The sequence below is a fragment of the Fringilla coelebs genome, assembly GCF_963513975.1.
Source record: "Fringilla coelebs genome assembly, chromosome: 7".
In the NCBI taxonomy this organism is placed as follows: domain Eukaryota; kingdom Metazoa; phylum Chordata; class Aves; order Passeriformes; family Fringillidae; genus Fringilla; species Fringilla coelebs.
The window spans coordinates 980,311-1,041,809 of NC_140035.1; the positions used below are offsets into that span (position 1 = coordinate 980,311).

The following is a 61,499-nucleotide window of genomic DNA, read 5'->3' on the forward strand; positions in this document are numbered from 1 at the left end:
GTTTGAAGGGGCAAAAGCGCTGGCTGTAAATGTGCACAATATTCCACATTATATACATGTCATTCCTGAGCACTGTTGGAACGAGGCAGTGTCAAATCTGGATGACAGATTGAGGTGAAAGCTGGGAAGGGAGAGCCTGGGAAGGAACAGCCCTGACTGAGGCAGGCACCCTATAGAATTTATCCTGCAGGCTATAAGGAACCGGTTCCACGGCAGAGAGCGGCGCAGGACGGATAATTGTCACTAATTTGGGGCTGGGCGGCCGCCGGTCTCACAATGCCACCTAGTGCTGCTGGCCGGGTCACCAGGGCCCGGCCCGACCGCAAAGTCGACACCTGACCCCAGAGCCCGGCCCGACCCCAAAATCGGAGTCTGGCCCGAGAGCCCGGCCCAGATCCCAAAATCGACACCTGACCCCAGAGCCCGGCCCTGACCCCAAAATCGGGGTCTGACCCCAGAGCCCGGCCCTGACCCCAAAATCGGGGTCTGGCCCCGGGTCCCCAAAACCCGGCCCGACCCCACACTGGGATCTGACCCCAGAGTCCAGCCCCGACCCCACACCAGGATCTGCCCCCGCCTGTGTTCCTGCCCTGGAGAGCAGAGCCGCCCTTGGGGGGTTCCCAGGGAAGGGGGTGCCCAGGGCCGGGCCCGGGGGGGTCGGGGCTTCCCGGGGCCGGGGGCTCCAGAGGAGGATGACGAGGGCTCAAAGGAGGATGATGAGGGCTCAGGTGTGATGGGGGGGCTGCTCTCCCCTCGGGTGTGCACAGCCCGGGTTGGGCAGATTGATCTGGGGCTGGCAGGAAGGAATTGCCACAGGAGTAAGGAAAGGCAGGCTGCAGCCTGAGAGCTGCACAGGACTGTGCATCTTCACTTTATATTTCTCATTATTTTTTAAAATTAGCTTAAATTATCTGATTTCACCCCCTCCCCTTTTTTTTTTTTAAATTTTTTTTTTCTCCCACTCAGTGCTGGAAACTTTCTGATAAAACATCCAGGCTCCACAGAGCTGGAAACCAGGAATGAGCTCCTGTGGGAGATGGAGAAGCTCCTGTGCCTGCAAGGAGGAGCATTATACCCATCCCTGGGTCAGTAAATTCCAGGGGAGTATTCCCAAAGTGAACCCAGGTGCAGGCAGGGAGCCAGGGTCTGACATCCCCAGCCTCCAGGGCCGACCACCTCCTTCCTCCGGGGGGGTTTTGGGAGCAGAGCTCCCAGCCCAGCCTTGAAACTCCAAGCTTTCAGTCAGTTTTTAATTTTCAGTTTTTATCAGAAGTCATAATACACAAATGCCTTGAAAATCTGGAAAACAGCTTTGGGTTTGTTTCCATTTTTTGGGGGGAGTTTTTTGGTTTGGGTTTTTGTTTTTTGGTTTTGTTTTTTTTTTTTTTTTTTTTTTTGGTTGGTTGGGGTTTTTTTGCTTTTTTTTTGTTTTTTGGGTGGGGGGGGGGTTTGCCTTAATCTGTGGCATCTGAAGCAAATATTCCATCAGAAACACATCATGGATCTCGGGAAGGGTTTTTAAACACCCCAGCACTTTTCCATATGGAGGAAACACGGAAATTTACTTGGGATTTTTTTGGTGCTGTTTCCCTCTCCCTGTGCGTTTTGGGCCTGGGACACAAATCCAGGGATGCTCCAGGGTTTGGGGGCAGAGCTGGGCAGCTTGGAAGGTTTTCCTGGGAAATCTGCCTGGCTTTTGTCAGAAAGAGCAACAAAAAACCAGCAGGTCCTTCCAGCGCGGTTTTATCCCACCCAGCTGGCATTTTCTGCTGGCAAAAAGGACCCATTTAAAAAATAATAATTAAAAATCTGCCGAGCCCTGCAAGGAGCAGCCGTTGCCGAGCTCCCCGGAGCTCCTGCCGCCCGTGCGTGTCCGTGTGCTGCTGCCGAGCTCCGCCAGGGGAGATCGGGAATTGTTCTTCCCCAAGGGAACGGCTGCAGCCAGCCCAGCGCGGGGCACCGTCCCCAAAGGGATATTCCCGGCAGGAATAAACCCTGGGCGCTCTGGATCCTCCCCAGGCTGTTTGGGGGGCTCCGGGGAAATTTTAGCTCGGAGGAACTGGGAACAGCCAGGAATCAGGGTTTGTGTTGTTATTTTTTATTAATTCATGGAGACATCCAGAGGTGCTGCTTCCCCGGAGAGGGAAGGATCGTCAAATCCTGCAATGGTTTGGGGTGGAAGGGACGGGAAGGATCGTCCCACCCCACCCCTGCCATGGCAGGGACACCTCCCACTGTCCCAGGCTGCTCCAGCCTGGCCTCGGCACTGCCAGGGATCCAGGGCAGCCCTGGGATCCCTGCTCTGGGAATGTGTGCCAGGGCCTCACCTCCCTCCCAGGGAAGCATTCCTTCCCAATATACCAGTATCCCATCCCTCCCTGGGGAGCTGGGAATCCACTGCTTCCTGGGACCCATGGATTCACTGAGCCCTGGGATCCATGGATTCACTGATCCCTGGGGATCCATGGATTCACTGAGCCCTGGGATCCATGCATTTATTGATCCCTGGGGATCCATGGATTCACTGATTCACGGGGGTTTGTGAATTCACTGATTCACGGGGATCCGTGCATTTATTGATTCCTGGGATCCATGGATTCACTGATCCCTGGGATCCATGGATTTATTGATCCCTGGGGATCCATGGATTCACTGATTCCCGGGGATCCATGGATTCACTGATCCCTGGGATCCATGCATTTATTGATTCCCGGGGATCCATGGATTTATTGATCCCTGGGGATCCATGGATTCACTGATCCCTGAATCCCACGTGCCCAGCACTGGCACAGCCGGGTCTGCAATTCCTTCCTTTGGGATGGGAGTGATGCCCAGCACGGGGTCACAGGCCCAGGGTGTGCTGGGGGGGCTGCTGTGGCACTGGGGTGGGCACTTCCCATGGGGTATCTGCCCCCATTCCGGGGTATCTGCCCCCGGCCCGGGTATCATCTGCCCTGAAGCGTTATTGAACTCTGGGAGCAGCCCCCCTTTTCCCTACAGGGAGATCTCTTCCCGGCCTCCATGAATTCCCATAAAAGCGATCCTGAAGGACGCTCGGGCTGGAGGGAGCGGGGCTGAGCCCGAGCCCGCATTCCTGGGGCTGCAGCTCCATCTACCAGCGGCTGCGGGAATGGCCTGGGATGCGGGATACGGGATATGGGATGTGGGATATGGGATGCAGGATACGGGATATGGGATGTGGAATGCAAGATGTGGGATATGGGATGCAGGATACGGGATACAGGATGTGGGATATGGGACATGGCATGTGGGATAGGGGATGCAGGATGGAGGATACAGGATATGGGATGTGGAATATGGGATATGGGATGTGGGATGTGGATATAGCCCCACCATCCCAGCGCACCTCCACCTCCATCCCCCTCCCTGCAGAGCTCACCTCCGGCTCCCCTGTGACCACAAACACCTCCAATTAATGGAGATCTCCTTTCTTTAGCTCTTTCCCACCTCCATCCCCGTTTTCTGGCGCACCAGGCCGTGCTGGGCAGGACCAAACCGCCGGGCCTTTCCCGTCCCAGTGCTAACTGAGGAATTCTGGAGGGATTTCGCAGGCGTTCAAAGCCCTTCTCCTCCCCACCAGAAGCGTCAAGTGCCGGCAGCGCCCAAACCGCTCCCAGCGGGGTCTCTCTCCCAATTAACGCCCCTAATTAAGGGCCGGAGCGATGCCCAGCGGATGGTGGAGAGAACAGAGCCCCGCGTTTCGGGAGGGGGGCAGGACAGCCTGGCCCAGCCTGGCCCGGCCCAGCTCGGCACTCCGCATCCCCCTTGCCATGAGCCCGGCCCGGCGAAGCGCTGCCCCCCTCCGTACACCGAATTTCAGCCAAATATCCGCTCGTCAGCTGCTCGGGGCCTTTGTCGGGGGCAGCTGATTGCGGCTCGCTCGTTAATTGCCGTTGATTAGCAGAGTTTGATGGCACGGGAACCCTTTCTGCTGCCGGGGTTTGCCGGTTCCAGTGCCCCGAGTCCCGGTAACGCGGGGAGATGCTTCCCTCTAGTGCTGCTGGCCGGGCTGTGTCTGGAATGACACATTCCGCCTCTGCCGAGGCACAGGGCTCCATCGGGGTGATTTGGAGGGTGCTGGGTGGGGCTGGGGGTCCCAAAGGGCTGGGGGTCCCAAAGGACTGGGGCGCCTTTGGAGCGCACCCCGCGTCCTGCAGGGGTGGGCAGCGAGGGATGCTCCAGGGAGGCTCCCCGAGATGAGCAGGGCAGGGGAAATCCGGGCTGTGGGAATCGCTGTTCTGCTCCAGGTGAGCTCAGCTACGGCTGAGCTTCTCCGGGAGCCTTGGGGACCCGGCTGGAAGGGGACACCGGGCTGGCCCCGGGGCTGGGGGCTCCTGCCGTCCCCGGGAGCAGAGCCCACCCCGGGCTCCCCTCGCTGGGACGCCGGGCTCTTCCGAAGCTGCACCCAGTTCTGGATGGAACCAACCCCTCAAATCCCAGCCCAGAGCTGGGTTTGACCCCCCCAGGTGGTGCTGAACATCCACACCTGGGAATGCTCCCAAACCTCCGGGGCATTCCCCAAAATGCAGAAATGCCTGTGGGAATTGGGAAAATCAGGGAAGGAGATGCTCGTGGGTGGCTGCAGAGTGAAGGTTTCCTGCCATTAATTCCCAAAGTTATTCCTCATACAGCATGAAAAGCTCTGCTCTGGCAGCACTCTACTGAAGTGTCTCAAATGTGCATTTAATTTGGATTTAATAACACCATTTTTCCCTCGGAAAACTCCGTCAATTATTGAAAGCATTTCTTGAGGTTTAGCAATTATTTAAGAGGTACATTTACAGTAAAGTAATTAACTCAAATGGCATCGTTGTGGAAATGGTGTATTTCAAACAAATTTCAATATTTGTTCACCAGAGAAAATATTTTCTCCTGCTCTAATTTGATCATCTCACAGGCATTGTCTGGAAAAGTTTTTGGTCTCATTCAGCAGCTTGCTGGGGAGTTTTGAGAGTCCTGGGGATGTGATGCCAGGAAATTGTTTTAAAGGTGGGAATGGCTCCAGCTGGGTCCAGCCACTCATGGATTCTTCCCAAGCTGCTTGTTGGGTTTTCCTTAGAGAAAAAAATCAGGAGAAAGTCATGGGCTCTCAGATTGGTTTGGGTTGGAAGGACCTTAAAGCCCATCCCATCCCATTGATCCCATCCCATTGATCCCATCCCATCCCATCCCATTGATCCCATCCCATTGATCCCATCCCATCCCATTGATCCCATCCCATTGATCCCATCCCATCCCATTGATCCCATCCCATTCCATCACCTCCCACTGTCCCAGCCCTATCCAGCCTGGCCTTGGGCACTGCCAGGGATCCAGGGGCAGCCCCAGCTGCTCTGGCAATCCCAGCCCAGCCAGCAATTCCCAATCTCCCACCCATCCCTGCCCTCTGGCACTGGGAGCCATTCCCTGGCTCCTGTCCCTCTGTCCCTTGTCCCCAGTCCCTCTGCAGCTCTCCTGGAGCCCCTCCAGGCCCTGCCAGGGGCTCTGAGCTCTGCCTGGAGCCTTCCCTTCTCCAGGGGAACATTCCCAGCTCTCCCAGCCTGGCTCCAGAGGGGCTCCAGCCCTGGAACAGCTCCTGGCTCCTCTGGGCTCTGTCCCTTTCCTGCTCCTGGCTCTCCCAGGGCTGGGGCAGCTCTGCAGTTGGGGTCTCACAGATCCCCCTCCCTCCCTCGGGCCCCTCTGTGCAGGGACTTTGCTCTCCCAGCTCTGTTCCTCTTTCCCTGCCCTCTGTCCCCATTCCATCACCCCAATTTCCCTGCACTCTCCCTCCTCTCCTTTCCCTCTCCCTGGGCAGCAGCCCTGGCACAGCCTGGGCAAAGGAAACAAAACCTTGGATTTGTTTAATCCCAATAAGGACCCTTGGAGGCCCCAGGGAGGGGGACAGGAGGAGAGGCCCCTGGGGAAGCAGCCCTGAAGGGACCTGGGAGGGACATTAAAGGATCCCCCCCAGCACACGGGGCAGGGACATCCCCACATTTGTCACTAGCCCAGGAATTCCTCATCACTGCCCTGAATTAACCCTTCATTTCTCCTCCTCCTCCTCCCAGGCTCACTCTCAGGCACCTTCTGCTCATTTAGAAGGAGCTGTTCAGCCAGAATTAAATATGTGTCCAAGAAAGGGTCACCAGAGCTGCCTGGGACTGCATGGCTGGGGATGCTGAGCTCCCAGCTGGAATGTGAGGGCAGGCCCTGAGCTGCAGCTGCAGGGACACAGCCCCAGAGCTCAGGTGAGTGCTGGGACAAGCAGGTGAGGAAACCCAGCAATGCCTCTGGAATGGGGGCTGGGCTGGCCCAGGGGTGAAGCACGAGGAGTGTGTGCCCAGGGGACACAAACCTGGGGTGAACCCTGCTCAGAGTAACACAAAAATGGGGTGAACCCTGCCCAGGGAACACAAACCTGGGGTGAACCCTGGTCAGAGTAACACAAACCTGGGGTGAGGCCTGCAGGAGCCACCTGCCAGAGGCCACAAAGGGTTCCTGATCCATGGAAGGTGATGAGTTGGAGTGCTGGCTGCTGGGAATTTCAGACTTTCTGTGCTGGCAGGCACTGACCCCCAGGAGAACACTGCAATGACCTGAGGCCCTGGAGAAGCTTCCAGAATGGAATGATGGAACTGGGATTGTGGGTGTGGAGTTTGGATAGAAGTGTGTGAGATCACAGGGAGGGAAACTCAGAGTTTAAGGGTTTAGAATATAGGAAGGGATCTGGAGCAAGATGGAGGGTTTGGGGTGGAGGCTGCTCCTTCTCCTTTCTCCTTTCTCCTTTCTCCTTTCTCCTTTCTCCTTTCTCCTTTCTCCTTTCTCCTTTCTCCTTTCTCCTTTCTCCTTTCTCCTTTCTCCTTTCTCCTTCTCCTCCATGGGTTTGGGTGGTTTTGTGTAATCAATAACCAGGAACCAACAGTGATGGATGCAGGGCAGGGGAGCAGCACGGAGGGACCCTGGGGGCTGAGCCCACCCAGCACCCCAGCCTGGGAACTGCCTGCCCTTGGCCAAAAACATGGCAAAGCCCTGGCACTGCCTCTGTCCAGCTCGGGACTGGCTCTGTCCAGCTCGGGACTGGCTCTGTCCAGCTCGGGATTGGCTCTGTCCAGCTCGGGACTGGCTCTGTCCAGCTCGGGACTGGCCCTGAACCCCCGGCAGGGCTGGAGGCCAACATCCCCAAACAGCCCAGCCCCGACAGGCTGCTGCTCTCTAGGCAGAAAGGGAGGTTTGTTTTGTCACTTTAACATTCACAGATTCCTAAAAGTGACGGCGGGTGGGAGGGTGGCAGTGCCACCTCGCCAATGGCACTGGACAAACCAACCCTTCATCAACATTTTTTTCTTCCATAAAAGCATGCAGAACAATGAGTTATTTAGAGAAAGTGTGTGACAGAGCTCATTGTAAGAATGGAAGCATCCAAAGGCTCAGAGAATCTTAAAAACCCTGGTGACATCCCCCCAGGGCTGGAGAGCCGCGCTCAGAGCGCCCAGATCCCGGGCCAGGCTGTTCCCTGGTTCCCTTGGCTGCAGTTTTGGGTGGCTCTGGGCTGCTCCAGGACCCCAGGCCCCGCTCCCGGGGCTCCAGCCCAGCTCCCGGCGCTGCTCCCGGAGAGATCCCCTCGGGCGCTGCCCTGCACTATCGGCTGTGGGACGCTTCTGTCTCCCTGAACCTTGTGTCTCCCAGCAGGAACCCGCTCGGGGGGAATGCCACAGGGGTCCCAACAGGGATTTTCACGGAGCACGCCCGGGAGGAAGCGGCGCATCCCTGGAGGTGTCCCAGGCCAGGCTGTCCCCGCTGCATCCCCGCTGCGGGGAGCTCTAACCCCAGCCATGAGCCTCGGCCGCGCTCCTCCGCTATCGATCCTTCTTATCAATCATCGGCTCCGGCGGCAGCGGGACCGGCTCTGAGAGCGCCAGAGGGCAGGGAGGGACGGGAGACCTCCGCTATCGATCCTTCTTATCAGCGGGACCGGGCTCTGAGAGTGCCGGAGGGCAGGGAGGGACGGGAGAGCGGGAATTCCTGCCGAATGGAATTCCTGCCGAATGGAATTCCTGCCGAATGGAATTCCCGGAGCAGCTGCGGCTGCCCCTGGCAGTGCCCCAGGTTGGATACTGGGGCTTGGAGCAGCCTGGCACAGCGGGAGAGGTCCCCAGGGTGGCACTGGATAATTCTCAATGTCCCTTCCAGCCCAAGCCGTCCTGTGCCCTGCAATCATTCCTGTAAATCTCTGCTGCCTGGGTTTGTTCTGTCAGTCCTTGGAAGCCTCAGGGTTACCTGGCAGCAGAAATTGAATTGTTTGCAGGGTTTTCCCACCCAGGATTAATATAGACATAAATATAGACATAAATATAGACATAAATATAGACATAAATATAAATATAAATATAAATATAAATATAAATATAAATATAAATATAAATATAAATATAAATATAAATATAAATATAAATATAAATATACTATTAATGGCATAAATATAAATTTAAGAAAACTATTAATATGATATAAACATTAATATAAATATTATGTGTATAATATGTTATTTTATAAAATCCTATATATGTTATTTTTATATATTATATATAAAATATATAAAAATATATAAATATATATATAAGCTATTTGAAATATATAAGAATATATTTATAGAAATCATTCCCAGAACAGCCCACTCTGCCTTGGCAGGGACTCTGTCCCCTTGGAGTCCCCTCAGTGCCACGGGTGCATGGTGACAGTGATGATGGAATTCCTGGCTGGAGGAACCTGGCACTCAGTGCTGGATGTCCTGAGTTCCAGCAGCCCCAGAAGGAATTCCAGCAGCCCCTGGTGTGCTGGGGCTGGGATCTGTCCAGCCCTTCCAGGCTGGGTGTGGGGCTGGGATTCTCCTGGGCTGGGTCGGGTACCCTGAGCTCCAGAGCTGGGAATTCTGTGCCAGCCCTTGGAAACCTGGCCCTGGTGGGCAACTCCTTGGCACAACAAATAGCTTTGGTGGCTGTAGCTGAAAATCATGTTTGTTCTGCTGGAACAACTTAAAAACGGCACATTCCTCCCCCTAGGCGTTCACGTGTCCCAAAAATGGGATTTTTGTTCTACAGGCAGAGCTCAGAGCCCCTGGCAGGGCCTGGAGGGGCTCCAGGAGAGCTGCAGAGGGACTGGGGGGATTTGGAATGTCACTTCAAACGAAACCAATCTGTGATTCCAGACTTTCTAAAAAGCAAGGACAGTTCCTGTTCTCTGCAAACCACCCAGTTTCAGTTGAGTCCCTGTGGATTTGGCCCCACCAAGGCCCTCTGGCCTCACCAGGACCTGTCTGAGGGGTGGGAATCACATCTAACCCCAGGTAACTCCTTTCATCTAGGGCTGCCTTCAAGTTCTACATTTTTAGCTTTTCCTTGAAATTTAGCTGTGCTCCTCTAGAGCAGAAAAACAAACCCAAGGGAAGTCCCCCCATTCCCAGAGCCCCTGGGTGGCAAAAACATCCCCCAGGACACACCTGCCCCTAAGGCACCCGAGGCATGGCTTGGCTGTGGGGCGTTGGCCTCACCCCAGCTAAAGGTCAGTTTGCCTCCACTGCTGGAAGGAGCTGCAGCAGCTCTGAGTGCCCTGTGCTCCCTGGCAGCCCCCTTATCTGAGAGCTCAGGAGCAGCTCTGAGTGCCCTGTGCTCCCTGGCATCCCCCTTATCTGAGATCTCAGGGATCTGTGCCCATCACAGTCTCGGGGCTGGGCTATTTCTGGGTCCTTATCCCGTGCCAGCCCCGGGGTGGCAGCGAATGGGTGCCAGGGACGGGCACAGCAGAGGTGCCAGGGCAGCCAGGAGCACCCCCAGGGCCTGGCAGGGGCTCCAGCAGGGGTTCAGCAATTTGGGGTTCAGCAATTTGGGGCCGTTTCTTCCAGGGGGGATCTGTGTCCTGGCGTGGGGATATCCGAGGGAGGGACCTCATCCATCAGCTGATGAGCCCCAAGCCCAGCTCTGCTTTCCAGGTCCTGCAGGAGCTTCCAGCCACTCTCCAAAGGAATTTTGGGGGGACTGGAGGCTCTGCCTCCTCTGCCCTCAAGGCCAGCCTCCGTGGAAGGCTGCTCCAGCTCCCAGCCCCTTCCCTGGGCAACCCAGCCCCTTCCCTGGGCAATCAGACCCTTCCCTGAATCCAGCCCCTTCCCTGGGCAACCCAGACCCTTCCCTGACAAATCCAGCCCCTTCCCTGGGCAATCCAGACCCTTCCCTGGGCAATCCAGCCCCTTCCCTGAATCCAGCCCCTTCCCTGAATCCAGCCCCTTCCCTGGGCCATCCCAGACCCTTCCCTGAATCCAGCCCCTTCCCTGGGCAATCAGACCCTTCCCTGGGCAACCCAGCCCCCTTTCCTAAATCCAGACCCTTCCCTGGGCAACCCACCCTCTTCCCTGGGCAACCCACCCTCTTCCCTGGGCAACCCAGCCCCTTCCCTGGGCAATCCAGACCCTTCCCTGACAAATCCAGACCCTTCCCTGACAAATCCAGACCCTTCCCTGAATCCAGCCCCCTCCCTGGACAATCCCCAGTGCTGGGGGTGGCACAGTGCCCTCCCCTCTCCAGCCCCTTTGTCCCAAAACCAGGAGGTTCCCCTGGAGCTGCTCTGGCCCCAGAGGGCATTTTCAGGCGGATCCTTGGCTGGAAACCCCTTTAATGAGTTTATTTCCAGCAGGAGAGCAGGGATCCTGGGGAGCAGTGCCCAGCCCATGGCACAGTCCCACCCCAGCTCCCTTGTTCCAGGGCACTGCCCCATCCTGCTGGAATTCAGGGCAATCCACGGTGGGGAGATGGAACAGGCAATGCCAGAGGCACAGCAGGGCCCAGGGATGGGGCTGCTCATCCTGGCCCACCTGGAGCAGGGTGCTGGCACGGGAGGGGAGCAGAGCCGGCACCTCCACCCCAAACCCCAAAATGCTGGGATTGGGTCAGCTCTGCAGTGTGGGAGTCAGCCAAATATAGCTTTCTGTAGGGAGGAGTGTGGATGGCTCTCATCTGACTGTGCCCAAAATAACCTCCCCATGTGCTGAGCTGCATTTTCTGCCAGCAGCTGGAGCAGGGGTTTCACTGAGCACACTTGGGGTGCAGGGAACCCAAAGCTCCCCCCAGTGCCATGGGCAGGGCCACCCCCGGGTCCCAGCTGGCTCCAGAGCAGGGGGGATCCCCCAGGGCAGTCACAGGCACAGGCACAGCCCAGGGCCAGCAGGGTGGTACCTGTGAGCTGCCTCCTGCTAGCAAGGAAAGGATGGGTTTGGCTTTATGTTCTTAGAAGGCTAATTTAATTAGTTAAATAAATATGAATATTTAATTACCTAAATTATTCTATATAAGATAATATCTAATTTTATATATTATTTATATATAATTTATATATATATTATATATTATTTAAATTATTATATATAAATATAATATATAATATTATATATAATAAAATAAAAATATATAATATTATATATTATTTATATAAATATATAATTATATAATATATAGTATATATAATAATTAAAATATATATAATTATACTTTATATATAAATAATATATAATTATATCTATTATTTATATATAAATAATATGTATAATTATATAAATGATAATATATTATTATAAAATTAAATATTGAATTTATTATTTTTTATTCATATTATATTCAAGAATACTAAACTAATCTAAAAACACAGAAAGGATATGGATAGAAGGTTAGAAAGATGCTAATGAAAAACTCCTGACTTTTTTTTTTAAACTCTGACACAGCTTGGCCATTATTGGCCAATAAGCAAAAGCAATTGACATGGAACCAATGAAACAATTACCTGCTGAACAAACAGTCTCTAAACCACATTTGAAAGCAGTAAAACACAAGAGGAATAAACGAGATAATATTGTTTTCCTTTCTCTCTGAAGTTTCTCAGCTTCCCAAGAGAAGAAATCTTAGCAAAGAGATTTTTCCAACAAGTACAACAGCAACACAGGAGTGCTCCAGAACCCTTTGGATCCTGGGGAAGGACAAAATCCCGTGGGAAGGACAAAAGGGAAGCTCCAGCTCTGTTTCCGTGCCACGAGGGTGGCAGATGGCGCTGCTTTTGTGCCTCCCCCTCTGCCAATGTTTAATTACAGCCCAGAAATAGCTGCCTCCATGGCTCGGGGTCAGCTGCTCCCCTGCACCTGGGACAGCCAGGGAGAACAAAACCAGCTTTTTGTGCCCCCTTCCCTGCAGGAAAACCCCCAGGAATGGTGGCAGAGCCTTTCAGAGGGGTGGGTTCTGTCAGGTTTGTGTTTTACCCTGAGTTTTCTCTCCTTTCCTGCAGGAAAAAACCCAGGAATGGTGGCAGAGTCTCTCAGAGAGGGGAGCTCTGTCAGGTTTGTGCTTTACCCTGAGTTTTCTCCCCTTCCCTGCAGGAAAACCCCAGGAGTGGTGGCAGACCTCTCAGAGGGGTGGGATCTGCCAGGTCTGTGCTTTACCCTGAGTTTTCTCCCCTTCCCTGCAGGAAAAACCCCAGGAATGGTGGCAGACCTCTCAAGGGAGGTTGTTCTGTCAGGTCTGTGTTTTACCCTGGTTTCTCAGCCCCCTGGGGGATTCAGTGGTGCTGGAAGGGCTGTTCCCTCTGGGGAGTGTTTGTTACACAGAAAAATTGCAGCTTTTCAGTCCCATCCCTGGAGGTGCTGCCGGGCAGTGCCCCAGGCCGGCCTGGCCGTGCTCTGGAGCAGCCTGGGGCACTGGGAGCTGTCCTGCCCGTGGGATGGGGTGGGATTCAAGGTCCCTTCCAGCCCAACCATTCCAGGATTCTGGTTTGATGAAACAATGGCTGGGCCTGAGCATCCCTGGGCCTTCCCTGGGAACAGCCCCTGTGGGAAAGGAGAAAGGAGAGCAGCTGGGTGTGAACCCGGCCATCAAACACCTCCTGCTCTGCCTCCACCCCATGCAAATGGGATCCCCCCTCTTCCCTGAGCTGAGCCCCCATTCCAATGGCTGCAGCACCCAAAGCTTGGCTTTGGGAGTGGGAGCTGCAGCCTGGAGCCTGGCTTTGGAGGGAATCCTAACTGAGAGCTTCCCCACACCCCCAGCCGCGGGGGGACGTGGATTTCCTCAGGGAAAAGCAGCTCCAAACCTGGGGATGGGGCAGGGCAGGAGGGTGGGAGCAGATCCCAGGAACGTGCCAGGCTTGGATTCTGCTCCTGCTGCCTGTGTCGTTCCCTGTCCCTCCATCCCTTGTCCCCAGGCCCTCTCAGGCTCTCCTGGAGCCCCTCTGGGTCCTGGAAGGGCTCGGAGGTTTCCCTGGATCCTTCCCTTCTCCAGAGGAACACTCCCAGCTCTCCCAGCCCGGCTCCCTTTGGGAGCTGCTCCAACCAGCAAGGGCACCCAGTTTTCCATCGGGATATCCAGCAGAACAACCTCTCCCCGATCGGGGTGTGATTGATGGTCGCTTTTCCCGGGAGAAGCGCGGTGAATTGCCTCATTAGCGCGTTTGCAGCGCTAATTGCAGATGGGCAGGCACAGCCCCACCCGTGCCCGGAAACCCCTTTAATATTTTAATTATGGGAAACCCCTTTAATATTTAAATTATGGGAAACCCCTTTAATATTTTAATTATGGAAAATCCCTTTAATATTTTAATTATGGAAAATCTCTTTAATATTTTAATTATGGGAAATCCCTTTAATATTTTAATTATGGAAAATCCCTTTAATATTTTAATTATGGAAAATCAGTTTTGATAGGACTTGGAAGAGCTTTGGGAGGGTTCACCATCCCTGGCAGTGCCCAAGGCCAGGCTGGACAGGGCTTGGAGCAGCCTGGCACAGTGGGAAGGAGGTGTCCCTGCCCATGTAGCACTGGGTGGGATTTAAGGTCCTTTCCACCCCCAACCATCCTGAGGTTTTAGAATTCTATGGAATGTGTATGGATAAATTTTCCCTGTTTATTTAAGATTTTGGTGGGACTGACCCCAAAGTCCAGCTGGGACTGAGAACACCTCCTGGAACAATCTCACTTCCATTTTCAGTCATGCTGTCTCCCAAATATCTGGGAACCTCAGGAACCCTTTTCAGAGGAGGAGGAGCAAACCATCAGCAGCTGGTTTCCTTCCCCTGGAAGGGGAGGGTGAGGCTGGAGCAAATGGAATGAAGGAAATCCCAATGCCCTGGGGATCCCTTCCCTGGAAAACCAGTGTTCCCTGGGCCTCTGAGCTGGGGGATAATTTCCCTGCTGGCAGGGATCACCTCCCACACTCCTGGGGAAGCTGGGCTCTGCAGCTCCCAGGGTTTGGAAGCCCCAGAGTGTCACCAGGCCACAGGCAGCATCCCCACAGGATGCTCCTCTTCCTCAGCCCGTGGAATCGGGGATCCTGAGCAGCCTTGGAGAGGGCCAAGGCTAACAGAGAGGTGAAATATGGGATCTGTCAGGAGTTTAATTACAGAGAGAACGATTCTAGCCCCTCAGCTCATTTAAAGCACAGCTCAGGAGGCTCTTCTCTCCTCACAGGTAATTATCCAAGCTTTCCCTGCACATATTCCCAAGGAAAAGCAGAGTGAGCTCATCCATCACCTGGTTAATGCCAGGGCTGGTGATAAACAGGAGCAAGGAGTTATCAGGGTGAAATGGGATTGGGATCTTCTCAGCTCCCTCAGCACAAGAGGAGCTTTTCCCAAACCAACCCCAAAGTAGAAAGATTTTAACTTATTAAACAATTAATAATAAAATTTAATTAATTGGATAATTAATTTCATTTCAAGACTTAAATATTTAAATAATTAAATAATCTCTTCCCAGTGCAGAGAGGAAGAACAAACCCTCCCAGGGCACAGATGAACATCCAGCATTTCACTGAGGCTTCCCTGGGCTCTGTGTCCCTGCTGGCTGCCCCTCCTTGGGGCTGATGAATCTGGGCTGAGACTCCTCAGGGAGCTGCTGGAGAGGGAAAAGGGGCACAGCAGGGCTGCTGCTCCTGCCACAGAGCACCTGGACTGTGCCAGAGCCTGGGCTGGGGCCAGAGCAGAGCCCAGGCTGCTCCAGGAGGGCACAACAGCCTGGGCTGGCAGCTGGCAGCACACACGCTTTGCTCTGTGTCCCTGCCTCCCATTTCGGGGCAGAAAAAGCCAATTAAAGGGGCAGAGAAAGCCCAGTTTAAGGGGAACAAAAAGCCCAATTAAAGGGGAACAAAAAGCCCAATTAAAGGGGAACAAAAAGCCCAATTAAAGGTGCCTCCAAGCACGGCTGGAAGGTTCCCTTCCCTGCCCATGGAGGGGGTGAAAGGAGATGGGTTTAACATCCTTTCCAACCCAATCCAGTCTGGGATAGAGGGCAAAAAGGGTCCTTAAAGCCCACAGCTGCATCCCTGCTGTGGCAGGGGTGGGATGGGCTGGAACCCCCAGGTTCTCCCTCAGCTCCTTCCCACCCTGTGTGTCCAGTGAAATTGGTCCAGTGGGACCCTCAGTGACCCAGCCCCTGCAGCTCTGGGATCTCCACCCCAGGCAGGGCTGCTCCAGGGGGGCTGCAGCTCCACATCCCAATGCCCACGGCCCCAGGACCCCCAGCCCAGCCCAGGGGGGCTGCAGCTCCACATCCCAGTCCCCAGGACCCCCAGCCCAGGGGGGCTGCAGCTCCACATCCCAGTCCCAGGACCCCCAGCCCAGCCCGGGGGGCTGCAGCTCCACATCCCAATGCCCATGGCCGCAGGACCCCCAGCCCAGCCCAGCCCAGGGGGGGCTGCAGCTCCAGGAGAGCCCACCCTGGCACCCCCTGGATCCCAATCCCTGGCAGCTCTGAGGAGCAGGGCTATATTTAGGGTGCATTATGTGCATTATGGATGAGGGCACACGTCACAGCAGCCCTAACACGGAAAGGCACTCGCAGTGCTGCTCTCCTGAGGGAACAGGGCTTGGCTCCTTTCTCCAGCCTTCATCCATATGCAAAGCCCCTCTCTGGAGGTGGAAACCTTTTATGCTCATCCATAGATAATGAGGGACAGAGTTATAAATACCTGATGGTGTTTAGCTCTTTCACAAGTTCCCGGTTTAGCTCTTCTCAGGGCTTGGATTTTCTCCTGGCAGTCCTATCCCAGCCTGTTCTCCCTGGAGAGAACACTTGGAGACAGGAAAGTGTTTCATTAATGACTTGTGGGCTCAGGAGGAGTGCTCAGAAGGCTGTTTAATTGGTGTATCCACACCGAGGGGCTGGCAGCAGAGGCCAGAACAGCTGAGTCACTCAGGAACGTTTCGTGGAGCAGAATGAAGCTATGGCCCGGCAGGAAAAGGATCTCAGGAAAAGTGCAAACCCCTGCCCTGCTCCAAGGTGCAGTTCATAAATCAGCTTCCCACAGAGTTCCTGATCCCAGCTGCGGTTGGTGGCCATCCAAACAGCGCATCCCACCAGGGATGATTTGTGTCTTGCTTCACTCTTTGCCCTGCCCCATTTAGGGTATCTGTGTGCCCCTCCCCATTTAGGATTTCTGTGTGCCCTTCCCCCTGTAGGGTTTCTGTGTGCCGTTCCCCATTTAGGGTTTCTGTGCCCTTCCCCATTCAGGGTTTCTGTGTGCCCTGCCCCATTTAGGGTTTCTGTGTGCCCTGCCCCATTTAGGGTTTCTGTGCTTCCCCCTGTAGGGTTTCTGTGTGCCCTTCCCCCTGTAGGGTTTCTGTGTGCCCTTCCCCCTGTAGGGTTTCTGTGTGCCCTTCCCCATTTAGGATTTCTGTGTGCCCTTCCCCCTGTAGGGTTTCTCTGCCCTTCCCCATTTAGGGTTTCTGTGTGCCCTTCCCCATTTAGGGTTCCTGTGTGCCCTTCCTCATTTAGGGTTTTTGTGCCTTCCCCCTTTAGAATTTCTGTGTGCCCTTCCCCATTTAGGGTTTCTGTGTGCCCTTCCCCATTTAGGGTTTCTGTGTACCCTTCCCCATTTAAGGTTTCTCTGCCCTTCCCCATTTAAGGTTTCTCTGCCCTTCCCCATTTAGGGTTTCTGTGCCTTCCCCATTTAGGGTTTCTGTGCCTTCCCCCTTTAGAATTTCTGTGTGCCCTTCCCCATTTAGGATTTCTGTGTGCCCTTCCCCATTTAGGGTTTCTCTACCCTTCCCCATTTAGGGTTTCTCTGTCCTTCCCCATTTAGGGTTTCTCTACCCTTCCTCATTTAGGGTTTCTGTGCCTTCCCCCTGTAGGGTTTGTGTTTTGAGGCTCCCAACCGCCTGCAGAGGCTGCACAGAGCTCAGCTCAGACCCTGAACTGCTATTTACCCTGGGCACAGCCACTTTGCCGTTGAAAAATGCAGGTAATGGATGCTGGAGAGGAAATTGGGATTTTTTTTTCCCTGGGTGTACAGGGCTATTATCCTTTAAATTAAAACCAGCCAGTTCCAGCTAATGAGCTCCAGCCCACCCCATGTGCAAGATGAACTCTTGCTAGATAGAGAGCTTTGGTTAATCTTGTAATTATCAGATGAATAAAATGATTCCTAACAGCCTGTAATTTCGTGGTCAAGCAGATAATTGCCAGCCCTGCACAAAGGAGAGAAAATCTGCCCTGGTGGAAATGAGCTCTGGCCCCCAGCTCCAGCCTGGCTGCCCTGCAGGGCTCTGGGGAAGCTCTGGGGGTGACCTCAGAGCTGGGCTGTGCCTCTGCTCCAGGCTGAGCCCCTTCCCAGCTCCCTCAGGGATGCTCCAGCTCCTTCCCAGCTCCCTCAGCTGCTCCAGGTATTTCTGGTTTGGGGGAGGGGAAAAAAAATCCTTAGATTTGGTAATTCCTAAAAACACATTGCCCTCAAAGTTTTGACAACTGGAAATAGAAAACCAGCAAAAAACTGAGAGTGGAGTCTGAGAATTGAGTCATTTGGTGCTCTGGGCTGGGCAGGGGGCACAGGATGGGTTTGAAATCCCTCCAGGATGGGTTTGATGATCCTGGAGGGCTTTTCCAGCCTCAGGGATTCTGGAATTTGGTGGTGCCAGGGCTGCTGGGTGTGAGCTCAGCAGTGGCTCCAGCCTGGCTCTCCCAGCAGATCCCAGCCCTTCCTGGGGTGGACATCTCACCCTTCTGAGCTCTGCAGCTTTGCCTCCTCCTCGTTCCAAGCCAAATCTGAAATCCCTGCTGTTCAGGAGCTGCTGGAGTTTTATTTTCCCTTGCACTCTGTGCTTTGACCCAGCTGCTTTGGGTTTCATTAAGCAACTGCTGACTTTCCCCTTATTAACATTTGCTGCTGCTTATAAATAAGGAACGAGGTTCTAATAATAATCACTTTCTTTGCCTAATTAAGGCACTTTCATTTGAGGACTGCTGAGTGTTTTTCTGCTTCCTGGTTTGTTTTTTAACACCTTGCCTTAATGATCCTGGAGTTTGAGGGATGGCCCTTTGGAAGAGGAGCTTTCCTGGACAAGCCAGGGGCTCTCTGGGGGCCAGGAGTGGTGGCAGTGACCCAGGGCTCTTCCAGCAATGACCTCAGGTGTCCCCAGCGAGGTTCCCAGGGAATGTCCTGTGAGCCAGGCAGGCAATCACAGTGAATCCCAATTCCAAGGGCAGCTCCCTGTTCCTCACCAACAGCCTGGGGAAGGGCAGAGCAGGAACAAATGGATCCATCCTGGGGGGATCAGGCTGAGCAATGGGAGCAGAGCAAGGCTGGAGCTTTGCCTGCTGTCTCTGACAGCCCTTCCCACCTTACTGAATGTCATTCCCTTTAAAACCTTGTTTCAAAATGCACCGGCCTCAGAAATAGAGAGAGCTTTAAGGTGACATTTTTGTACATCTCTGCACAAACACCCAGGGAGCAATGGCAGGAGTTAACACTGAAAGGAACAGTGGATTTGTCTTTCCAAACCAGCTCGGGGTCTGCTGGTAGGTAAAACCAGCACTGGGAGAGAAAAGAAACAGTGGGGGGATTCCACTGATGGGTGAATGGAAAAAGAGATTTGCTTGTACAAATAAACTGCAGGTTGGCTGGTAAATGAAATCAGACATCGAGAGATGAAAGAAAGGCCGGTGACTGGGGACTTGTTTGGGATTGCTGGCCCCTTTGGGGAGCTCTAATTGTGCCTTTGGAAGGACCAAAATACCCCTCCCTCCCCACCCAGGGGTACTGGGCACTCTCTCTCCAAAGTGACTCAGCTCCAGAAATGTTTTTGGATGGTTTTCTATTTCCAGCTGTCAAAACTTTTAGGGAAATGTGTTTTTAGGAATGACCAAATCTAGGGATTTTCTGCCCTCCCAAAAGAGAAATACCTGGATCAGCTGAGGGAGCTGGGCAGGGGCTCAGCCTGGAGCAAAGGAGGATCCCCAGGGATCTTTTCCCTCTCTGGAATTCCCTGCCAGGAGGGCACAGCCGGGGGGTCGGGCTGTGCTCCAGGGAACAGGGACAGGAGCAGAGGGAACGGCCCCAGGCTGGCCCAGGGCAGCTCAGGGTGGATTTTGGGATATTGGAGATTGGATTTTGGGAACATTTCTTGCCCATCCCAGCAAATTTCCACTTTGCTCCGCCTGGACCCCGAGGAGCCTGGGAATGCTGAGTGCAAACCCCTCCTGCCCTTTTCCAGAAGGATCCATGGCACCCAGCCTGTCCTACCAGAGCCCCAGGGCAGGTGCCCTTCCCTGCCCACCTGCTCCAAGGTGCGTGGATCGGCTAAAAAAAGCTCCTTAATTAAACATTCCCACCTGTGCCAGATGGAGCCGGGCTTCCCGGGGCTGGGAGGGATTTGGGCACCTGGGAAGGGACAGAGGCACTGCCAGCCCTGCCCTGGGAGGGATTTGGGTACCTGGGAAGGGACAGAGGCACTGCCAGCCCTGCTCTGGTGGGGATTTGGGTACCTGGGAAGGGACAGAGGCACTGCCAGCCCTGCTCTGGTGGGGATTTGGGCACCTGGGAAGGGACAGAGGCACTGCCAGCCCTGCTCTGGTGGGGATTTGGGCACCCGGGAAGGGACAGAGGCACTGCCAGCTCTGCTCTGGTGGGGATTTGGGCACCTGGGAAGGGACAGAGGCACTGCCAGCCCTGCTCTGGTGGGGATTTGGGCACCTGGGAAGGGACAGAGGCACTGCCAGCCCTGCCCTGGGAGGGATTTGGGCACCTGGGAAGGGACAGAGGCACTGCCAGCTCTGCCCTGGGAGGGATTTGGGCACCTGGGAAGGGACAGAGGCAGGAGGGGTGACAGCAGAGGCTTTAAAGGGAGATTTTCGGGGAAGGGGCTGGGAATGCTGCTTTGCCGGGCTGAGGGGGTGGAAGAAGGGCTTCCCAAGCCCTCTGCAATGGCTCCGGGAGCTGCAGCCGCTCGGGGAATGCGGAGATGCCCTTTCCAGGCAAGGTTGTTTCCATGGCAACCGGACGGGATCTCCGGGACCGGGAACGGCTCCGCTGCCAGCGCCGGGAATTCTGCTCTGCTCCTTTCCCCGACACAGCAGAGCGGGGCCGGGGCTGGGAATGACCCCGCAGCTCCAGAACTCTCCTCCCACACACCCTGGCCCTTGGCCCGTGGGGGAATTGCAGGAATTTCGGATGGAAAAGCTGCGGCCCCATCCCAGCCTGATGGGCAGCAGGGCTTGAGTGTCTGCTGCACCTTGCCATGGAATTACTGTGGAATAGCCTGGGAGAGCTGGGAATGCTCCCCTGGAGAAGGGAAGGCTCCAGGCAGAGCTCAGAGCCCCTGGCAGGGCCTGGAGGGGCTCCAGGAGAGCTGCAGAGGGACTGGGGACAAGGGACAGAGGGACAGGAGCCAGGGAATGGCTCCCAGTGCCAGAGGGCAGGGATGGATGGGGGACTGGGAACTGGGAATTCCTGGCTGGGCTGGGATTGCCAGAGCAGCTGTGGCTGCCCCTGGATCCCTGGCAGCGCCCAAGGCCAGGCTGGATGGGGCTGGAGCAGCCTGGGACAGTGGGAGGTGTGGGATTGGATTTAGGATCCCTCCCAACCCAAACCATTTATGGATTCATCCATTTTCCCAGTGCCAGAAATCCCTGCTCCCTCCAGCTGCAAATCTCAGCCCCTGTGGTTGTCCCTGCCCATTCCAGCCTTCAGAACACCCTGGGGCCATTTCACCAGAGCTGGACCGAAATCCTGCAGCATCCCTGGGGATTCCTGAAAACCCCTGGCAATTCCTGCCCCATCCCTGGAGATTCCTGAAAACCCCTGGCAACTCCTGCCCCATCCCTGGGGATTCCTGAAAACCCCTGGCAACTCCTGCCCCATCCCTGGAGATTCCTGAAAACCCCTGGCAATTCCTGCAGCATCCCTGGGGATTCCTGAAAACCCCTGGCAATTCCTGCCCCATCCCTGGGGATTCCTGAAAACCTCTGGCAATTCCTGCCCCATCCCTGGGGATTCCTGAAAACCCCTGGCAGCTCCTGCAGCATCCCTGGGGATTCCTGAAAACCCCTGGCAGCTCCTGCCCCATCCCTGGTGATTCCTGAAAACCCCTGGCAGCTCCTGCCCCATCCCTGGGGATTCCTGAAAACCCCTGGCAGCTCCTGCCCCATCCCTGGTGATTCCTAGCTCCTTGCCGGTAGTTTTGTGGTTTTGTTCCCCAGATGGTCCCAAACAGGTGGCAAAGCTCTGCTGGCTGCAGGTGGGCGCTGGATGTGCAGGGGAAGGGCAGGCACTCATTAAAGGGCACATCCTGTGATTGGTCGGAGCTAATTAGTGGGAGCTGTATCCCCGTGGGCAGCCCGCACAGAACTGTGGCATTTATTGTCCCTTACAGAAGGATTTTAATGATGTTTTGGGTGTGTGGCAGCACCACAGTGACCCCCACGCTGCCTCCTCAGTTCTTTTTTAAACAATAATCTGAATTATGGCCACAGCAACTCCTGGCTCCCAAACCTTGGCTGCAGAAAAAACACTTCCCTCCTGCCCGTGGCTTTTGAAATATGCTTGAAGCGGGGTTGCTGAAGTGCTGCCCGTAAACCACATCCCATCCCTGCCAGGGAACTGGGGCTCCGGAGCCATTCCCTGACAAATGGCTGTGACTGCATCCCCCAGGGGAGACTTTATGGCCTGAAAAGGAGGTGAATCACCTGCAGATCCCTGCTGAGCCTCAGCCAGGCTCTGGAAGCTCGGGAAGTAAATCTTTCCCGAAGAGCAGGATTTGGGTGTCTGCAGGAGCCGGGAGCTCCCACGGTTCAAGCCCCGCTCTGTGCCAGTCTGAGCTCAGATGATTTGGGGAATTGCAGGTGGCAGAGGTGGGTTTGTCTCGGGCTGGGTTTCCTCTCCCGTTCCAGACTGGGCTCAGATGATTTGGGGAATTGCAGGTGGCAGAGGTGGGTTTGTCTCAGGCTGGGTTTCCTCTCCTGTCCCAGATTGGGCTCAGATGATTTGGGGAATTGCAGGTGGCAGAGGTGGGTTTGTCTCGGGCTGGGTTTCCTCTCCCGTTCCAGACTCAATGGCCTTGAACTGCCAGGTGGGGCTGGGTGGGAGATTGGGAATTCCTGGCTGGAATGGCATTCCCAGCCCAGCTGGGGCTGCCCCTGGATCCCTGGCAGTGCCCAAGGCCAGGCTGCTCCAGCCTGGAACAGTGGGAGGTGCTGGGGTTGGAAGGGGTTGAGGTTTAAGGATCTTTTCAACCCAGACCGGTCTGGGATTCCACACAGGTTTTTTGGTGATATTTTGGGATTTTGGGGGTACATGCATTTTCGGTGGTGGTCACAGCCAGTGCTACTCTCCATCCCTGGGCTCTAATTCCAGTGAGTCCCAGGGGAGTCTCCTGCTCCAGCTGCATCCCATATTCCCTTTCCTTAGGCTGTGCTGCTGATCCATCCCTGGGAATTCCTTTGTCCTGGTGTGAAACTATGGAAACCCTGGTTTGGGATGCAAGAGCCAGCCTGGATCTGGGATCCTGCTGAGCCCAAAACCAGCAATCCCTGCCCTGTGGGACAGAGGGGCAGCAGGAGGGAAAACCTGGGATAGGGGATAGAGGGGGGAAAACCTGGGATAGGGGATAGAGGGAACAGCAGGACAGAAAACCTGGGATAGGGGATAGAGGGAACAGCAGGAGGGAAACCTGGGATAGGGGATAGAGGGAACAGCAGGAGGGAAACATGGGATAGGGGATAGAGGGGGGAAAACCTGGGATATGGGATAGAGGGAACAGCAGGACAGAAAACCTGGGATAGGGACAGGGAAGCAGGAGGAGGGGAAAGCTGGGACACGGTGCCCCTGTGCTGGGAGAAGTGGGAGTCCAGCAGCAAATCTCCTTTCCAAAGCCTCATTTCCTAATTAGAGCCGGCTCTGAGCCCCAGATCGCCGTGGATTCCAATTATCCAGCGGATTTCATCACGGAACAATAGAGCCGTGGGCGGGACGGGCCCTGGAGGACCTTTCGGTGGCGCTGCCGTGGTCCTGCTCCTTTTCCCTGCTTTCCCGAGGCTTTCCGGGATGCAGGCAGCTCTGTCTCTATAGAAACGGGACCTGGGCTCTGCTGCAGTCGCTTCTCCAGGGCTTCATTGCAGAAACGCTGGGAAAATTAACGGCAGGAGGAGGAGAAAATGAGGGCTAAGGAAGGAGCAGTTGGGAAGAGCTCAAATGTACAAATTAGGGGTTGTTTTGCCCTGATAGGGAGGAAAAGGAGGAGAAATATTATGGGTTCTATAGATTGAATTGATGTTTCATATACGTGGAAGAATGGGAGTATTTAAATTGCTTTTGACCCAAAAATGGGTCAAATAACCGGAGCTGGGTGGAAAATAAACACAAATGTATTTATTTAGGAGCATCAGTCCCAGACAGATTGACCTCCCTGCTGTCGCAGTTTTCCCCTCTCTGGAGACAAAACCCAAAGGTTTCTTTGGTGAAATCCTGGATTTTTGATGTGTTTGTTATTACTGGAGGTTCCTTATCCCGTGGGTTGCTTGGAGAACCATCCGTGACAGAATTCCTGCCCCACTCCCAGCAGGGGCTGCACTCCACAGGGAACTGGATCACAGTTCCTTGGGGAATTGGAGCTCCCAGGGCAGCACACCACTGCTCCCTCATTTCTTTCTCGTTTGGGAGCAGATTCCATGTGAATGTGCATTCCTCTGCTTGAAATTCCAAGGATCTCATTCCAAAGGGTGGCTTGCCTACACTTTGGGCTGGATTAATCTGGTTTTGGTGCGTGATTTAGCAAGTGTTGGAAATTCTCCTCCGTGCTCGTGCAGCCTCTATGTCCAAAATATCCTGGAGAAAGCCTGGAATGCAGCATTCCAGCTCTGCCAGGAGCAGGGCTGTGTGGGAAGTGTTGAACAGAAACAGAGCCACTCCTGAATGGGGTGGGAAAGAGGAATAAGACCCAGGAGGTTTGTACTGCTGGAAATGACTAATTTAAAAAAAAAAAAAAAAAAAAACACAAAAGACCTTTCTGAAGCATTGTCTCCTGCTGGAAGCAGGATTTTCCATCAGATTTTCAGGATTTGGCAAGAATGTCTCAAGTGAAGCAGGATAAATATTTCAGATGTTCAGCTAAAGGTCACTCTGGGAAGGAATCCCTACCTGAGGTCATTCCTTGTGGTCTGTTTTCTTGGAATGATGCTCTGGAATCTTCAGGACGGGGCAGGTCCCATCCAGAGTATCCCATGGGAGCAGGAACATTTCAGAATTCCTGGGACAGAGCAGTTTGTCCTCAGCTTTGGCTCTCCCAGGTCCATGGGGATCAGGTGCTGCTGTTTGAAGGCTTTTAAAAGCACACAGAGCTGGGAGGAGCCGTGGGCAGCCCCGGGGTGGGATCCCCTCATCCCTCACAATTCCCAGCCCCTGGAAGTGACTGATCCCAAAATCCCCATGGGGAAAGAGGCACCCAAACAGGAGTTTGGGGTGTTAAGGGTTTAGGAGAGGGGTGATGAGGCCCTGTCAGCTGGGATGTGAATCATGGCAGGATAAGAGGAAAATAATTCGGATTTTATTCCAGCAAAATTGTTATTCCAGGATTTTGGAAGCTGGGAATGACTTCAGCTCCCAGCAGTGTTTCCAGGTGGAAGGGTTTGATAATATTCCCATTTCACCACCTCCTGACTCCAGAGCTCTCCTGGTGGGTGCAGAGCTCCCACTGGGCTCTCCCGTGGATGTGGGAGCCAAACCAGAACTGGGGGATTCCAGAGCTAAGGACAAAAGGGGAATATTTTGGGAATACATCCTTTTTAAAATTAAATTTCCTCCCAAATAATATTCCAGCTTTGGAGCCTCCTGCCCCTCAGGCCTCCTTGCCTGGCTGTCTGGGGCACCTCTGGATGGATTCTCCAGCCCCCAATTTGTCCATGGCAGTGGGATCATTCTGGTTCCACAGGACTAACATTGGAAAACACCTCGGATTTCCTTTGTTCCCTATTCCTCACAGGAATTCCTGCCACCAGGGCTGGGGAATTGCTCTCTGTGCTGGCACAGCCTGGAGCTTCCTCATGAGGTGCTGCCAGAGGGATTTTTCATGGATGCATCCCATGGTTTCCTCGTTGTCTTGATTTTTTAAGATTTTCTAAGTGTTCTGATGTTTACATTCTTATAAAGAACTTTCTCACACACTTCCTGTAAATAACTCATTGTTTTGCATTCTTTTATGGAGGAAGAGAAACTTGATGGGCTGTTGGTTTGTCCAGTGTCATTGGGGAGGTGGCACTGTCACCCTCCAGTCCACTGTCACTTTTGGAAATCTACAAATGTTGGAGTCAGAAAATAAAAAGCCTTTTTACCTTAGAAAGAGCAGCGAGTCCGCATCGTGTTGTTTCGTGTCCTACAGTGGGTGTTGGATTTGAGAGGAACAGTGGATTTGTCTTTCCAAACCAGCTCGGGGTCTGCTGGTAGGTAAAACCAGCACTGGGCGATAAAAGAAACAATGGGGAGGATTCCACTGATTGGTGAATGGAAAAAGAGATTTGCTACTACAAATAAACTGCAGCTTTGCTGAAAAATGAAATTAGACCTCGAGAGATGAAAGGAACAATGGGGGAAACCCCAAAATTCTGTAAGAATTAAAAATTCAAAGGGAGGGTTATATATTAGAGGGGAATCTTTGGTATCAGGCGTATTGGGGAGTCTGATCCTCTCAAGTACCTCAGCCAAGGGAGAAAGAGAGAAGGGAAATGTGGCTGGGAAATTGGGATAAAAAGGAGGCTGCGTCCTCCAAAAATGTGAGAGATCCCAGGGGAATGCCCCATGGCCTCTCCCTTTATTCCAATAAAGCCAGAAAGGGCTCCTCTGTCTCCTTTTGGAGATAAACCTCTGGTGTTGGTGGATTAATTTTCTTAGCAGATTTTTAGTGCGGGAAGGCAGCGGCTGGAGGCGCCGGGACCTGAGCAGCTCCTGCGCTCCATCGCCATGGAAACAGATCCGCAGGGCCGGGAATACCGGGGATTGCGGCGGCTCTGGAGCCGCTCCTGCCGGCAGCACCCAGGGGAAAGCTGGAAAGGTGGGGAAAAGTGGGAAAAGGTGTTTCCATTGCAGCTCTTCCCAGCATTCCGGGTGGGTGATGCAGCTGAGCTGTGGGATGGAGCCCGAGGATTTTATTGTCCATTGGGGAGGGCAAGGATGAGGCATAAACTTTTGGGAATTTAGAGATTTTAGAGGAGTTGAAGTTTTAGTTAGAGATAAGCTTTATTTGAGTTAATTAAAATAAATGGGTAGGCCTTGATGACGTTAAGATTTAGTAGTTAACTAATTGATTGCTTGTCAGCACAATGTTTGGTTAGCTGGGTTTATAATGAAGAATATAGAAACTGATAAATGGCTTTTGGGAGCATAAGACAATTGTAGCCTCCTCTGTTCTGAAACCAACTGAGGACAGGGAATGGGAGTCCTACCAAGGGTTCATTTGTCATGTTTGCATTGAAAAGGTAGAAAGGTCAGAACGAGGAAGATTTCATTTCCTTCCTTCCTTTCCTTCCTTTCCTTCCTTCCTTTCCTTCCTTCCTTCCTTCCTTCCTTCCTTCCTTCCTTCCTTCCTTCCTTCCTTCCTTCCTTCCTTCCTTCCTTCCTTCCTTCCTTCCTTCCTTCCTTCCTTCCTTCCTTCCTTCCTTCCTTCCTTCCTTCCTTCCTTCCTTCCTTCCTTCCTTCCTTCCTTCCTTCCTTCCTTCCTTCCTTCCTTCCTTCCTTCCTTCCTTCCTTCCTTCCTTCCTTCCTTCCTTCCTTCCTTCCTTCCTTCCTTCCTTCCTTCCTTCCCATTCCTTCCCATTCCTTCCTTTCCATTCCCTTCCTTTCCATTCCCTTCCTTTCCATTCCCTTCCTTTCCATTCCCTTCCTTCCTTCTTCCATTTCCTTCCCTTCCTCATTTTGGGACCCTTCCCCATGAGAGGGACACCGACTCATTTCAAGGAACAAACTACTCATGCTTAATAGCTTTTGAAATAATTACACTACGGAGCGGGAATGGGATGTACCAAAGTGATGAATATGCATTTGTATTTTGGGCATTCAATACCTGCATAGATAAAAAGGATTCTGTAATCACCTGTAAATGGCTGTGTGTATTTGGGAGCTATCTCACAATAAACACACACTCTGAACTGTCAGAGAGTTTTTGTCCCTCACAGTTGGATATTAGTACTAGATCAATATCCATATTTTTAATAAATCAAAGAAAATCCCCGAGGAGATCCCACAGAGACAATCCCACAGGTCTATTCTGGAAAACCCTTCCAAGACCACAGAGCCCAACATCCCCAGCACTGCCCTGTCCCCGGTGCCACATCCACAGGGCCTGAAATCCCTGCAGGGATGGGGATTCCACCTGAGCACCTTTTCCTGAAGGAATTGCCCCAAAATCCACCCTGAGCTGCCCTGGGCCTTTGATTTTTACGCCACCCCAAAGGTGAGAGGAGAAAATTGGGGAGTTTATTATTGGCAATTTTATTAAAGTGACAAAAGGGGGGGACAAGTGACAAATGCCTAAAACCCACCCCAGTTTGGGCCAGTTTAACAAAGCTGGAGATAAAGCCAAGTTTGCAGCCTTAATCCAAGGTTTGGTTTTACTGTAGAACTCAAACCAGACCTGAACTTTTATCCAGGGAGACACTGCATGCCCAAAAATGCTTTTAATTCTTTTATTTCTTTAATTTTAATTGAAATATTTACAGTTTCCAGGAGAATCCAAGCGGGAATTCAGCAGGAGAGAACACAGACCGGCTGTGCAATCAATCAATCAATCAATCAATCAATCATTGTTAATTACAGTTCTTTTCAATGAGCAGAAGCAAGGGCTGGGTTCAGATGTTCATAAATTAATTAAAATAAAGTGGGTACACCATAAAAATGAAATATGAACATGAGCAAGTCCCTAAAATAAATAAATATGGACAGGTGGCTGTCTTGTACCTCCATCCCGGCCACAAACCTCGGGAATTCTGCACCCAGCAGGGAAGGATTGAAAATCCAACAACCCCGGGCCCCCCAGCACCCAGACTGGGTTTTGCCACTGCAATAATTCCCTTAATATTTGCTTTTTTTGGCATGTTTTCATTTAAAAATCAGAATTTTCCAGTTGATCCCAAGTTGATGTTTTTATTGCATTAAGTGAGGCTCCTTTTCCAGTTTTTGCTCCACTTCCAGGGGGTTTTTGGAGGGTTTTTCCCAACTCCAGCTCTTCTCCCTGGAACTGTTTCCATTCAGTTTGTGAAGAAACCCCTGAGGGACCCCAGATTGTGCCTGGGCTGCTGAGCCAGGGTCAGGAAATACAATGGAATAAAATGGGATATAATATGGAAAAGAGAAATAGAATAGAATAGAATAGAATAGAATAGAATAGAATAGAATAGAATAGAATAGAATAGATAGGACATAATTTGAATTAGAAGTTGAAATCAAAATAGAATTAAAGTTGGAATAGAGTTAATATAGACTAGAACCCGACTAGCTTAAGAATAAGAATAGGAAATAGAATATATTAAGAGAATAAGACTAAAAATAGATCAAGAATAAGAATAGGAAATAGAGTAAGAGATTAGAATAAAATAAAGTAGGATAGACAATAGAATAAAATAGAACAGAATTAGAATGGAATAGGAATAAAAACAGAGCAAAGAACAGAATAAAGATAGAATAGTATTGGGTTAAGAATAATAATAGAATAAAGAAAAAGAATTAGAATAGAAAAAAATAAGAATTAGAATAGAATTAGAATAGAATAAAAGGAAGAATAAGAATAAGAATAAGAATAAGAATAAAAAACAATAAGAATAGAAAACAATAAGAATAGAATAGAATAGAATAGAATAGAATAGAATAGAATAGAATAGAATAGAATAGAATAAGAGGAAGTAAAGAAACAAACTAGAATAAGGAAAACCAAAAGAATTATAATAGAATAAGAAAAGAATAAGAGTAAGATCAGGGTACACCATGGGAAGGAACTCTGGGAATTGTCCAGTGTCTTCAGGATGCAGGGACAGTCACACATTGACACTTCCAGGGACACTGGTGGCTGAGCCAGCTCCAGAAGTGCTGGGCTTCCAAGTCCTCATTCTATGCCAGCATCTATAAAATCCCCATTTTTTCCTCAAAACCCATCAGCTCTGTCATTAATTATCCAGCAATGCTGGCATGGCTGCAAGGGGAGCCAGAGGTGCCCATCCAGGGATGTTCCTCTGCCCAGGAGCACCTGGGTGTGATCCCAAGGGTTCACCCACGGGATGCACTCGGAGCCCTGCTCCTGGAGGGGTGCCTGTCCCACCCAACCCCTGATGGTGCCACCCATCCCTCCATCCATCCCAAACCTCCTCCAAGCAGCCTCTGGAAAGGCCCCAAACACAGCCCAGGGGTCCACGGGCACCTCAACCCTCTGGATTTTGGGGAGGTGCTCCACCACCACCTCCAGGCCCCATCTCAGAGCCCACCCTGCCTTGATGCAGGCGGGCAGAGGAAACCCAAACACAGCCACAGAGGAATCGGCCCCAGCACTTCAACGTTCGTCCAAGGTTTGGCTGGCTCTGGAGCCCCCAGGGTGACCTGCAGCTCAGAACAAGGTCAAACAGCGCTTTCACCACAAAAAGCAGCGAGCAACGAGGCTTGGGAGCACCCTGCCCTGCCTGGCAGGGAAATCCAGGCCCAGAGGGACCGGGGGAATCGGGGCTCTGCTTTTGGGGTGCAGCTCTTCCAAGAGAAGAGCCTGCTTGGCACCACAGGCACATTCAGCTTTTTTCATGGTTGGCTGTTTCAGCAACCAGAGAAATCAAGCACATCCTGCTGATTTTCTTCCACATATAAATCACAAAGATTTTATAAAAATGTTACTAATTGTACCTAAAGTGTGAACTCGAGTAATTTATTTATCACTTTGCCCCAGGCTTAAGAACACAAGTTTCTTTTCTAACCAAAGCCTGATGAAATACAGATTTTTTATTTTCCCCCCTATATTTTTCCTGGTGGCTTTGACACAGGGAACCCCCACCCCCCCCAAAAAAAAAACCTGAAAGCAAACTAGAAACCAGCAGTGGATTTAAGGCGAGCAGATTTGATGTGAGGGGTGAACTAAAACACCTCCTTGGAGGAAAAAAACCCACATGCAGCAAACAATTTGGGTGAGCAAATCACGACCCACGGCAGGAAAAAAACAAACCCCAAACGCTTTCAACTCAAGTTCAGCTTCCCCTGCAAGCTCCCCGCTCCGTGTTGTCCCCGTTCCCTGGGGAATGCAGGGGCAGGGAGGCCCCCCCGCGTGTTTTTCGGGGTACAGAGTATAAATACAGGAGGAGTCATGCCACGGACGAGATGCAGAGATTGCACACGGTTATTGCATGCGCTGGGATCGGACGTGCCGAGGACGCGGCCCTCGCTCGGAACCCCGCGGGACGCTCCCGACTCCTGGAGCACCGAGCCCACCCCGGCTCCCCCGAGCCCCCCCGGCTCCCCCGAGCCCACCCCGGCCCCCGGGCGGCCCCGAGCCCCCGGCAGCCCCCGCTGCCCTCCCGGCAGTCCCGGCCGCGTTATGTGAAGCGGTCGGAATTCATTTTGCGCAGTTTGGGCGGGAGGTTCCCCTCCATCCTGCCGCCGCCCCCCGAGAGCTTCTGCAGCTTGGGGGGCAGCTCTGCCACCGACTGGCTCATGGGATCCGACATCATCTTCGTGGTCTTAGAGCCCAGTTTCTCCTCGGAGTTGCCGGGCACCGAGCTGATGCGCTGGAGTTTCATGGGCAGATCGCCCATGCTGTAGGCCTTCTCCGAGGTGGTGGAGCTCATCCTGAGCAGTTTTTTTGGGAAGTCGTCCCTCCCGGTGATTTTCTGCAGTTTTGAGGGCAGCTTTGTGCCCACCTCGTCGAGCCCATCCAGGCACTCCACGGAGTTGTTCCTCTCCTTGCTGTTGCTGACGGCGGGCGGGATCAGGGGCGAGGACATGAGGAGCATCTCCTCCTGCTCCTTCACGCTGTAGGGCGGGGTGGGCACCTCGAAGGTGGCGTGGAACTGGGAATAATCCACCTTGAAGAACCCTTCCTCCAAGGAGATCACCGGGAAGAAGCGATGGCCCCAGAGCACCTCGTCCTCCGTGTAGGATGTCCTGGCTTGGCACGTCATCCCTGCAAGGAGAAGGGAGGAAAAGCTTCCAGCAGTCCTGGGAAATTGGGGGATGCACAGAAATCCTTCAGCAATTCCATGAAATGGATTTTATGGGTTTAAATGTATTAAAAACAAAAAACCAAAACATTGGCCTGCCCTTTTTTGGAGGAAATGATGCACCAGGGGAGGTTTAGTTGGATGTTTGGGAAAATTCCTTCATGGAAAGGGTTGTCCAAGGCAGTGGTGGAGTCCCCATCCCTGGAGGGATTTCAAAGCCCTGTGGATGTGGCACCTGGGGAGGTGGGCCAGTGGCCTGATGGTTGGACTTGATGGCTTTAAAGGTCTTTTCCAACCCTAAGGATTCCATGGTTTCAGGATTATACAGCTGGTAAATCGTCATTCCAACACCAGTGGGAGGGGCAGAACTGAGGAATTCCCACCTACATTTACAGACCCTTTCTGAAGGTGCTGCTGCCAAGGAGGCACCAGGGCTACCTGAGAAACCTGGGACTGAAGCAGCAGGACCTGCAAGGGCAAATGGGACTTGTCAGGTCCTAAAGTATTCCTCAGTTATTCCATATTCCTAAGGCATTCCCTCATATCCATGAACACACACAAAACCAGCCCCTCATCAGCACATTCCAACCCATCAGCAAGTCCTACAAAATACATTTATTCCTCCCCAAAGGCCTCATCCGCAATCTGCTCCCACATCCATCGCTGCCAGGCTGGGATCCAGCTCCAAAAGATTAACAGGGAATAAAATCCATTACTAAGAGGCACAACACTGCCCTTCCTCTTCCTCCCACTGTGGAGAAAAGTCCCCTCAAGCACCAGACCTTGCCACCCTGGTGACCCCTGGGAATCAGAGGGAGATGATGTTCATGGATTGCTGGAGGCTTCCAGAAGAAATCCCGCTTTTTTCCATCATCATCATCATCATCATTATTATTATTATTTTTAACCACTCTCTGTAGAAATCTGCAAATAGAATTACGCTGCCATTTGCTCCTCACGCAGCCAAGTGGAAATGTGACATTTGGATTTCAGGAAGCTCCATCCACCTCTGCAAACACATCCCCTGCCTGGCTCACCAGGAGCCAGGAGAAAAGGAAAGGAACTGGGGAAGGCACAGGAAAAACAACAGCGGGGCTGCAGCGGTGGGGAGTGGGATGGAATGTGACACATGGCCAGGAAAATTCCAGTTTATCCCACTTCATGCTACTGCTGATGGAATCAGTGCTGGTTTTGCTGCTGATCACAGGACAAAACTCTGTTTCCCACCTTATCTCTTGGGAGGAAAATATGAATCCAGGGTTTTTAGCACTGGATGCGGCTCCCACTGCCAGGGAGGCCTCACATCTGCAGGAGCACACCTGGAGCCACCCCACAGCCTAACCCAGGACATATTTTGTACTTCCCAGTGAATTTTCACCCAGAGCCCAGGTGCTCCTGCTTATGAAGTGGAGTGGAAGCAATCCCGTTCCTAAAGAGCTTAGGAAAAACCTGCAATTCTGAGAGAAATGGCAATTTGAGTGAGTTGTTCTTCCAGCTGTGCCCCTCACTCTGCAGCTGCTCAGGAGCAGCTTCATCAGCAGATCCCAGAGCTTCCCCTGAGCTGAGCCTCAGCCCTGACCCCAACAGGGACCTCCTTAGGGACTGAATGTGGGATTCCACATCTGTATCCCCATCCACATCTGCATCCATATCCACATCTGCATTTCTGCTTTCATCCCCTTCTGCATCTGCATCCATATCCTCATCCCCTTCTGCATCCACATCTCCAGACCCAGATCCACATGCATTCCCATTCCCATTCCCATCCAAATTCCAATCCCAATCCCCATCCTCATCTGCACCAGCACTCCCATCCCAGGCAATCCCATGGCAATGTCCCAAGGGCTATTTACACCTCCTGCCCCATGGTCCTGCCTCTCCCAGCAGGCTTTCCACGGAGGAATTCTGTACCCACTATTACCATGGAAAAATTCACCAGCAGAATCTCAGGAAAATCAGCCACAGATCCTGTCTCATTCCCACATCAGCTCACTGGAGGGGAAAATACTGCAGGAATATAATTTGTCTTTCAGATCCGTTTATCTCCTTCCCAGCAAACCCAAGGGCACAAATTATTTAAAAACCTCTCAGGGTGAAGAGCAGCAGCCAATATTCCCAACGTTCTTGGGAACACGTGTCAGCCGGCAGACAGTGCTGAGAGGCGCTACCATGGCCAGGACGAGAAATCAATTCCCAGCTTTTCTTCCAGCTCTGCTGTGTTTTCCAGCTTTTCCTTTGTGTTCTGTTCTCTCAGCAACGCCTCAGCCCCAGCTCTGAGCTCTGTGTTGTTCTGCTGCTCCACGCTTGTATTGCAGCAACAACAGAGCCCCACAATGGTTTGGGTGGGAAGGGATCTTAAAAACAAAACCATCCCATCCCATCGCATCGCATCCCATCCCATCGCATCCCATCGCATCCCATCCCATCGCATCCCATCCCATCCCATCCCATCGCATCCCATCCCATCCCATCCCATCCCATCCCATCCCATCCCATCCCATTGATCCCATTGATCCCATCCCATCCCACCCTGCCATGGCAGGGACACTCCCACCATCCCAGGGTGTTCCAGCCTGGCCTTGGGTGCTGCCAGGGATCCAGGGGCAGCCCCAGCTGCTCTGGCAATCCCAGCCCAGCCAGCAATTCCCAGTTCCCAATCTCCCACCCATCCCTGCCCTCTGGCACTGGGAGCCATTCCCTGGCTCCTGTCCCTCTGTCCCTTGTCCCCAGTCCCTCTGCAGCTCTCCTGGAGCCCCTCCAGGCCCTGCCAGGGGCTCTGAGCTCTGCCTGGAGCCTTCCCTTCTCCAGGGGAGCATTCCCAGCTCTCCCAGCCTGGCCCCAAAGCAGAGGGGGTCCATCCAAACCCAAATCCAAGAGCATTTCCAAGTTTTCCCACAGACAGAGCGGGATCAGTCACGCGCTCCCCACCTCTGCCAGCCCTTCTGATAACCACCCCAGGGTTATTTCCCACGAGTTTTCCTCACGGGTACCTCTCCCTCCTGGCTCCTAGTGTTCCGTTCCTGCTGTTGGTATGGAAAGGTTTCCATTTTTTGCGCTTTTTCCCCTCAGGAGTTCCCCCTCAGCAGGGCCGCGGCCTGCGCTGCCCTGAGGCCTCCCCCGACCGCGGGCCTGCTCCCATCCTCCCAACCTCTCCCCACACACAAAATCCACCTGCAGGATGAATTCCCAGTCCAGCTCGGGCACACACAGGCTGCCTGCAGTGGAATTATTTATCATGGAATTAAGCAGCCGTTTGTCAAAGGAAAAGGATTTGTAGCATTTTGATTTTGTTCCCTGCTCCCAGCTCAGTCCCCCTCACCGAGGGCTCTGGGAACCAGCAGAGCTCTGCCTGCACACAAATCCCACCTGAGCAGGTACAATGATTCCAGTAGAAATACCCCAAAATATCCAACAAACCCCTTCTCCATCGTTTCAAAACCAGGGAGTGCTTTTTGTACACGTGGGGAACCCAGAGGAGCTGTGGCTGCCCCATCCCTAAGAGTGTCCAAGGCCACTTGGAGCAGCCTGGGATGGTGGAAGGTGTCCCAACCATCTAATTTAGGATGATCCTTCATTTCCCTTCCAACCCAAGCCATTCCACGACTCTGTGACTCGCTGTCAGCCCAGCTCATTGCTGCATTCCCGGATTAATGAGGGGGCAGATGGAGGCCAAAAAAAAAAAAAGCCGTAAATAAATGCTTCGACTAATTCCACCCTCTAATAATCCTCCAATTACTTCCAAATTTCCAAAGGGCCCAGATGGAGCTGGCTGTTTCCTAGAGCTCATCATAAATTGCCTTGAAAAGAATCCCAGCCCTGTTATTTATCCCATTTGATCCCCGAGGTTGGCCGCTGCCTGGGAAATCACGGATCATTAATCAGCTTTTAACAGCTCCCCCCTGCCCTGGGAGAGGCCTCAGAAGCAATTCTGGCACCCAAAGGTGCCCTGGCTCTTTCCCTCTCCAAAGGAATGCCATAAATGTCACCTTCAGCCGCTGGAACGCAGTTAGCTGGACACAGGGACACACGGGGCGTCCTTCCCAATGGGAAAAGTTCATCCTCATCAGTGGGAAAGAGGGAATTAATTGGGAATTACAGCAGCTCACAGCACGGGTCCCAACGGCCACAAAAAGGGCATCTCGGAGTCCTAGCACTGGGAGGGAGAGGCAGCCCCAGCAGGAATTCCTGGCCAAAAGGCACAAATATCTTTCTTTTTGTCAGGTTTTTACCTTTTTCCTCAGGAAGAGCTCCTGCCCTGCAGGTTAAAACCCCCAGAGCTGAGCCAGGGGCTCCTCCCTGTGAACTTGGGGGGATGATTTGCCTTAAACCTGCAGCTTACCTGTATAACCTCCAAAATACCAGTGAAAAATTAATCACACAGCGAAGTCTGATTAATTTCTGATAACTGAGCTAATTCAGAATTGTAATTTAAGGCCCATGAAGGGAAGAGTAAAGCCTGGTTAGGATTTTATATAAAGGCATACAACTCTCACCCTGTGCACTTGTAGGACTGAGGGAGGATTTGCTGCTGCAGGGAAAAGGATTCCCACAGCAACCTCTCCTCTTCCAGGAGTGCAGGGGAAATGATGGAACCTTGGGATGGTTTGGGTCAGAGGGGAAATCAAGGACCAGAAACCAGGATTCACCCCACCCCTGCCACGGGCAGGGACACCATCCCAGGCTGCTCCAAGCCCCATCCAGCCTGGCCTGGGATGATTCCAGGGATGCAGGGGCAGCCACAGCTTCACCCCAAGTACAGGGACAGCAGCTGGTTCATCCCATTTACCTAAGGAAAACTGATAAATGGGATAAATGGGATAACTGATAAACAGGATATCCTGATGTTCACATCTGCAACGGTGACAGATTGTTACCATGTTGTTTTCTGGAAAATCTTCTTCGCCCAGGATTTTTCTCCTGAGAAGCCTCAGAAAAGAAATGTAAACAATATTTATCTGATTGCTTTGGAATGTGGTCTGGAGGTTGCTCCCCAACAGGTGCATCTTTGATTGGTTCCATGTGACTTGTTTTTAATTAATGACCAATCCCTGTGTCAGACTCTCTGGTCAGTCACGGGTTTTTATCATTCATTCTTTCCTAGCTTTCTGATGTCTCCTTTCTCTTTCTTTAGTGTACTTCTAGTATAGCATTTCTTTAACATAATATCATAAAATAATAAATCAGAGAACATGGAGTCAGATTCTCATCTCTCACCCCATCCTGGGGACCCTCTCACAGCAGCACAACCGATGGCTGAGATCTGCAATCAGCCAGGAAATGGGGACACCAGCAGGGCTCACTCCCAGGCTCTCCCAGTCCCCCTGCACTGCTTCCTTGTGGCAGTTCAGCTGGCAGACTGGGAATGCACAGCCCTTTGGGAGGGCTCCTGAGCAGCACAGACAGCGTGGGGCTGCAGCTCCAGCACCTCCACCTCCCCGGGAACAGCAGCAGCAGCAGCTATTTCTGGCATTCACATTTCCCCAGCACCAGCACAAGGCTGGTCCCTGATTAAAGTGATGATGGCTTGGAGTGCTCCAGAATGTTCTGGCAGTCGTGGCCAGGGAGCTGGGAATGTTCCCCTGGAGAGGGGAAGGCTCCAGGAGAGCTGCAGAGGGACTGGGGACAAGGGCTGGAGGGACAGGAGGCAGAGAATGGCTCCCACTGCCAGAGGGCAGGGGTGGGTGGGAGACTGGGAATTGGGAATTGCTCCCTGAGAGCATGCTGAGGCAATTTTTTCATAAAAACCCATTATGATTAAAGAGAAAAAATCCCATCATTTCCTGAAATGGAAGACACAAAACATGTCCTGAAGGTACCAACTACAAAAACCCTTTATGAATCCATGAAAATACCACAGAATCCCAGATTATCTGGGTTGGAAGATGATTAAAGACCATCTAATTCCAACCCGTGGGCAGGGACACCTTCCATTATCCCAAGCCCTGTCCAGCCTGGCCTTGGACACTTCCAGGGATCCAGGGGCAGCCACAGCTGCTCAGGGAATTTGAATCCCTGGGAATTCCAACACACACAGATTTAACACACGAAGTCTGTGTGCAGAAGGGAGCCAAGATGATCTCCAAGATCCCTTCCAACCCAAACCATTCCATGATCCCACACTCCCGTGGCTCCAGACCACACTCCTGTCGGTCAGACATGGTTTTATCCCAAACACTTTATTTCTCCTCACCCTGGGGAGCAATCCAGGCTCCTGCCCTGCTCCTCAGTTCAGCCACGTGGTTTATTCACGTTGTTTATCTCCATTCCATAAATACCTCCTGCGTTATTCCCACTGTCCTCCTGGAGCATTCCTGACATTTAAACAGAGCCATGACACCAAAGGTATTCTCCTTATCAGCCAGGCCTCTTCCAGGGGCACTTTTTAATCCTCACACCCCCAGATTTCCCTGGCACCCTCAGCAGCCCATCCTGGTGTTTGCCAGGACCATCCTTAGCCCAAATCACAGCAGGTTTCCAAAATCCCACGGAAGCAGCGCAGGAAAGCACGTCCTGCTCCTGCTCCCCCATCCAGGGATGCAAGGGGCTGCTGGCAGGTCGGGAACCTCCTTTATTTTGTACCAAAAAAAGAGGGGAAAATGAAAGTTTGGCTTCCCTTCCAGGCCCGGAGCAGGGCTGTCTGTCCTTTTGGAAAAGCAGAGGCAGGAGCAGTTATCTGGATCAGACATTCCCTGCAATAACACACATTCCACGCAATAATTAATCCTGGCTGAGAATCTGCCCTGCTATTTTTAGCCTCTCCTGATTTTTTTTTTTAATCCCAACCGCAGGCTCCGCTCCCCTTCCCTGCGGCCGGAATGCGTCAGGGCCCATCGCAGCCCCTGCAGCTCCTTCCTCGGAGCAGGCTCCTTTCCCAGAGCCATCTGCCACCTCCCCAGGTTTGCATCACTGCCTCCCACCCGCCTGGGACTGACTCAGCAGCACCAGAAGGGCAGCAGCATCTCGCTCCCTGCCCCACGCAGCTCCTGCTGGGGAGCACCGGGAAGGGCAGGGGGAAAGGGATGGCAATGGCAGTGGGAATGGATCCCCTCTCCTTGGGTGGGGACATTCCCAGGCAGCTGGGGACATGGGTAAAAACTGGCATTGCCCATCCATGCCCTGGAAAAACGCAGTGGGTGCTCTCCAGAGCTCCCATCAGCCCCCACTATTCCCAGGTTTTTCCTGACAGCACAGCCCTATGGAAACATTCCTTATGCTGAACAGAGAATTCCAGACCGGTTTGGGCTGGAAGAGAAATTAAGGATCATCCCAATCCACCCCTGCCAAGGGCAGGGAACAACTTCTACTGCCCCAGGCTGCTCCAAGCCCCAGTGTCCAGCCTGGCCTGGGACACTTAGGGGGATCCAGGGCAGCCACAGCTTCTCTGGGCACCCTGTGCCAGGAAAAACTCCTTCATGGAAAGGGCTGTCCAGCTGGCAGTCCCCATCCCTGGAGGAATTCCAAAGCCCTGTGGATGTGGGGACATGGGGCTGTGGTGGCCTGGGCAGTCTGGGAGTGGTTGGACTCCATGGCCTCATAAGGATTTTCCTAAAAAAAAAAAAAAGGGCTGCTTCTCCTTTTCATGGAATTTGGGCTCCAAAGTGCAGCTGGAAATGAGGGGATTCATTTGTAGCTCGATGTTGGGGACGGTGGGGAAGAGCCATGGGGAGAAAGGAATGTTCTGTTAAAGCCCAGGAGACTGGGAGGTCAGAGCAACACCTGAGGGAAGTCTGGGGACAGTGAGAAAAGGGGAAAAAAATATTTACAATAATTCCTGCTCTCCAGACCAGAACATTTTCATTGTGAGGCTGAGCCCAGCCCTCCCCTCCCCTGTCACAGCCACTCCCCTGAACACCCACCCGGCCATATGGGCTCAGCACCAAAATAGAGCTTTCCTCTGCAGCCCAAAAACACCCTGAGGGAGCCAGAGACGCCTTCCTGGATGGAAAATCCAGCTCCCCTCACGTGGAAAGGGACAATTTACTGGGGTGGACACAGGGCCACACAGGCAGAGCATTCCTGGGCTCCAGGATCTGGGGATGATCCCTGGGTGCTGCCAGAGGGAGACCTGCTCCACAGCAGCATCCCTACCTGCAGCCACCCCATGGAAAAAGGATGGCTGGGAGACTGATTTAAATAGAACAGAAAGTCAGCAGCCACTTTCTGAGCTGAAAATAATCAGTATCAACGTCAGGGTTGGTACAGAGAGGGATCATCTGCCTCTGACCACCCAGAGAAGTTGTGGAATCCCCATCCCTGGCAGTGTGCAGGGTTGGATGGGGCTTGGAGCACCTCGGGATAGGGGAAGGTGTCCCTGCAGGATGAGCTGTAGGGTCCCTTTCTACCCAAACCCCTCTGGGATTCCATGGTTTACAGAAGGCAGCATGGAGCTGTGTTTGGGAACAACCTCTCAGGATTTAGTGCTGCTGGTTTAACACAGGGATTCATCTGTTAAGTGTCTTAAAACATTGAACATTTTGAGGTCATCAATTCATGCCACAGCTGCTCTGTGATTCCTGCCCCTCTCCTGCAGCCTCAGCTTGGCCAAGGAATTCAAGGGGACACCCCCCAGATCCATCACGGGAGAGGGAAAAGAGCCAGAGCTGTGCAGAGAATGGGCACATTCCCAAGAGCTCCAGGAGCGTTGGGACAGCGCTGCCAGGGGTGCCCAGGGTGGGATTTTGGGGTGTCTGTGCAGGCCCAGGGGCTGGATCCACGATCCTGCGTGTCCCTTCCAGCCCTGATACTCCACAATTCTATGCAAACCTCACTCAGCATCCCCTCATATTTAAAACCAATGTTTATAAATCAATATCCCCCAATATTTAAAACTCCTGGAGGACATGGGCTGCACTCCCCCGTTCCCAGGGCATCCCAGGGCTGGATCCAGGGGATGAGCCCACCCAGAGCCTGCAAAGGGGATCAGCAGCCCTGCCAATCCCAAACTCCTGCTCTGAGGGATCCTTCTGCTCCTCTGTGCCCAGACAGCTGCTGAGGCTGTGTTTGAGCAGCTTTCCCAGCTCCTCACCTGCATCCATCTGTCTGGCACTGGGAACAGCCCAGTTGCCATCCCCAGCACCCCCCAGCCCAGAACAGCTGCTGTCCTGCACCCCAGAGCTGTGCACAGCTGGAACACCACATCCATGAACTAAACACGGATTGTGGCCCACAGCTGGCAGGAGGGGCTGGCAAACACTCCCTGCCTGACACCAGGAGCACACAGACTCCCTGGAAAGGGAGGATCAGCACTCTCAGCCCTGGGATTTGGGGCTGCAAGAGGCTCTTCAGGAATCCACACACTCCTGCTGGGCCATAGATATACAAATATATGCAAATATCGCAGAATGACAGACTCCCAGCGTGGTTTGGGTTGGGAAGGACAGTAAATCCCATCCCATCCCACCCCCTGCCATGGGCAGGGACACCTCCCACTATCCCACGTTGCTCCAGCCTGGCCTGGAGCACTCCCAGGGATGGGGCAGTTCCCCCTTCCCCTGCATGAGCAGAGATCTCACTGGGACCTCCCCAACTTGGAAAACCTTTTTCCCTAGGAAAAAATTCCCAAACAGCACCTCCATGTTGGATTCTCGCCCTTGGTGACACATTTCCCTGACCCCCAGGTGACCCAGGTGCAGCACGAGGTGCTCAGCATCCGTCCACAGCATCCTCACACCTGTCCCGAGGAGAGGGCACATCCCAGGACAGCTGGGACAAGGATCCCCACATCCCACAGCCCCCACACCTCCTGCAGCAGAGGCAGAGGAGGCTCAGAGCTGCTGGAGGCTGCTCCCTCCCTGTGGTTCAGATCCCAGGGTGGCACAGAGAGATCATTTCCTGCAGCATGGGCAGGAGGGAGGGAGGGAGGGAGGGAGGTGATCCCGACCCCAGCCCGCAGTCAGGGAGGTTAATTAGGGCCCCTGGGATGTGATGTCATCCAGCAGGCTCGTCATTCCCAGGAGGATCAATCTGCCACATCCCAGCCCGAGCTGCACAAATACCCACATGCCTGCCAGGGGTTTCTAATTTTACATCCAAGCCTTGCCTGCCATCCCCATCGAGCTGATTTAGCTCTCCCCAGGCTGGCTTAAAAGCCTCCAAGTCTGGAGCAGTTTTGCCATTTTAGGGAAAACGATGCCTTTTATTTCCTGCAGGTTTCAGAAGCGTTTGGTATTTATGACACTGGCAGTTCTGGCTAGGGCTCTTTGCCTTTCCCATCCCAAATGTCAGGACACTGCTTTGCTTCCAGGAAAAACCCTGGTGGGCTGCACAGGTGCTGCCACACCTTCACAGGGTCCCAGCCTGCTTTGGGCTGGAAGGGACTTTAAATCCCATCTCATTCCAGCCCTGCCATGGCAGGGACACCTCCCACTGTCCCAGGCTGCAGCAGCCTGGCACTGGACACTTCCAGGGAACCATGGAATAACCATCCATGGAATAACCTGTGCCAGGGCATCCCCACCCTCCCAGCCAGGAATTCCCCATTGCCAATCTCCCATCCATCCCTGCCCTCTGGCAGTGGAAGCCATTCCCTGGGTCCTGTCACTTCTTGTCCCAGGTCCCTCTCCAGCTCTCCTGGAACCCTTCTTTTCTCTGGAAGTGTCCAAGGCCAGGTTGGAGCACCCTGGGATAGTGGAAAGGGTCAGGGGTGGGCTGGGGTGGGCTCTAAGATCCCTTCCCACCCAACGCAGAAATTCTGTGATTTACATTCTTAAAGCGCTCTGGGTAGGAGCCACTGCTGCTCATTTCCCCTTTTTTCCAGCCCCATCTTTCCCAGGTGCCCAGTTTGGGATGAACAGGGAGGAGGCCCCAGGGCAGGAAGCCACAGCCCCCCCGCACCCCCAAAGGGCATTCCAAAGGGAATTGCCTTTGCAGCAGCACCCCCAGAGCCCCCCGGAGCCAGCTGCTCCAAGGCACACCTGGCCCAGCCCCACCTCGGTGCTCCCAGGGCCAGCAGCAGCGGCGGAACGGTGCAGCCCACTCCCTGAAAACCATTAATTGCTTTGTTTGTGTTGTCGGGGTTCTCAGCCTGATCGGCTCGGCACTAATGAGCCATTAACTCCCAATTAGGAGCCTCTCTCGGAGCAGAGCTCTAATTCCAGGCAGTTCTGCTGATGAATTAATTACCAGGTGAGCTCAGCTGCTGCCTCAGAGCCCCAGCAGCCAGGGAATGGCATTCCCCAAACTCTGCTCCTGGAGACGCGTTCCTGTGGGAGTACAGACACACCGACATCAATCCCAGCGTGGGCTGGGTGGGAAGGGATCCCAAATCCCATCCCGAGCCATCCCTGCCATGGCAGGGACACCTGCCACCATCCCAGGCTGCTCCAGCCCAGCCTTGGACACTTGCAGGGATCCAGGGACAGCCACAGCTTCTCTGGGAATTCTGTTCCAGGGCTTCAGCATCCTCAGAGCCAGGAATTCCTTCCCAATATCCCACCTGCAGTGGAAATCTGGGATGCTTTCACAGGCATCATGGACCAAGCCACAACTCCAGGCATGTTTTTCATGCAGCTTTTCAATTCTTAACCTCTTCCAGCTTAGAAAAAAAAAAGGGTAAAATCCCCTTTTTTTTCTGGCTGAGGTCCTTGGCACAAAGCACTCCATGAATTTTTCTGAATTTTTCCGAGTTTCCCAGCCCTGCCTGGGTCTGGCTGCTGAGCAGCACTGGGAGGAGCAGCCACGGGCAGGGAAATCGTGGGCAATATTAAATCTAAATCCCAGCTCCTGCATCACACAGAGCTCTGAACACAGAGTCAGCAATGTTCCACCGGGGGAAATTCCACCCCCAGCTCCCTGCCCCGGAAATTTAAAGCGTCTGCAGCACAAGGAGGAGCAGGAAAGACTCCAGAGGGACACTGGGAATGTGCTCAGCACCACGGGTAAAAAGAGGGGAAAAGTAATGCTATGGAATAAAAAGGGAAAAGGGATGGATCATCCACAGGGATCCTGGGCTGGGATTGCCAGAGCAGCTGGGGCTGCCCCTGTATCCCTGGCAGTGCCCAAGGCCAGGCTGGACACTGGAGCTGGACCAGCCTGGGACAGGGGAAGGTGTCCCTGCCATGGCAGGGCTGGCACTGAGTGGGCTTTAATGTCCCTTCCAGCCCAACCCATTCCATGATCCTGTGATTCCCTGGTCTTTACTTCACAACATATTTTCAATTTAAACATTGCAGTTCTTGGTTACAGCGATCCCAAAACCATCCCAGGAGCCACAGCCAGCCCCACACATGCCCACCTGCAGCCCCTGGGGAGCCAAAGCCGGGGCACAGAGAGCAGCAAGATGGAGCCAGCCCAGCTCCTAAATCTCAATCAGTGCTGCCTGTCCCGGGTTATTTTATTTATCCCGGAGCTGTGGCCTGGGGGATGGCCTGCAGCCACAGATCAATATCTTAACGAGCAGAGGAAATCTCACAGGAACATTGCTGCTCCTGGAGGCTGCCTGGCTCCAGCTCCATTCATCTCTGCACCTCGGGCTTATCTTCCCCCAGACCTGTCCCAGTGGAGCAGGAGGTGACTGACTGACTCATCCCAGAGCAGCCATGGGACCTCTCAGCATCCCAGAGCATGGAATGGGTTGGGAATGAACCCTAAATCCCATCCCATCCACCTCTGGACACCTCCCATTGTCCAAGGTGCTCCAGCCTGGCCATGTACACTTCCAGGAGCAGCCACAGCTTCTCTGGGAATGTGTGCCAGGGCCTCCCCACCCTCCCAGCAATTCCTTCCCAATATCCCATCTAAATCCCCCCCAATCCTTCAGTTAAAGCCATTCCCTCTTGTCCTTGTCACGCAGTGGCTCCTTGAATCATTATCCTTTCTGACAAAGCCTGAGCAGAACGAATCCTTGTAGGCAATAAATGGAATAAATCCATAACAACAGCAGGAATTCCAGCAGGAGGGGCAGGGCAGAGGCTCAGAGCAGATCCAGGAGCTGGGTAAGCTCAGGGTGATTGATTCCAGCCCAGGCTGCTTCCTGCTGGCCACAGCCTCACACAGGTAAGGGCTGACCCAGCTCTGCTCCACAACCAATAAATCTCTGGATAAATTGACTCCATGGAGCATTTTCCTGTCTGGGGGCACAGTTGTTTGTTTCTTTGTTGTTTTTTTTAATCCTGCCAGTGCTGAATGCAGGGGCAGCCACAGCTGCTCTGGGCACCTGTGCCAGGGCCTCTCCTTCCTCCCAGCCAGGAATTCCCAGTTCCCAATCTCCCACCCATCCCTGCCCTCTGGCACTGGGAGCCATTCCCTGGCTCCTGTCCCTCTGTCCCTTGTCCCCAGTCCCTCTCCAGCTCTCCTGGAGCCCCTCCAGGCCCTGCCAGGGGCTCTGAGCTCTGCCTGGAGCCTTCCCTTCTCCAGGGGAACATTCCCAGCTCTCCCAGCCTGGCTCCAGAGAGGCTCCAGCTCTGGAACAGCTCCATGGCTCCTCTGAACTCTCTCCAGCAGCTCCTGGTCCCTCTGATGTCAGTCCCCAGGGCTGGGGCAGCTCTGCAGGTGGGGTCTCACCTGAGCACAGGGGCAGAGGGGCAGAATTCCCCCTTTCCTGCAGGTCCCAGACTCCAGAGGCACCTGTACACGCTGATCCAGTGCCCTGCTCCTGGAGCCCCATCCCAGATTTGGTGTGAAATCCTGGGGCTCATCCCCAGCACAGGGGCTGAGCCTGCTCTGCTGGGAGCTCTGGGATTCGCTCATCTCCTGCTCAGTATGTCCAGGAGCCCCAGAGAGTCACTAAGGCTGGAAAACAAGGACAAGGAGCCTGTAATAAATATTGCAATTAGAGGAGGGAGCTGTTCCCAGCATCCCCAGAGCCCCTCCTGGTGCTGGAATGGCACAGACAGCTCCAAACCTTTGGAGCCCTGTCACGGTCACTAATGGGCTTAGTTTGGGCTCCCAGATTCACTCAGAGCACTGCACATGATGATCTCCCCTGGCTGCCTCCAAGGGCAGCTCAGTGCTCAACAAAAAGGGCCAGCCTCTGTCTCCATGCCCCAGGAAGGGAGCTGGGATCAGCCAGGAGTGGGCAGGGCTGCAGCCCCCCACCCCTTCCTCCTGCCCCTGCTCCCCAAAACCCCCCAAACCCAGCCTGGAGCACAGGGAAGGGAGGCAGGAGCAGCCCCCAAGCCCTCCAGGCTCTCTCCAGCCCCAGCACAGCTTTCCCCTCCATGAATTCCCAATTCCTCCTGACGTTTTTGATGACTCTCCTGCAATGTCCCAGCGTTTTACCCACGCCAGGCCTCTCCCCCTTCTCCTGCCAACCACTTTTATCATCACTGAGCTCACAGTGGCCTCGGTGCAGCCTGGATTGTGTAACACACCAGGAGCCAAACCAGCACTTTCCTCTCAAACCTCACCTTCAAATCACCCCAAGAACCAACAGCAGGCACAAAGCAAGGCCTGAACTACAACTGGTTTATGTCACCCATAAACTGGGAGTGCCCAGCTGGGACAAACCTGGCTGCAAAGTGACACATGGGGAAAACAACGAGGCCAGGCTCGGCTTGTTCCCTTAGGGTGAGCCCCAGGAGGTGTGGATGCTTGGGGAGGGCTGGGGTGGGATGGGAGAGAGGGGCTGGGAGGGAAATGGAGCTGGGAAGGGGCTGGAGAATCCCTGAGGAGCTGGGAAGGGGCTGGAGAATCCCTGAGGGAGCTGGGAAGGGGCTGGAGAATCCCTGAGGGAGCTGGGAAGGGGCTCAGCCTGGAGCAAAGGAGGATCCCCAGGGATCTTTTCCCTCTCTGGAATTCCCTGCCAGGAGGGCACAGCCGGGGGGTCGGGCTGTGCTCCAGGGAACAGGGACAGGAGCAGAGGGAATGGCCCCAGGCTGGCCCAGGGCAGCTCAGGATGGATTTTGGGGCAATTCCTTCAGGAAATGGTGCTCAGGTGGAGTCTCCCTCCCTGCAGGGATTTTTTTGTGCTCCTCACCCCACAGCACATCCCACTCCCCAGAGAATTCCAGGGGTTCAAAGCCCTCAAAAGGCAGAAGAAACCCAGAGCTAACATTGAGGAGAGCTCAGGGGTTTGTGCCTTTCCAAAAGGAGACATTGAGCGTGGCTGCTCAGGGATTGAATCTGCTCTGGGAAGGCCAGTTCAGCTGGAATAGTGGAATTCCAGAAGGGTTTAGGCTGGAAAAGCCTCTCAGAGCATTGAGCCCAACCATCACCAGCACTGCCCCATGTCCCCAGTGCCACATCCAGGGAGCTGTGAAACCCCCTAGGGATGGGGACTCTGTGCCAGGCTGGACAGCCCCATCCATGAAGAAATGTTCCCAAATATCCAACACCTCCCCTGGTGCAGCCTGAGGCCATTCCCAAGCCAGGATCCCTCAGGAGAGAGAGCCGTGAAGAAGCAGCTGGAATGTTTAACACCCCCCTGCTGTGCAGAGCTGGAAATAAAGAATAACAAACACCAGAATATCCAGGCCAAGGACCAGGTATCCATGGAAAAGCCAGCTGGGCATTCCTGGAGCAGCACACCTGCCCTGCTGCAGATTATTGAAACAATAAATAAATAACACTGAGGAGGGACCCGTGGGCTGCTGACAAACCCTTTGACAGCAGCATCCATAACTCACTGAGGGCAAATATCCAGGGAAAGCTGCACTGCCAGAGGATCCAGGAGCTAAATCAGGAGTGGGAAGGAGTTGCTGCAGAGAAAAAACGGCTCAGATTTCAATACAATGAAGGATTCAAGGAGTCACTGCCTGACAAGGACAGGAGGGAGTGGCTTCACGTGGAAGGATTTAGGTGGGATATTGGGAAGGAATTCCTGGCTGGGAGGGTGGAGAGGGCTGGGATGGAATTCCCAGAGAAGCTGTGGCTGCCCCTGGATCCCTGGAAGTGCCCAAGACCAGGCTGGATGACCTGGAATAGTGGGAGGTGTCCTTGCCCATGGAATGGGATGGGATTTGAGGTCCCTTCCATCCCAAGCCATTCCAGGATCCTGTGAATCAGCACCACTCGAGCAGTGAGGGTTTTATCTGTCCATGAATTTCTCCAGCAGGAGCAGTCTGGGGCTATATTTAGCCAGCAGCATCGCCAATCCCGGCACTCCAGGAAAAATTCCAGCCCTCTGCCTTCCCCTTTCCCACCCCACCATTCCCAAACCCCCTCCAGCTGCAGCAGGAGCTGGAATATTCCCCTTTTCCCTGCTCTACCCCCCAGCTCCTGGCAGCAGGTGCAGAGCCACAGCAGAGATGGAGTTTTGGTGCTCCCAAAATCATCGTTCCAGCTCAGCCTCCCACAGTAATCCCAGGAAAAATGGGGCTCCACGGGGAGCCTGCTGCTCCAGAGGCTGCGGGAGCAGCAGCTCAGCACAAGGAGCTGCTCAAGCAGAAGTAATCCTGCTTGATCAGGCACGAGCAGGGAATTTTGGCAGAGATTTCAGCGATTTCAGCTCAGTCCCCGCTCGCTGGGATCATCCACGGGGAGAGGGAAAAGGGGGAGAGGCAAAAGGGGGAGAGAAAGGGGAAAAGGGGGAGAGAAAGGGGAAAAGGGGGAGAGAAAGGGGAAAAGGGGAAAAGGGGAAAAGGGGAAAAGGGGAAAAGGGGAAAAGGGGAAAAGGGGAAAAGGGGAAAAGGGGAAAAGGGGAAAAGGGGAAAAGGGGAAAAGGGGAAAAGGGGAAAAGGGGAACTCCTGCCCAGCTCCAGGTCAAAATCACTGCCAGCTCTCTCTCCTGGGCCCCCAAAGAGATCTCAGGGAGAAGAGGAGGGGGCAGGAAGGCCTGATGCAGGGAAATGGGGGATTTGGGGGAATTGCAGCCTCTGGCAGGAGGAGGGAGTGTTATCCAAGATAAAGTTATGTAAGGGATGGATCCCAGGCTGCTCTGGCTTGGGAGAGACCCTAAATGCCAGCCCAGCCCAGCCCTGCCATGGCAGGGACACCTCCCACTGCCCCAGGGCTCCAGCCTGGCCCGGGACACCTCCAGGGATTTGTTGTGACCAAACTCTCCTCTCCCACCAGACACTTCCCTGCATTTTCCCAGCACATTCCACCTTCTCCTCAGCTTTAAAAATCCCTTTCCCCCTCTCCCAGCCCAGCAGCTCCAGGGGCAGAAGGAAGCTGGAGCTGAAGGTCCCAATCCCAGGAAATCTCAGCTCTGCCAGGCCAAACGTGTTTGTCCACATGACCAAAAAATATTGGATTTTCCACTGACAGATTTCCTATAATGGCAGCACTGGGAAAAGATCTGCAGGACGTTTGGCCCTGAGAGTTTTAAAGGAGTATTTTATCATGCTCAGGCTGGGCTTAAAAATATTTAAAATAAAATAAATGCAATTTCAAAGCTACTGTCAATATGTGAAGTGCTGAGTCCTTTTTTCCTGTCGCCCTCCCATCCAACACACAAAAAAATCCCAAAATCTGAATGGAGAGATAAAAAAGCCCCACAAATAATTTGACCTTTAAAGGTCAATTCCAACCCAAACCATTCCAGAATTCCCATATTTTATGTTTCACCTTTAAAGTTGCTGAATTTGTATTGAGGTTTCTCACGGACCCTGAGAACAAACACCCAAAAAAATCCCAATTTTAATGGAATTATCAGAATCCTGGTAATCTTCAGATGTGTCCCAGCTCTTTGTTCCCTCAAGTTGCTGCATTGCGAGCTCCCCCCATGGATCTCAGAGAACCCTTCCTGTGGCTCCAGAATTCCAGCTTTTTCATGTTTTCAAAAGCAAAACCAGAGGAAAAGGCCTTTGATGCCATCCCTATTTCTTTAATTAAAAAGCCTGGCAGGCTCTGGAGTTCTTTAATCAGCAAATCACGGGAAGAGGTTTCCAAAATAAATTTAATGAGTTTGGAAAACGGATGCACAAACCATTCCTGCAGGGTTTTGTCTGCTTCAGATTCCTATTAACAGCTCATTTTTTCAGGAATTTTAGCAGCTTATCAATAAATTGCAGGATAACACAAAATTGTAAAGGGTTACATAATCCCAAACACATCCAGAGGCAAATCCCAGCAGGAAAATCCAGGATGAAAGTCAAATTCTGCACAGGAACGGCACCAGGAAGCTCTGCTGACAACCAACTCTGCATCCCAACAATGGGAAATGAGGACAAAAGGTTGGGAAAATAAACCCTTGGAATGTTCTTCCCAATTCCAGGTTATCCTAACAATGGGGGGGTGGCAGAGATATCCAGAATAACCTGGCATGATCAGCACTGACCCTCAGGAACCCTCACCAGCTCCGTGCCCATTGGAGCACCTCCGCTGGGAAAGGCTCCAAAAAATGGGAACAATCCCAGTGCCAGAGTGGGGCCCCTCCAGCTCCTGGGGGCTGGGACTGGGAGGAGCTCAGAGCCCTCCCCAGGCAGGAATCTTAGGTCATGGAACCATGGAATGGTTTGGGTTGGAAGGGACCTTAAATCCCATCCTGCCATCCCAGTGCTCCAGCCTGGCCTTGGACACCTCCTCCAACCCAGCCCTCCCAGCCAGGAATTCCTTCCCAAAATCCATCTAAATATTCCCTCTTCTAGTTAAAACCACCCCAAGGAATCACCTCCACCATCCTGGGCTGGGACCCTCCTGTGACTCCCAAAAAATCCCTCAGAGGAGACACTTCCCTAAACACCTTCCTGGCTGGAATCTGGGCAGGGAAGGGGAGCTCAGCTCAGCCCTGCTGCTCTCCCCACGGAATTCCAGGAAGGATCATGAGCTCCCATGGAACTCCAGGAAGGATCAGGAGCTCTCAGGGAACTCCAGGAAGGATCAGGAGCTCCAGGGAACTCCAGGAAGGATCAGGAGCTCCCATGGAACTCCAGGAAGGATCAGGAGCTCCCAGGGAATTCAGGAAGGATCAGGAGCTCCCAGGGAACTCCAGGAAGGATCAGGAGCTCCCAGGGAATCCAGGAAGGATCAGGAGCTCCCAGGGAATCCAGGAAGGATCAGGAGCTCCCAGGGAACTCCAGGAAGGATCAGGAGCTCCCAGGGAACTCCAGGAAGGATTAGGAGCTCCCAGGGAACTCCAGGAAGGATCAGGAGCTCCCAGGGAACTCCAGGAAGGATCAGGAGCTCCCAGGGAACTCCAGGAAGGATCAGGAGCTCCCAGGGAACTCCAGGAAGAATCAGGAGCTCCCATGGAACTCCAGGAAGGATCAGGAGCTCCAGGGAATTCAGGAAGGATCAGGAGCTCCCAGGGAACTCCAGGAAGGATCAGGAGCTCCCAGGGAACTCCAGGAAGGATCAGGAGCTCCCAGGGAACCCAGGAAGGATCAGGAGCTCCAGGGAATTCAGGAAGGATCAGGAGCTCTCAGGGAACTCCAGGAAGGATCAGGAGCTCCCATGGAACTCCAGGAAGGATCAGGAGCTCCCATGGAACTCCAGGAAGGATCAGGAGCTCTCAGGGAACTCCAGGAATGATCAGGAGCTCCCATGGAACTCCAGGAAGGATCAGGAGCTCCCAGGGAACTCCAGGAAGGATCAGGAGCTCCCAGCTTCCCTCCTGCCTGCAGGAATTGGCTGGACCCACTTCCCATCTCTTCTCCTCCAAACAGCCCAAAGCCTGGGACGAGGGAGGGTGAGGGCAGCAGGAAGGGATGTGGATGTTTCCCAAAATTCCAGTTGCACTGAGGAGCAGCCCATGGGCTCCATCCAGGAGGGAGGAAACAGTCTGGATCCTGTGTCAGAAACGGGAATTCCCATCGGCCAGGAGGGACTGAGCAGCAGGGAGATCCCAGCTCACTCATCAGGAACCTCCCCAAACCTCCAGTGCCTCTGCAGCCAGGCACAGCCAGGTGGATTGGGAATATCCCTCACCAGCCAAACCCCCAGTGCTGGGGCTGATCAAAGGCAAGGATCAAAGCAGGGAAAGGAAAAAATTCCTCCCAAGCTGGAGCCGACCAGGAGGCTGCAAATCCACAGGAAAAGGGAGAGGTGCCTCAAAGCGTGGATATTCACATTCCTAAATCCCTGCTTATGGTAAATACTGGAGGGAGAAACACCCAACACTTCTGATCCTGGCTGTAATCTGGGAGGGATTTGCAGCACAGGGAGAAGGGGGAGCAATGGAATGGGAATAACCTGGGAAATGGGAAGGATCCTTCAATGATTAAAGGAAGGAAAAAATTCCTTACAAGAACCTGCTGGAGCCCACCTGGAGGCTCCAAACCCACAGCAAAGCCAACTCAAACCATGGACATTTGGATTCCTAAATCCTTGATCATTATAAACAATGTAAAACAGAGAGGGAGAAGCACATCCCTGAATCCTGATCCTGCAGGTGCCTTAAATTCCCTCTCCTCTCTTCTCCCATCCCTGAAGTGACCAAGGCCAGGCTGACCCCATGGATCATCTGCTCCAGCCTTTCCTGCCCACAGCAGGGTCTGGACAAGGTGGTCCAGCTGAATTCTCTCCAAATTATTGCACAAAAAGAAAAAAACCTGCGATTTGTAAATTTTCAAACTTTTTACAAAGTCAAAGCTGAGGCTGATCCTTCCAGGCCTTCATCCCAGTTCCAGGGTCACATTCCCAGTACCACACTCAACCTCTCCAAACCCCCAGATTAATCCCATTTTTCCATAGGAAAAGCATCCCATTATTCCCACCATTTAATGCCCATTTATACCCAGGGATGCCAGAGTTTGCTCACGGATCACTGCACATTCATTCCCACAGGAAAACCTCTGCTTTTCCAGAGCTTTGGGCTGCCCAGGGAAGGATGGCAGGGGAAATGCAGCATCTGCTGGGAAATCCCTGGAACTGAGAGAAGAATCTGGAATTTCTGCAGGGTTTAAACCCACAGAGGTGTCTCCTCTTCCCTAAAAACCACAGCATCCCTGGTTGAGCTCTCCCTTCCCTCAAATCCAGCCCTGCCCTCTCCTCCTCCTCCCTTGGCTCCCACTGGAAGATTTCCCAACCCTTTCATTCCCTCCTGTGTTATCCAGATCCAGCACATTTTGCTCTATTTTGCCCAATTTTCAGCTCAGCTCCCAAAAATAGGTCACAACATTTGGAACCTTATCCTGGTTAGGCTTTAAAGACCCAGAAATTCCCTTTTTTTTTTTTGCCCATTCCCTGTATAATTTCCAGGTTAATAATATTTCCCAAAACAAAGCCAGGGTTTAAAATTCCAAGAGTTGTTTACAAAAGAGCTTTTCTTCCCTCATTTTGTTTGGAATAATTTTTTTGAGGAATTAAAACAAGAAAACTGCAAGGTCTGATCTGCAGATCAGGCCTGGAAGTTTCCCATGAGCTTTTCCAGGGAATTTTTATGGCAATATCCCAAAATTTTTAGGGAAATATCAGGGAGTTGGAAGGGAAATATCAAGGAGATTTTAGGGAAGTGCAAGGGGGATTTAGGGAAATGTCAGGGAATTTATATGGAAACATCAGGGAGCTTTTAGGGAAGTATCCAGGAGTTCTGGGGAAATATCAAGAAGTCTTTATGAAAATATCAGGGTTTTTTAGGGAAGTATCAAGGAATTTTTAGGGAAACACCAGGAGGTTTTTAAGGAAGTATCAGGAAATTTTTAGGGAAATATCAGGGAGGTTCAGGGTAAATATCAGGGAGTTTTTAGGGAAATATCACAGGGGTTTTAGGGAAATATCAGGAGTTTTTTAGGGAAATATCAGGAGTTTTTTAGGGAAATATCAGGGATCCTTTATGACAATACCAAGGAGTTTTTGGAGGAATATCGAGGAGATTTTAGGGAACTACCAGGGGGTTGGTAGGTAAAGATCAGGGGTTTTTAGGGAAGTATCTGTGGGGTTTTATGGAAATATCAGGGAGTTTTTAGAGGAATATCCAGGAGTTTTTAGGGAAGTATACAGAGGGTTCACCTTCCTCTCTCAGGGATGTGCTCTCCTGTCTGGGAAGCAGGGTGGGAACACTGGGACTCCACAACATGGCCCCAGAACAGACCAAAGGGACCCTGAACATTCCCTGTGCCTGGCAGCAGCTGGGAAATGCAGGAGCACCAAAATCCCAGCCAGGAGCTCCACATCCCCAACCCCATATCCTGGGAGCCCCAAAATCCATCCCCTAGAGAGAGCCCCAAAATCCATCCCCTGAAGAGAGCCCCAAAATCCATCCCCTGGAGAGAGCCCCAAAATCCATCCCCTGGAGAGAGCCCCAAAATCCAGCCCCTGGAGAGAGCCCCAAAATCCCCTGGAGAGAGCCCCAAAATCCATCCACTGGAGAGAGCCTAGCACCAAAATCCAGCCCCTGGAGAGAGCCCCAAAATCCAGCCCCTGGAGAGAGCCTAGCACCAAAATCCAGCCCCTGGAGAGAGCCTAGCACCAAAATCCATCCCCTGGAGAGAGCTCCAGTGCCAAAATCCATCCCCTGGAGAGAGCCTAGCACCAAAATCCATCCACTGGAGAGAGCCTAGCACCAAAATCCATCCACTGGAGAGAGCCTAGCACCAAAATCCATCCCCTGGAGAGAGCCTAGCACCAAAATCCAGCTCCTGGAGAGAGCCTAGCACCAAAATCCATCCCCTGGAGAGAGCCTAGCACCAAAATCCATCCCCTGGAGAGAGCTCCAGTGCCAAAATCCATCCCCTGGAGAGAGCCTAGCACCAAAATCCATCCACTGGAGAGAGCCTAGCACCAAAATCCATCCACTGGAGAGAGCCTAGCACCAAAATCCAGCCCCTGGAGAGAGCTCCAGTGCCAAAATCCATCCCCTGGAGAGAGCTCCAGTGCCAAAATCCATCCCCTGGAGAGAGCTCCAGTGCCAAAATCCATCCCCTGGAGAGAGCCTAGCACCAAAATCCATCCCCTGGAGAGAGCCTAGCACCAAAATCCATCCCCTGGAGAGAGCCTAGCACCAAAATCCAGCCCCTGGAGAGAGCCTAGCCCCAAAATCCATCCCCTGGAGAGAGCTCCAGTGCCAAAATCCATCCCCTGGAGAGAGCTCCAGTGCCAAAATCCATCCCCTGGAGAGAGCCTAGCACCAAAATCCATCCCCTGGAGAGAGCTCCAGTGCCAAAATCCAGCCCCTGGAGAGAGCCTAGCACCAAAATCCATCCCCTGGAGAGAGCCTAGCACCAAAATCCAGCCCCTGGAGAGAGCCTAGCACCAAAATCCATCCCCTGGAGAGAGCTCCAGCACCAAAATGCATCTCCTTGGAGGAAGCCCCAAAATCCATCCCCTGGAGCGAGCCCCAGTGCCCCAACCCATCTCCCTGAGAGAAGCCCAGTGCCCAAACCCATCTCCCTGAGAGAAGCCCAGTGCCCCAACCCATCTCCCTGAGCAGAAGCCCAGCGCCCACCCCCCTGCAGCACAGCCCAGCCCAGCTGCAGCTGCCCAGCCATGCCCAGAGGCACGGGCAGCCCGGCCCTGCAGGAACTGCGGCCGCACTCACCCGTGGTCTCCACGATGCCCTCGAGGATGACGACGATCTCGAACTGCTCCGTGTGCATGCTGCGCTGGGACAGGTCGTAGAAGGGGCTCTTGGAGTCGATGACGTGGCAGATGGTCAGGGGGGACACCAGGAAGAGCTGGTCAGCCCCCGTGCTGAAGCCCACGTCCAGCTCCAGCTGGTCCAGGGGCAGGAATTCTCCCTCCGGAGTCTGCCGGGACTGCGGGGACAGGGAGGGGACATTGGAGTGCCCGGGGCCAGCTGGGACGGGGCTTGGAGCAGCCTGGGATGGAACCCCTGTGAGGGATGGGACTGAGAGCCCCTCCTGCCCGAGCATTCCAGGATTCTGGGATGTCACCAGGTGCAATCGGGACTTTGGGGACACAGCCAGCCCAGGGAGAGCGGGAAGGCTTCAGGGGGAGGGAAGGAAATCGTGGAATCCCAGGAAGTCTGGCTTGGAAAAGTGTGGGAACTCAGCTCATCGCTCCTGACGCTCCTCATTTTCTTTGTTTTCCTCTTATTCTCCCCCTCTGCCCCCACCGTGGTTCCCTTTTATTTTCCCTCCTTCCTTTTATCTTTTTTCCTTCTTTCATTTTCTCTTGTCCTTTTTTTTTTTTTTTTTTCCCTTCTCATCTTCTTCCCTTTTTATTTTATTCCTTTTTTGGTCTTTTTTTACCCTTTTCTCCTTTCATTCTCCCTTTCCTTTTATCTTCCTTTTTTCTTTTATTTTTCCTTTCATTTTCCTTTTCCCCTTTCTTCATTCTATTTTTCCTCTTATTTTCCCTTCCATTTTCCTTTCCCCTGCTTTTTTAGTTTTACTTTTCCCTTTTATTTTGCTCTTCCCTACTTTTCCTTTTTTTTCCCTTTCCCCCTTCTAATTAGCCTTTTTTCCACTTTTTTCCCCATTCCCTTTTTTTTTCTTCCCAGGTGGCCTGGCCTGGCACTGCTTTTCTTCCAAGCACAAACCTTTCTTTTCCCTTCATTCAAATCCAGGGAATTCTTTTGGAGCCACACTAAGTTTGAAGTTCCATCTTTTAAAATTCCTCCTCTGGGACTTCCAGAGCCAAAAAAAAGAGCAATTTTCAAATGCTGTACTGAAATTACTCATTTTTGATCTTTTATAGCTTGAAATATATGAAATTATTTAAACATATTGATATAGTATGCAAATATATATTTATACATTATTAAACATTTTAAAACAAACTGTATAAGTTATATATTGTTAAATATAAATATTTATGATCGCATATTACATAAATCTATGGCATTATGTTTGAACGCTATTTTATATATTTATCCTTATAAATAATATTTATAAATAATAGTTATAATATTTATAAATTATATTCCATCATTTAAAAGCCATTAAAGGGTCATCTTGGGAGATTTTTAGGAATTCTTTCCCTCTTTAAGGCAGAGACTCCCTTAAGGTTTAGGGGATGCCAACACTGGGGCAGTCCTGATCCTGAAATCCCACAGGACACAGGGGTTTGGGAGCACAGGACACGGGGATTTGGGAGCACAGGACACGGGGGTTTGGGACAGCGGGACAACCTCAGGAGCCTCCCATGGGCTGAGCTCCATCCCTGGGGCTGTGGGGGAACAGGGAGGAAAACGGGGGAGATTCCCAAGGGGATTGTCCTGGGAATGGAGACCCTGCCCTGCCCTGCACAGCACCCACATCCCGAGGGAAGGGCACCCCCAGGCCCTGCAGGACACCCCCATTCCCTGCAGGATAGCCTAAATCCCTGCAGGACACCTTTCCAATGGAAACAGCACCCCCATTCCCTGCAGAACACCCCCAATCCCACCAGGACACCCATCCCAAGGACAGGACACCCCCATTCCCTACAGGATATCCTAAATCCCTTCAGGACACCCCCATTCCCTGCAGGATATCCTAAATCCCGGCAGGACACCCCCATTCCCTACAGGATATCCTAAATCCCTTCAGGACACCCCCATTCCCTGCAGGATATCCTAAATCCCGGCAGGACACCCCCATTCCCTGCAGGACACCCATCCTAGGGACAGGACACCCTGCGGGTATCGGGATTCCCGGGGGTCCCTGTGGGATGCTCCGCGTGCAGCAAACGCCCCCCGAGCCGGCTCCTTCCAGCCTCCTCTCCATCCCCATCCCCATCCCCATCCCCATTCCCGATCCCCTCTGGATCCGCAGCCGCCGGGCGAGCCCCAGAGCAGCGCCGGCTCTTCACAGCCCTCCGGGGCAGGGATGTTCCAGGGGCAGGGACGCTCCCGGGGCAGGGACGTTCCCGGTCTAACCCTGGCACTCCGCTTTCCTTGGAGCTCACGTCAATAAAGTTCAGCCTGCCTGCGCTCAGGGCTGCCCAAAAAGCTCTGCATTATGCCCGGAGCTTTCTCCTTCCCGGCTCACGGAAGGCTCGGAGCTACAAAGGATTTGATTTCCTCGCCAGGGAAATGGAGCATTTTATAGGAATCTATAAATATCCATCCCAATCCTGCGCTGAATGTAGGAATTATCTCCAAGGAGGTTGGGAATGCGCTGCTGATGGCTGAGCCGCGCCGGGAGATGTTCCCTGCGCCAGGAAAACAGGGCAGGGACGCTGGGACAGCGGCAGGACCCAAAACACGATCTGGGATCCTCCAGTCCGACCCCTGGCCACGGGCAGGGCCACCTTCCACGGACCGGGCTGCTCCAAGCCCCAGGGACAAGGGGACAGCCACGGGCAGGAGCGAGGGACGTCCAAGGGACAAGGAGAGGGGATGGGATGACCCCCAGGAGCGAGGGACATCCAAGGGACAAGGAGAGGGGATGGGATGTCCCCAGGGGAGCGGCAATGGGGCCACGCTTCTGTCACAGAACCACGGAATTACTGAGGTTGGAAAAGCCCCCCAGGACCACGGAGCCCAACCATCCCAACCACTCCCAGCACTGCCAAGACCCCACATCCCCAAGCACCACCTCCACATGGGATGGGGACTCCCCCACCGCCCCGGGCAGCTTTCCCGGCAGGAATTTCGCCCCGACGCCCCCCGAGCACCCACCTTGAGCAGCTTGCAGCGGATCTGGGCGGACACCATGTGGCTGTTGCGGAGGTTGCCCACGCGGAACATGAGCGTGAGCTTGCCGTCGCGCATGGAGATGGCGGCGTGCTCGCTGAACATCAGCGTCTCGGCCCTCTTCTTGGGCTGGGACATCTTGATGAACATGCAGCCGATCAGGAAGGCGTCCACGATGGAGCCCAGGATGGACTGGAAGAGGAAGAGGATGATGCCCTCGGGGCACTTGTCGGTGATGTAGCGGTAGCCGTAGCCGATGGTGGCCTCGGTCTCGATGAAGAAGAGGAAGGCGGAGGGGAAGTTGTACACGTTGGCCACGCACGGGGTGTAGCTGTCGTCGTGCGCCTTGTTGAGGTCCCCGCGCATGTAGGCGATCACCCACCACATGGAGGCCATGAAGAGCCAGGCCACGGTGTAGGTGAGGATGAAGATGAACAGGTTCCAGCGCCACTTGAGGTCCACCAGCGTGGTGAAGAGGTCGGACAGGTAGCGGCTGGTCTCGCCGCCCAGGTTGCCGTGCTGCACGTTGCAGCGCCCGTTCTTGTCCACGAAGCGCTGGCGCTTCCCGCGCGGGGCGCTGCGCGGGGGCGGGAGGCCTCCGCCGCTGGCCGAGGTGCTCACCACCTGGTACTCATCGCCCAGCTTGCGCCGCAGCGCCGACATGCTCCGCGCAGCCCCGCGCAGCCGGCACGGTCCGCGCGGCCGGCAAAATCCGCGCAGCCGGCAAAATCCGCGCAGCCGCCGACACCCCGCTCAGCTCCGCATCCCCCGCGCGGCCCCGCGCTGCCCGCCCGGCCCCGCCGCGCCGCGGCCGCGGAGCCTCCGCCCGGCGCCGCCGCCTCCCACGCGGAGCCGCCGGCAGCGGCCCCGGGCAGGGCAGCACCGCCCCGCGCAGCGACACTCCCCGCGCACCGCCCTCCGCACCGCCCCGCGCAGCGACACTCCCCCCGCACCGCCCCGCGCAGCGACACTCCCCCCGCACCGCCCCTGGATCCCGCACCGCCCCTGGATCCCGCACCGCCCCTGGATCCCGCACCGCCCCGCACCGCGACACTCCCCCCGCACCGCCCCGCACCGCGACACTCCCCCCGCGCCGCCCCTGGATCCCGCACCCGCGCCCCGTGACCCTGCGCGTCTCAGCGCGCAGCGACCCCGCGCACATCCCGCCCTCCGCAGCCTCGGTGCGCTCCGCATCTTCATCCTCCCCCCAGCATCCTTCGCTCATCTTCCCCCCCCCCCCTCCCCGGCATCATCCTCCTCCTCCTCATCTTCGTCCCCCCCAGCATCCTCCCCCGGGGCTCCATCCCTCCTCCTCCTCCACCCTTGGAGGGGCTCCAGCTCCCACAGAACCAACCAGGAAGGGCCGAGGGGAGGTCGGGCACATTCCATTCCATTCCATTCCATTCCATTCCATTCCATTCCATTCCATTCCATTCCATTCCATTCCCTTTTATCCTGTTTTTATCTTAATTGCATTTGATCTGAAGATTTTGAGATGTTCAGATGCCCACGGCAGCCACACAGCCCCTTCCACCCGGGAAGAAATTCCCGGAGAGAAGCCTCAAGGCTCAGCCCTGATCCAGGACAGGTGGGAAGCAGGAAAGCAGCCCGAGATGTGGATAAACGCCCAGGGGGTCATGGAGCAGTTTGGGTGGGAAGGGGCTGGTGCTGCTCTGAGGGCCAGGCTGTGTCCAAGGGTCCTCCTCAGCCACTCCTGCTCCTGCTGCTCCAGGACTGCTGCCATCAGCTCCAGAAAAATCTTGGATTGGCAGCTTTAACCTTGGGATAAACCCCAGCCACACCTCATTTTTTAACCATCACCTTCCTCAGAACTGATTCCCAAGGATTTTTCTGGCCACTGCATTTCAATTTTTTTGCCAGAAAATTGATTTAGTTTCTCACTTTACTGTGTTCTATTCCCAGTTTCTCCTGTTCCCCACCCTTTTTTCCCTGTGTTTGACACAATGCCTGTTAATTTTCCCACCCAATAAAAGAAAATTTTGTATGGAATCCATCCCAAACTCTGGCCACGCTGCCAGAACCCTCCTGGCTCAGAGATCCAGCAGCCTTGCCAGCTTCCCCTCTCCCATTTCTCCTTCCTCCAGCCCTCCTGTTTTCCCAGAGGCCTCTCCCCGTGCTGGAATTGGGCAAAGATTCCCTGGGATCCATCCCAGTGTGACAGTGGCAGTCCAAGGGGAGCTGTTCCCTGTAATTACTGCCATTAAAATCCTCATTGCTTTTAGGGGCAGGAGCAGATCCCCAGCATTCCCAGCAGTTCTGCCAGCCAGGGGGGCATGAGGGAATGGTGGGAGCTGGAAAGGAGCGGGGGACATGGAAAACTGACACCCAAAGGGTCCTGGTGACAGGAAGCTGCTCCAGGCAGGCCTGGCAGAGCTGTTCTCCTGGAATGAGGGAATTCCCAGCAGATCCTGCTGTGCAGGGACACTCCCACTGTCCCAGCCCCATCCAGCCTGGCCTTGGGCACTGCAGGGATCCAGGGGCAGCCCCAGCTGCTCTGGCAATCCCAGCCCAGCCAGGAATTCCCAGTTCCCAATCTCCCACCCATCCCTGCCCTCTGGCACTGGGAGCCATTCCCTGGCTCCTGTCCCTCTGTCCCTTGTCCCCAGTCCCTCTGCAGCTCTCCTGGAGCCCCTCCAGGCCCTGCCAGGGGCTCTGAGCTCTGCCTGGATCCTTCCCTTCTCCAGGGGAACATTCCCAGCTCTCCCAGCCTGGCTCCATGGCCTCCTCTGGACTCTGCAGCAGCTCCACATCCTCCTTGTGCTGATTATCCCACAAATCCCACCTTGCCCTGCCTGCTGCCATCCCAGCTGAACCTTCCAGGTGAGGTTTCCCATCCCAGCTCTGAGGTGTTTAGATCACTTTAAACTCACCTGGGCAGGAGTTCCCCCTGGAGCTCCTTTCCCTGCAATTCCATTTTTTACCTGCAATTCCCTGATTCCAGCACCTGGAGGCTTTCCAGGCTGTAGCTGATGTGGGGATGGTGACAAATAAAATGATGAAATTAATGATGTATTCCCTGAATTAACAGAGACAGTCCCAAACCTGTCTCTTCCAATCCCACTGCCTGGATGTGGATTTGAGGGCAGATCCTGCTGCTCTCCCTCAGAAAAATAATTTCCAGTTTGAAATGGTAGTTGGAGCAGGCAGTCAAGCACCAGCACCAGGATATTCCTAACCTCAAAAATATCCTAATATCCCTCTGGATGAATTCCTAAATCCCTGAAATAAATCCCCCTGAAAAAAAGGGGGAGAAATCAGATTTCCAGGGAAATGAGATGGAGGTTGGTTCCCTCTCTGTAATTTTCTGTCAATCCCAATTATTAACATTTCTGAGAAATTCCAGAAAAAAGGGGAAATACCTCTGTGCCTGCATTCATCCCTCCCAAAGGGATTACTGGGTGATTCATTCCGCAGCCCATCATTAACAGGAGCAGTTATTACTTCTAAAGGCTTTAATTACCAGCAGGGGAGGCTGGGCCTCACCAGGGTTTGGTGTCACCTGCAGCTCCAACCCCTCAGACACCTGCAGGGACAACCTGGAACAGGGAATTACTGAGAAAAGGGATTTTAGTTGGGGTTTTTCCATGGTTTTTGGACAGGAAAGCAACTCTGGATGTGGGGAATCTCATTACATGAGTTGTTAATTAGTCCTTTTGTGATTTGGTTGATTGAAG

The 61,499-nt window shown here is 53.4% G+C and overlaps 1 protein-coding gene and 1 long non-coding RNA gene across 2 annotated transcripts; both read right to left on the reverse strand.

Moving 5' to 3' along the window:
- Positions 1–4,864: 4,864 nt before the first annotated feature.
- On the reverse strand, positions 4,865–16,161 carry LOC311155677. The gene is made up of 3 exons (XR_014616292.1): positions 15,991–16,161; positions 13,956–14,051; positions 4,865–5,075 (listed from the first exon to the last, which is right to left on the reverse strand). It is a non-coding gene; the product is annotated as an uncharacterized lncRNA (long non-coding RNA).
- Positions 16,162–30,153: 13,992 nt separating this feature from the next.
- On the reverse strand, positions 30,154–58,665 carry KCNJ3 (potassium inwardly rectifying channel subfamily J member 3). Its single transcript, XM_084209042.1, has 3 exons — positions 57,790–58,665; positions 54,763–54,979; positions 30,154–31,429 (listed from the first exon to the last, which is right to left on the reverse strand). The coding sequence occupies exons 1-3, from the start codon at positions 58,465–58,467 to the stop codon at positions 30,843–30,845; spliced, it is 1,482 nt and encodes a 493-aa protein (XP_084065168.1). The 5' UTR covers positions 58,468–58,665; the 3' UTR covers positions 30,154–30,842.
- Between the last annotated feature and the right edge of the window lie 2,834 nt (positions 58,666–61,499).

Excerpts from the sequence above, each read along its gene's own strand:
- KCNJ3 (XM_084209042.1), bottom strand. The coding sequence starts at position 58,467 with ATGTCGGCGCTGCGGCGCAAGCTGGGCGATGAGTACCAGGTGGTGAGC. Across the intron at positions 54,980-57,789 it reads TCCGCTGCAAGCTGCTCAAG|TCCCGGCAGACTCCGGAGGG; the intron begins GTGGGTGCTCGG and ends CTGTCCCCGCAG. Across the intron at positions 31,430-54,762 it reads GGGCATCGTGGAGACCACGG|GGATGACGTGCCAAGCCAGG; the intron begins GTGAGTGCGGCC and ends TTCTCCTTGCAG.